Source organism: Populus alba, chromosome 1 (genome assembly GCF_005239225.2).
Source record: "Populus alba chromosome 1, ASM523922v2, whole genome shotgun sequence".
Lineage (NCBI taxonomy): Eukaryota > Viridiplantae > Streptophyta > Magnoliopsida > Malpighiales > Salicaceae > Populus > Populus alba.
The window spans coordinates 36,114,595-36,184,111 of NC_133284.1; the positions used below are offsets into that span (position 1 = coordinate 36,114,595).

Genomic DNA, 69,517 nt, shown 5'->3' on the forward strand with positions numbered 1-69,517 from the left:
TGATTAGTTGAGAGAGATATAAAGGATGTAATAATAACTTCTTCTTTTTTTGTTTGGTCTGAGACAGACCCCCACCTTTTCCTCTTTGTGGTCCTAATCACACAAAATTAATGATCAATCACACATTGATAAATAATATATATTATTTGAGAATTAATCAATCACACATTAATATTGAAACAGTAGTAGGTTAAACTACATTTTATAATGGGTTCCATGACAGTATTTTATTAATGACAATGCGTTATTATATGTTATTGCCTCGAATTCTATTTGTAAATTTATGTAAAAATGTTTTTTTTTTTTTTAAAAAAACTAATTTTCGGTCAAAATTGTTTTTACAAAAAATATAGCTTGTATCTATCAAGCCAATATATGTTTTCTCTTAATTAAAAGGCAATATTAAGTCAAGGGGTATTAAAAAAACTAGTTTATCTGTAATATTTGTATTATATGACCCTATCTAATTAAATTTGTCAAAGTAGTATATTATAGACTTGTCAAAGATATTATAGATATTATGGATAATAATAGATTAAAAAAATTTAATAAATAGATATCATAGGTCAATGTGAGTTGAGATTTTTAAAACTCATTCAATTTGACCCGACCCGACTCATAACTCGATGTGTTTTTGATATAAATAATATTTCCCCCCTTTTCTCTTCATTTTTTCGTTTCTAGTCTTTGTTATTGTCTCTCATTTTCTTAATTTCTTTTTCTTCTTTTTATTCTTCACTTTCACATAAATTATAGTTTTTTTTTTTAAAAAATTGATCTAAAAAAGTAACAGTGCATTTTACAATTCCAATATTTTTTGTTCATTAACCAAGAAACCATAAAAAAAACAAATGAAATTTTCAAGAATCGTAATTGATCTTTTATTTTCTTAGTGAAATTACAAACTCAAAAGTGCTTTTATAGTCAATTCATGCTAGTTTGTTTTTATATCATTTTGCTTCTTAAGTGGTTGATAAAATGTTTGATTTGTTTTTATGTGGAAATTGTTATAGTTTTCAAGCTGTTCATAATATATGTATTTTAAAAGTTTTATCTAGTTTCAACCCGATATGTTTTTAGGATCCTTAAAAAATAAAAGAATTAATATATTCAATCTGCGGATATTTGCAATACCCATAAAAAATTTAGCCTAACCTGCTTGGATTAAAAAAAAAAAAAAATGGTCAAGTTTATATTTTATAAAATATCAAAAGTCTTAAATATAATTATAAATTAAAACCCAACCCATTATATCCACGAACATCCCTAATTTGAGTGGTGTTTGGTTTGGTTATAACAAAGCAATGAAAATGGTGGAAACATTTCTCCCTATAGTTTTTTTTTTTTTTTTTAATTATATAAATTTATTGCAAAACCTTTATAATGCTTGATTTTAGTGAGTGTTTGAGAGTTAAGTAGTTTTTGTTTTTTAGTACATTTTATTTGAAAAAAATATCAAATTGATTATATTTTAGTGTTTTTTGATGATTTTGATATGTTAATGTTAAAAAAATTTCTAAAAAAATATTATTTTGATATATTTTAAAACGAAAGCACTTTTAAAAATACTATAAATTACAAAACACACACATAAAATAATAAGAGGCAGTAAATGTGTTTTTCGATGACATATGTGCGAGAGAAAATCGCCAGTAAGGAATACATGGGATACGTAGCCTGAAGAGGGGATGTTGAGGTTTGAATTTGGATCATCATTGCAAAAAAAGAATCCATGATGCCTTCATAACATGCACCTCTAAAGGAATTAAAACTAGACCTGTGGATTATATTTTACTCGCATTCACAAAGTTAACCTTTTTCTCCAACTAAATCCTCAAAATTTTGATTTTTTTTTTTAAAATTTAGCCCTCGCAGTAGCATATCGGTGGTTATTTTGCAAAACCTGTCATTCTATGAAGATGGTATTTATTGGAGGTGAAAAGTGAAGGATAAGATGTCTTTGTTAGTGTGGAATGAGCAGCATACAAGTTTGTCCTGTTTGCTACGTTTAGGAGTTCATTGACTTGTATGCAACCTTTGTAATGTGGACAAATGTGGCTTTCAAAGGGGCATGCACAGATGGACTCTCTGCTAATTGCAATTATGTAGAAGTAGATTGTTGCTTTCTCTAAAAACGAAGTTTGCAAAATTTCTTGAGCTTGATTTTCTGATTCAATTTTGTTTCAGAAGGGGGGGTAAATTGCAGTAGTCACTTCAAGTTTTTTAAATTTTTTTCGTGGTTTTTGCAATATTAATCTAGAAAAATTCTGAATTTTGCAGGGATCGATGGTGTTGGGCTAGGGCTTATTATGCATCATCAATCTCTGGGAGAGTAAGTGTTCTGATCAAGTGTACCATACTTTTAGCAATGAGAATCTTGCTACCTAATATGTTTTTTTCCTTTGAAAATAGGATTTTCGACATATGGTGCTTGCATATTCCAGTTAAGGATAGAACATCATTTACTGGTCATTTTCTATCTCATTCTATTACTAGTTAACTCATTTTATGTAACCAACAGCAAGTATAATTAGACCCTTGCTTTTTTATTTATATTTTTAATCTTATTGGTTCAGACCTAGTGAAGTTGGTAGAACAAACAGTTAGATCAGAGAACTGCCATTCACCCAATAGACCCATATATCTTGTTGGAGAATCTCTTGGAGCATGCCTTGCATTAGCCGTTGCAGTTCGTAACCCTGATATTGATCTTTCACTTATTTTGGCCAATCCAGGTACGCTTCGTATTGAAAACTAAACACATAGTTTGACAGATATTATCCCTACTTATGAGTGGTTGGATGTTATAGTAGATTTTTCAGTTAAAAGCAAGAATCGATACAAGTACTTAAATGGAAAACGTGTATTTATCATCAGAGTTGCCAAATTGAGTTACTGATTTTTCAATGGTCCATTTGACTATCCAAACGTTTGGAATGGCAGCACTAATTTTTTGAAAAATGAATTGATGCAAGAGGCTGGTTAACACTTGGGAACCAAAGAGATGGATTTATTGCACAAGCCTCTGTTAGAATTTCAAGAAATGCGTAGATATACTTTCACAGCCACATAGATGTGCTTTTGGAAGGTCTTTCTTTGTTGTTTTATAGCTGCACTAATTTGTTCAAGATTTTATTGCAGGAACTTCTTTTGAGAAGTCACAGTTGCAACCTCTCATACCTCTATTGGGAATCATACCAGTTCAATACCAGCTTAGCCTTTCTTATATGCTGAGCTCCATGACAGGTTCATCTTTATTGTCTACTAGAGCCACATTTTTTGCTACTATGTGAATTTTTTCTTATAACAAATAGCATAGGTTACATAGATGCTTGGGCACTGCCAAGCTTGCTTCTAAAAGGTGGGGATGATGTTGACTCGTTTGTAAACATTTGATAAGAAAATGAAGTTCAAAGTTCTTTATGTCAGATTGTGATAAAAAAGTTGGACCGTGATAAATGAGTGTAAAATCCATGTTATAGTCTGCATATTGTAAGAAGTTTCAGTTAATTGCCTGGTGAATATCTTCCAACTCTATGGATAGAAGATTATTTCCTAATCCTTTACTTACGATAATCTTTCAGATCTTAGTAGTTTGGGTATGTTGCCAGAAGCATAATGAACCATTTGATTTCTGCGTGGCCATTTTTTTCCTTTGTTATTCTCTTTGGTAGAGATTGAGGGTGTAAATAGTTAAGTAATTACATGTTACTGTAGTTTTACACTGGTTTTTATCACTATCACAATATGATTCCACAAGTGAATAATGATAGGTCTGGTTTCGGATCTTGAACATTTGGTTTGAGATCAATGCTATGCCTATTTGAAATTTGCACAAGAGGTCTGTTCATTGTGTTGTTGATTTTCATGACACTATAAGGTATCAATCAAAGTCGGTGCCCAATGGCTTTTTTCTCCTTTCAAAATAAATAGCATGCATTTGAAAAGTCAGAATGAAATCGAGTAAGATGCCATAGTCTTCAAACTGAAATTGCTGCAAGGAACGGATTATGTAAATTTATCCCTTTCCTTTGCTATTTATTTTTCTGGTCAGTTCCCTGGTATATTTGAATTTTGCATGCTAAAACATTTCAAATTAAGTATCACACACATTTTTATCCCCAGCTGATACCAGCTATGGCCTTCCGCGTTTAGGTGATCCTTTGAGGATGACAATGGACAAGGTAATGAAGGGACTTACTCTACAACAAACAGCCGAAGGATTATTGAAAGATGTTGCTGCAATGTCATCATATGTCTATGTAAGATTCCATGTTAGGTTATTTAAAATAACTATTTTCATATTTAACTCCTGAAATCTAGTATGCATATCCGTAAGATGTCAAAGACACTTTTTTCAACATATCAAGAACTCTTGTCTTTAGCTTCTCTTGTGATGACAGATCTATCATTATTATGATCCATGCATCTCCAGACCTCAGAAAAAATAATCATGTTGGACATCTGTTGGAATTTGTGGTCTGTTCAAGTTTATGTGGAGATGATAGTGATGCCCTGTACCTCGTTTTGATGCTGATACCAGGCCATGTTTTTTTTTAAACTTGTAAAAAAGAAATTGATAATTTATGTCACAGGTTCTAGCTAATATCTTACCCGAAGATACACTTCTGTGGAAGCTAAAGATGCTTAAATCGGCTTCAGCATTTGCCAATTCACGCCTCCATGCTGTGAAAGCTCAAACGCTGCTACTCACCAGGTCCTACTCTTGGCATAATCTATCCTGTGTCAGCATTTGAGTAGAATATAGATATCATGGAACTATTTTTATTTTTTCCGTCACTTCACCCAATAGCTTAACTACAATAAAATCACAAGAATTCTTTCCCTTCCACCTCCTCCCAAAAAAGAAGAAAAGAAATAGGAGCTTGTTCTAGATCTACAATGTGAACCCCTAATGGATAGCTAGTTTTAAATAAAAAGGTTTCCAATTTCACTAATTGAAGTTCTCTCTTCTTCCCCAATGCTAAAAACAGTTCTTATCTTGAAGCTTTAAGCATAAAAAGACAATGTGACTAGGAAGTTGGCTTTATGATCTGAATTATCCACTTGAACTTTAATTGATGAAAAATCTACATGCACTGTCTTATCAGGGTTTGAACTTTTACAAGTTATCTTTATTGAAGGAATGCCAACATTATTTTTCCTGCTTGATGTTAGAATGTTTTCTGCTTTCAATTTGATTTTTCCAGAATGATGAGGTTTAGCTGGCTGTGTTGTTTTTAGTGGGAGGGATCAGTTACTACCAAGTGAAGACGAAGGCAAAAGACTTCACCGTGCACTTCCAAAATGTGAAATTCGTAGGTTTAATGACAATGGTCATTACCTCTTCTTGGTACAATAAACTCTCTTCTGTCTATATTTTGTATATCCATCTAAAAGATATTATGTTTCAATTGTTATACAGAAACTTTTTGTTTTGATATATGTTATAGTTAAGCCCCATTGTGCAGGAAGATGGAGTTGATTTGGTGACTGTCATCAAAGGTGCTAGTTTCTATCGCCGTGGGAAATGCCGTGACTACGTTTTTGATTATATACCTCCAACCCCCTCTGAATTCAAAAATATATGTGAATCAAACAGGTAGCCTTATTTACTATCTTAAAAATACCTATAACCAGTCAGTGGTTAGCAGCTGCAGCTAAAGCTCAAACGTATTCTTAAGATTAATTGAGTTGTAGTAGAATCATATTTATTATGAATAATATTCTCATAATTATCATGTTTCAGGTTGTTTATGCGTGCTACCAGCCCTGTAATGCTGTCAACTTTAGAAGACGGGAAGATTGTGAAGGGCCTTGCAGGAATTCCTTCGGAGGGACCAGTCTTGTTCATTGGTTATCACATGTTATTGGGATATGAATTGGTGCCAATGGTCATGAACATTTTGTTGGAAAGAAACATTCTTATGAGAGGGATGGCACATCCAATGATGTTTATGAGAAAGAAAGAAGGGAATTTACCTGAATTATCAAGTTTTGACACATACAGAATAATGGGTGCAGTTCCTGTTTCCGGAACCAATTTGTACAAACTTCTATCTTCGAAGGCCCATGTGCTACTGTACCCAGGAGGCCTGCGTGAGGCCTGTCATCGAAAGGTAATTCTTTGAATGGTTATGTTTTACCATAATAAACATTTCTTATTTGGTAGTAAATTCAACGTTCAGACTGGTCAAAATTTTGAATCTTGATACTGTTCAAAATAAAGAAAATTGAATCTTGATTTTAATTGTTGCAAGGATGCCACTTGCTTTGTAGGGGGGAATTGTCTGAAATAAAGTGGCAGGTGGCTCATTTCCTTGATATGAGTAAATGTCGAACATATGGGGCAATGATGATGTAATACAAACCCCAACAAATAAATTAAACAAAACATTGCGTAAGATTCAGATGGTGAGGGATATCAAGAATTGCCTCTTCGCAATAGTATAAAATATTAGGAAAACTATGAAATAGGTCAGCTAGTAAGTCCAGTCATAGAGGCGAAAAAAGAAAACAAAAAGAGCTTTCCTTTCTTAACAAGGTATGATACTATATGTGAAAAGCCAGTTGAGCAAGGGACTAGTGTGGTTGGTGTAGGTTGATCAATAATCATGCACATAACCAATTAATTCAAGTCATATCACCAACATGATATATGTTACCAAAGAGAACTACCTTCCACTGTTTTGGAAATTCAATATGGAGGAGGGCACATGGATTTAGCTTTAATTTATACAGCACGATGGAAACTCAGTTTCTTTGGCTTCATTTCTATATATTATGTGGCCATGCAGATACAAAGTGTTTAAATAGCCTTGCAGAACTCAACTCTTCATGTGTACCTTTCAGGGTGAACAATACAAGCTAATCTGGCCAGAGCAATCTGAGTTTGTTAGAATGGCAGCAAGGTTTGGAGCAAAAATTGTACCATTTGGTGTTGCTGGAGAAGATGATTTTGGTGAAGTAAGTCTGGAGAGATTCATTTTTTTTCTTATTGTTTTTCCCTCGGTTTATTTTTGTGTAGAACATTCACTGGTTTGTTATTTTCTCACTCTCAAAACTTGTTCAAAACATGAGATTTTGGGGAATAGATACAGTAACCATGCAAATGTCGTTAAGCATGTGCAAAGCATTTAATAATGATAAAGATCCACAAGCATAATCACGAAGGAAGCAAAAGCTTTGTGACTCACAGCCAGTGTGGCTGAAAAGTGTTGTTGGTAGTGATCTAGTAGTGATATAAACATCAGTCTGTGTGTTTACATGAGTAACGTGGATGAACTGTGACTTATGATCTCAAACACGACATCTACACCATTTAAAGACGCTGTATACGATCCCCTTTTGTCAAAGTCTCTTTCTGTTACAGTGGTTTGACTTGATGCTGGTGAATGACTGTGAGTCTATTGTCTCAGATAGTTTTTGATTATGATGATCAAATGAAGATTCCTTTCGTTAAGGATTTTATTAAATCACTGTCGGAGGAGGCTGACACAGTGAGGTATGTTATCTTTGCTCGACTTTTATTGAATCACAATTTATGATTGATTTATTTGTATTTCCAAATTTATTTCCTTTAAGTTTCCTTATTCTCAGTAAAAACTATCGTACCTCTTTTTTATTATAGGAGTGGATTGAATTCTGAGGTGAACCAAGATATTCATTCTCCGGTAGTCTTGCCAAAATTTCCAGGCAGGTTTTATTACTATTTTGGGAAACCAATTGAAACAGAAGGTATGATCATTGGACAACCTGTTGTATTAAATATAATCATTCACTAGTAGATTGGTTTGAATTACTGATTATGTAAAGTGGTCATTTAAATTTTACAATGCTGTTTGGATAATTCATATACAAAAGATTGATTTCGATCACAAATTCTGCTCCGCAGGAAGGATGAGTGAATTAAGAGACAAGGACAACGCGCATGAGTTATACATGCAAGTCAAGTCTGAGGTGGAGAAATGCCTAGCTTTTTTGCAGGAGAAAAGAGAGAGTGATCCTTATAGAAATTTATTGGCTCGGCTAGCTTACCAGTCCACGCATGGGTTTGATTCTGAAGTTCCAACATTTGAACTCTGATTCTTCTGCAGTCTACACATGCATTTTGATATGATACTCAAGCTGGATTCTCAAATAAGCTCAGCAAAATGGCATATGCTGGAGCCTCACGGTACGATCCAAATCATTGTTGTACCCTCCAATTGATAAATAAGTAATCATAATTCCATGTCTTGATTAGATGGTATATCACACAATCCATGATGTTACATTCATTGATTCCGCATTTAGACGCATACATGACAGTCAAACAAGAGGCCTTGATTGGGGAACTCAGATTTCTAAATGAATTTGTACTGTATGTATTTGGATGAACACCATCTGTATAACATTTTGATCAAAGGACAGATTCTCCAAAGGCTCTTTGGCAGCTTTGAGTATCTTCACTGTTTAATGTAGTCCTTACAAATACTAAAATATACAACGTTGGAAAAAAAATACAAGAACTCCTTATCAATGTCTCTCATTTTTTTGGATTAAACGTTTTAAACACCTTTTTTTTTTTTTTGTCTCACAGCTGAGTAATGTGTGGTAGCTTCACAACATTTAAGCGGTCATCACACATTATACATGGATCTTGTGTTCCATGAAGCCACCATTTCATAGATAGGATTGCTTTCCTTAATGTCACACCAGTTGTCTCATAGGATTGCATACTAGTTTTCAAACCCCTCTTCTTTGATATCCCGTATGCATGCTAGTTTGCCAATCATCTCATACAATCACATTTCTCTTCTGTTATCATTGTATCGTGTCATATATTGCTTCCTCCATCATAAGAGTGAAAGAAAAAAAGTTGGCTTGGATTTCTGTTGCTAATTGTTGTTGCTGCCGAAACAACACCTAAGACGATGAGGATTAAATAACCCAACCACCTACTCATTTCCTTTTCTTTTTGTTGACAAATTTCATTCAAAGAGTAGAAACAGGTACATTAATCTCCGCTAGGTCTATCAAATAGGGAGGTACATCCTCCATAATAGTAGTCTCCTGACTTTCATACTGGGTTAAATTAGCTAAAGAATGATCTAGTCTATTGTACCCTCTTCTACCATGCTCACAAGAGAATTCATGGAAAGAATTTGCAATATAGAGTATGTCCCTAATGATAACTGAGAGGCAATCATCATTATAGTTGCATTTTTTCAGGAGGTTTGCAATCCATATCTAGGTTAATATGGGAGAAACTTGCTTCTTGAGCTCATAACACCCTATATAATGCAGCTTGAGCTTCGCCAATAGGGATTGATTTGTTGGGGGATCCGACTGATGATATACTGATAGTTGCTCATTGGAGGCTAAACACACTAGCACAATATTTAAGATGGTTTGGCAAACCGCCTACATCCACGGGAGAAGAGCTAATATTATTAGAGATATAGACTCTGTTTGTTTGCTGGAAAGTAGTTTTCTTTTGGAAAGTGAATTCCGGGGAAAGTGAATTCCAAGAAAGTATTTTCCGATGTTTGGTAGTGTAATGGAAAATGAGTTGGAAAACACTTTTCAGTGTTTGGTTATGTCATGGAAAATGAGCTGGAAAATAACTTATTAATATTTTATTTTTCTCAAGTTTATTAAAATAGTGAGGAACAAATCTTACAAATTAAAAAGTTGAATGAGAATGAAATTGAAAAAAATATATATAATTTCATAAATTATCTCAAATAAAATAAATAATAATCAAAATAATAGAGATCAAATCTAAAAAATTAAAAAAAATGAAAGATGAAGAAATTAAAATAATAATAATCAACATTTCATAAATTATTTCAAATAAAATAAGTAACAATCAAAAGAATGAGGCTCAAATTTGATAGATAAAAAATTTCAATAAAAATATGATAAGGAAAAAGCAAATAGTAATTATAAAAATAAGGACCAAAGTTAATATAAAAATAAAATTTTAAGAGATGAAATTAAAAAATAAATATTCAAAACAAAATATATATAGCAATCAAAAGTTTGAGGATTAAATTTAATATAATCAGTAAATAATGACATTTCTAAATTTTTCACAACTTCCGGAAAGTGTTTTCCCCCCAAATTTTTTAGGAAAATACTTTCCTGAAAACCAAGCTAAATTTTTCTTTTACTGGAAAGTGTTTTCCATTAACCAACTTTCCTACTGGCAAACAAACACAAAAAAGTTTGGACAGTGATTTTCTGGAAACCACTTTCCGGAAAACAAACACAGCTAAAAGGAAAACACTTTTTTGAAAACCAGGTCAAATTTTTCTTTGATTGAAATTGACTGGAAAGTGTTTTTCGTTGATCGGAAAGTATTTTCCATTGACTAGAAAGTGTTTTCCGTTGACCAACTTTCCTAATGACAAACAAACACATGAAAGTTTGGAAAATGGTTTCCCGGAAACTACTTTCCGGGAAACAAACATGGCCATAGAGAAAGGGTTACAACACACATGGAGGAGGATCACTTCACTCAAACTCTACTCCCATTGCTCACACTCACTGCTACACAAGGTAGCAGGGCTGCTGCCCTTGGCAGCCCCTCTCTCTTTTGTTCTCTACTTGTTTTTCTCTCACTCTCTCTCATTTTGCTCTCAAATAATGCCTCTATTTATAGGCATCAATGGTAAGACAAGAGGCCATCAATTATGGCATAAATGGTGGTAGCACATGGGTTGTACCATTTTTGTCAATGGTTGGTGCAACTACCATTGTAGCCTTTTGACAATGGCAACCTTCCATCTTAGGGTAGGCTGAAAAGTTGTTTCATGATTGCTGCACATTAATGACAACAATCCTAACAATCACCTCTTTTGCCATTCATGTGGGCAATTGTCCTCTTACTTCATTAGCACAAGCTTGTATTCTGCAGTTTTTCCAAGCTTACCATTCCGAGAGCGTTTGTGGTCAATTTCACAGGTGCTTGCCACACTTTTCAATCACCAGAGTTACCAAAACACCCTTTTGCTCACTCCAAAGGATCACTACAACCAGATAGTCTTCCACATCACATCTGAAGAGTGTTAACGCTGGTCTCTAGGACATAACAATCCCTTCGAGCGTATCAACCATGCTCGGTTCGGAATGATTTATCAAGCCTCACATCACCAGTTATATCTAGCCATCACATTGGCTCTGAGGCGTTCTGAATTGGGGCTCCTATCATGGCCCTCACACTATCTCTCAAAGGTGTCTCCACTTGTCGTCATGCGGCGGTATGATCTTGGCCTCATATTGTGGCCCGCACACCTTCTATCTGAGGTGTCTCCGCTTGTCATGTGGCAGTTTGAACTTGGACTCGTATCATGGTCCTCAACACTTTCTTTAAGGTATCTTTGCCTGTTGTCATGGGGCAGTCACATCCTCTTTTAGCTGGGATGACTCTAGTGACTCCAAGATTCTTTACCACCATGTGGACTTAGAAGAGATTATTGACACTGACTACATAGAAAGAGAGAGTTGCGGTACACTCCTCGTAATCATCCACCTCAATTTCTATATTTGGAGCTTCTACGTCTTTTTGCTTGACAGCTCCACCTACACCAATTCTCTTTAGTGTCCTTGCCTTTCATAGGCGGTCGCCTTTTATCACAGGTGTTCGCACCCCCTCAATTAGGTGCATCTACAACAGCTCATCTTTCCATCCTTACATGTATTGGAAAGGCCTTCGCGTGTTGTCTTCATCAAGAGCGCAAGAGACTTCCTGTTGTACAAAGTCTCTGCTCTGAGCTTCATCTAGGAACTCTTCTTCTTCTTGTACCTGTTGTCTCATTACAGTATCTTGTTGGATCCTTCGAGTACTCTTGCACAATCTCCGTGTGCCCTCGTGCAATTTCTATTCTCCAGATTTCTCTCTATTCCTTGCTTATGTTTGACAGCAGCTCATCCTGTCACAACACCTATACAAGTCAAAATAGGGTGATATAGTCATTCAAAGACAACTATGTGCATTTTCCAAAAAATGTTTGTGCATTTTCTGTAGTCATTTTCAGGATGAGTGTTTGTGCATTGTTGGTGGGAGAAACCACTGATGGTGGCTTTGGAACACTTAGAGGGGATAAAACACGGTTTTATTTCAAAACAACAAGCTTACAAAATATAAACAAAAACTCTTAATACACACCCTTTCATTCTCTCTAGTGTTTCTCTCGTCTTTCTCACACATAATAGCATAAACTTAGCTGCCTATTTATACATAAATTGAAAATAAGAAAATTCAAACTTTAAGTGGTGGTTGGGTGATTGACAGTTGGCGGATGCAGGTGGTGGTTGGGTGGTTGATAGTTGGTGGCTGCAGGTGGTCGTTGGTGGTTGATTGAGTTTACCACAACAAAGTCCCCCTTTAAACTCAATTGAGGAATGTCATGCCAAGCATGAACTTCAATCTGATAAATATTTCTCCCTTCAATGGATTTGTAAAGATATCTGCAACTTGATCATTTGTTTTGCAGGATATCAATTCAACTTCTTTGTTCTTGACATGCTCTTGGATAAAATGATGACGTGTATCAATGTGTTTACTTTTTTCATGATACATTAGATTCTTGGCTAACGCAATTGCTGATCGATTATCAATATAAATCTTTGTAGGACTTTCTAGAGGAAATCCCAAAAACTTCAACATATTCCTTAACCAAATTAAATGACATAAAGTTGAGTTGGCAGCAACATACTCAGCTTCACAGCTTGATAACGTTACTATTAATTGATTCTTGGATGACCATGTGAAAGATGTATCTCCTATGAAAAAGACAAATCCAGTTGTGCTCTTCCTTTCATCCAAATCTCTACCCCAATCACTATTCGAGCAGCCAACAAGATTGAAGTTTTTACTTGAGGTTTAAAACATACCTTCATTTATTGTTCTTTTGATGTAGCGAAGAATTCTCTTAGTTGCATTCAAGTGAGACTGGTCTAGTGTCTATGTATCTGTTGATAAGTCTAACTCCGTAGAGTATATCTGGTTTGGTACATGTCAAGTACCTTAAGCTTCTTACTAAGCTTTTGAAGTAAGTTGGATCAACATTTCCAGCTTTACTTTTCCTCAATTCTACTTAATTCTCAACTGGAGTTGATACCGGATTGTAGCTTTCCATCTTGAACCTTTCAACAATATCTTTGGCATAACTGTTTTGGGATAAAAATCCATTCTTCTTTCTGTGTTACTTCTAAGCCAAGAAAATGTGCCATTAGATCAATGTCTGTCATCTCAAACTCATGTACCATGCTTTTCTTGAAGTCTTCAAATATGGTAAAATTGTTACTGGTGAATATCAAGTCATCAACATATAGGCACGCAAATAATATGTTGTCTTCTGCTTCTTTCTTCACATATATTGCGTGTTTATATGGACATTTTTCAAATTCATTATCTTGAAAATACCTGTCAATTCTGGTATTCCAAGCACGTGGAGCTTGCTTCAAATCGTACAAGGCTTTTTTCAACTTGTATACTTTGCCTTCATTTTCAGCTTCAATGTATCCAAGTGGTTGTTCAACATAGATCTTTTCTTTTAGGAAGCCATTCAGAAATGCTGACTTCACATCGAGTTGATAAATCTTCCATCTATGTTGTGCAGCTAGTGAGATCATCAATCTGATTGTTTGTAGTCGGATCAAATTTTGTCTACTTCTTTGGATTCTTCAATAGCAACAATAACAAAATCAAATTTTGAATCTAGGGATCTTAAAATTTTCTTAGTAATTTGAGCATCTAAGAGGACTTCTCCATTTCTTCTCATCTGATTGAGTATCACTGTAATTCTTGTGTGATAATCAGAAATAGATTCTGATGACATCATTTGCACTGATTCAAATTCACCTCGCAAAGATTGAAGGCGAATCTTCTTAATTCTGTCAACACCTTTCATTCTGCTCTTTACCAAATTCAACTCCTAGAAGATGATATAGTCATTCAAAGAGCAAAATGACTATAAAAAATGCACAAACACTCATCTCGAAGCTAACCAAAGACAACCATGATAAATGGTGTATCGGATTGAAGGCGTTTCTTGGTTCACAAAGTGTATAGAAATTGTGGAATATGGTTATGATGAACCAGAGTCCAAAGAAGTAGAAGATTCATTACAAGAGGCACAAAAACAAGTACAGAGAGCCAATAGAAAGAAAGACAACAAAGTAGTATACAAGTTGAAGATATATCAACTCGATGTGAAATTAGCATTTCTGAATGGCTTCCTAGAAGAAGAGATTTATGTTGAACAACCACTTGGATACATTGAAGCTGAAAATGAAGGCAAAGTATACAAGTTGAAGAAAGCCCTCTAAGGTTTGAAGCAAGCTCCACGTGCTTGGAATACCAGAATTGATAGGTATTTTCAAGACAATGGATTTGAAAAATATCCATATAAACACGCAATATATGTGAAGAAAGAAGCAGATGGTAGTATATTATTTGCGTGCTTATATCTTGATGACTTAATATTCATCAGCAACAATCCTACCATGTTTGAAGACTTCCAAAAAAGCATGGTACAAGAGTTTGAGATGACAGACATTGGTCTAATAGCACATTTTCTTGGCTTAGAAGTAACGCAGAAAGAAGAAGGGATTTTTGTATCCCAAAGCGGTTACGCCAAAGATATTGTTGAAAGGTTCAAGATGGAAAGCTATAATCCAGTATCAACTCCAGTTGAGAATGAAGTAGAATTGAGGAATAGTAAAGTTGGAAATATTGATCCAACTTACTTCAAAAGCTTAGTAGGAATCTTAAGGTACTTGACATGTACCAGACTGAATATACTCTATGGAGTTGGACTTATCAGCAGATATATAGAGATGCTAGACTAGTCTCACTTAAATGCAGCTAAGAGAATTCTTCGCTACATCAAAGAAACAATAAATGAAGGTATGTTTTATACCTCAAGTAAAAATTTCAATCTTGTTGGCTACTCGAATAGTGATTGGGGTAGAGATCTGGATGAAAGGAAAAGCACAACTGGATTTGTCTTTTTCATGGGAGATGCATCTTTCACATGGTTATCTAAGAAGCAATCGATAGCTGCCAACTCAGCTATGTGCCATTTAATATGGTTAAAGAATATGCTGAAGTTTTTAGGATTTCCTTAAGAAAGTTCTACAAAGATTTATATTGATAATCGATCAGCGATTGTATTAGCCAAGAATCCAGTGTATCGTGAAAGAAGTAAACACATCGATATACGTCATCATTTTCCCTGAGAGCATGTGAAGAACAAATAAATTGAATTGATATCTTGCAAAACAAATGATCAAGTTGTAGATATCTTTACAAAGCCATTGAAGGGAGAAATATTTATTAGATTAAAGTTCATGCTTGGCATGATATCCCTCGATTGAGTTTAAAGGGGGAATTTATTGTGGTAAACTTAATCAGCCACCAACCACCACCTGCAGCCACCAACTATCAACCACCCAACCACCACTTGAAGTTTGAATTTTCTTGCTTTCAATTTATGTATATATAGGTAGCTAAGTTTATGTTTTTATGTGTAGGAAAGACAAGAGAGAAACATTAGAAAGAAAGAGGGTGCGTATTCAGAGTTTTTGTTTGTATTTTGTAAGCTTGTTGTTTTGAAATAAAATCATGTTTTATCCCTTCTGAGTGTTCCAAAGCCACAACCAAAGGTTTCTCTCACCAACATGATTATTGTAGAGGAATTGATCTGCAAGTACTTAGTAGAACCTGTCCTATATGGTCTCGAATGATTATACCTAAACCATATCAGGAGTTAAGTAAGGCAGCGTTAGTGTTGATATTGATGAAGTTTTTCTATAGTGGTTGTCATGTTGACGTCTTTTGATTGCGAGACCAGACTATAGTATTAGCTTTTTGCTAGTGCTGCAAAGTTGATTGAGCAATATGAGTAGAACTCGCTATATCACAATCTTGGTGTTGAAACAGCCGAGCGTTTCTGGAATACCACAAGGCCCACGTAATAATATTTCCAAACTCAGCTATATTATCATCTTCGTTTAAAATGGAATCAACAAGCCATTGCATAACATCATTATTATGTGTAGAGGCAACTAAAAGAGAAGGGAGAAGAATACTCCAGGTTGATCAAGAAAGAGTGCAATCTCTGAGAATGTGAAGAGAGTACTCCATCGGTGCTCCACATCGAAAACAAGCTGGCGAGTCCCACTATACTGCGTTTGAACGGATTCTATCTTGTAGCCAACGAATTATGGAAGCATTTAAGTAGAAAGTGTCTAACTTTTGGAGTTATTGACAGTAACCACACGCTTCCATATCTTTCTGGTTCGCTCATCAGAATTGCTTGTGCTGGGTTTATGTCCTTGTTGTAAATTCAAAGCCACCTGATAAGCACTCCTAACAAGGAAAGAAGTAAAGTGCCATACCCGTCGATCTGTAATGCCTCTTATACCGATCGGAATTTTGTTTAATCTAGGCTACATTGAAAGGTAGAAAAATTTGCTCGATAAGAGTATCATTTCAGCTACCATTCATATGAATCAAACTCTGAACCTTTGTAAGAGTTTAAGGTGCTGACCACACTTGAAATTTGAAAACCATGTTGCTCTTGTAACCATTTATCATCCCAAATTCTGATATAACTCCCATCTCCCCCTCGAAATCTGCATTTTGCATCGAGTATCCTTTTACCCTCTAGCAAACTCCTCCATGTATAGCTCATACAATCTTTAGGATTAGCATCTACCAATGAGCATTTTGGAAAATATTTTGTAGACAATATCCTACATAACAGAAGATTAGGACCTTGAAGTAATCTCTTTCTTTGCTTTGTCAGCATAGCTAAATTGGAAGAATGAAAATATCTAAATCCTAATCCTCCCTTTGTTTTAGGCAAACATAAACGACACCATTTCATAAATGAACTCTCCTCTTTATTTTTTGTCCCTGCTAGAACCTGGCAATAACCACTCTAAGTCCTGACATAGGCCTATGGGAAGCAAAAGAGTAACTCATTATGCAACGGCTTTGATTAGAACTTCTTTTCCTGCCACCGATGAAGCTTCTCTTTCCACCCCTTCAATTTCCTCAGAACTCAATCACGAAGCATAAAAGACACGTTTCTTTGACTTTCAAATTTTAATTGATAGGACCAAGTATTTTCATCACTTGCAACTGCCTTTACTTGCATCCTTCCTTGGATTAAAGTTCATTGAGATCGTGGCATATTTCGACTATATGAGAGAGCTGACTTATCAAAATTAATCATCCAGCCTGAAACCTCCTTATAGCACTACAAAGTTAGACCAATCTTATCAGTTTCTTGAACCGTGGCTCTTGCAAAAAGAAGACTATCATTCGCCAAACAAAAAGAGAGGAATTGTCGATGCTTATTTGCATATGGCAACTCCATGCAGTCTTACTTCATGTTTTGCCTTTCTGAGTAATGCCGAAAAACCTTCTACACAAAGAAGGAAGAAGATAGGGAGAGAGTGGATCCCTTTCCCTCAGTCCCCTTGATGGTGAAAAAGTTTTCCCTAAAGACTCATGAAGTAGAACAACATAGGATACAGTAGTTACACGATTCATAATCAAAGATACCCAATCATTATGAAAAGCCACCTTCAACATTGCAGCTTCTAAAAAAGACCATTCCACTCTATCATATGCTTTGCTCATGTCTAGTTTAAGAGCTAAATGACCTTCAGTGCCAGATGCTTTGGTGAAGAGTTACTGTAAATTTCCTTCTAAGCAAATTATACATATCTCTTGTCACCCTTGTTTCCATTGCATCTGTCACTCTTTCTAGATTTTCAGGCCTTGAAAATGTTAAAAGATTATTAAAATAGTCCTCCAATACACCTGTCATCTCGTCCTCTTTCTCTATTCAGTCTCTTTGTGAATTCTAGACGAGTCACATTATTCTATTTCGCTTCTGTCTATTTGAGGCTTTAGTATGGAGAAAGGATGTTCTTGTTCACCTCTTTTAGCCAATCTATTCGTGATCGTTGGCACCACACCATCTCCTCTTTTTGCAATGAATCCTCTAAATTCCCTCTTAATGTTTTTATGTTTTAGTACATTATATTCTGATTGTGATAGTTATTGCAAATCCTCTTTAAATCACAAATCTGTCTAGCAATGTTGCCAAAAGCATAGTTATAAGATCCAATCCGGGGTTGATCTAGCCAAGAAGCTGGGTCTCAGGTTACATAGGTTGACTCGAGTCAACCCGAAATTTTTTTAAAAAAGATATCTAAAGTTTTAATATTTCATATGAAAAAATTAAGAAACAATTCATGTAAATATAGGCTAGACATGTTATAAATAATGAAGTTTAAAATATTATTTCAAAAAGTTTTTTATCCTACATTGAAAAAATATCATGTTAGTATGTTATCTTTTTAAGTTGAAGTATTTAAACTAAAAAGATTTTTTTTATTTCACATTGAAAAAATATAATTTTTTTCTTGTGAACATAGAACATATACACTAAAAGGCTTCAAATCCCACATTAAAAAAATAAAACATTATTCTAATATTTATAAAGTGAACTTTAAAAAGAGTTGATAACCAACTAAAAAATATAAAAAAAGATGGGTCTTTGGCTAGGAGAAAAAACACATTTGAAAAGAAAAAAAATAGGTCTCAACTGGGTTTTTCCAGGTCGCCTGGGTCACGGTCTAACCTGGCTGGTCACTGGGTTTTGCTAGGTTTTTACTCATCTCGGTCTTTTGTTTTACCCGGATCAGTCCAATCATCAGGTTGGCTAGGTCTCAGGTCGACCCATTGGGCTAGTTCAAGTTTAATAATTATGACCAAAAGTACTCTTATTCCATTCTTTTAATTTTGCACCGCAAGCAAGAAGCTAAAATCCGAGAAGTAGAAGCTGAATTATATGATCTAGGATGATTTTGCCATGCACCTTCATTGTTGTTTCCTCACAACCTTCTTCCTTAGCACATATGGATTTAAAGAGAAAAGATTTGTCTTGTTTTTTCCTGAATCAATTCTCAACTAAAGTGGGACTTATTCTCAAAATAAAATAGTTGGACTTGTTCTCAAAATAAAATAGGTTTGTCTTTCTAAGTCACGAATAGCTTTTGACGTGGTCCGAATAGTATCATCTCTAAACAATCTGATGTAACCCATAAATGGTTAAGCTTTTAGGTTGAAATAATTTTTTTGACACTTCTAACCCCTTTAGAATTCAAAATAAAAAAATATATGAATCAAGTAGATTCTATACTATCTTAAAAATACCATCAATATTTCCTATCACTAAGATAGGAACAAAATTCTTGTAACTTACCCAATTTATAGCTGATATATAATTTATGTTTCCTAACAGAGTTATTTATATCCTTATCAGAAAAGATATATTTTAGCTGTCACCATAACTGGTGGTTAATACCCAAGGCCAAAGCTAAATGTGGTGGAATCAAATTATTCTCATAACTATCTTGTTTTAGGTTGCTTATGATTGTTACAAGCCTTGTAATACTATCAACTTTAGAACACGAGAAGATTGTGGAAGGGATTTAAAGGAATTCTTTCAAAGAGACCGGTTTTGTACATTGGTAATCACATGTTAATATAGTTTCCTTTGGAATCATTTCTATATATCATGTGAAATCAAGGATGAATTTTATTTTATATTTAAAGTGCTTAAATTATTGGTGGGAGAAACTACTAATGATGGCTTAGAAACATTTAAGGAAGATAAAACAAGCTATTTTATATTAAAAAAAACACAATCTTACATATATTGAAAAAAAAAAAAAAACTCTCAAACTCTCACCCACTTCTTATTTCTAATGTTTTTTCTCTTTATTTTCCACACAAAATAACCATAAGCTAGCTGCCTATTTATACATAAAATGACAGCATGAAAAATCAAAGTTTTAAGTGTAAGAGTGTGTTTGATATTGCGGTAGCTGTTGTGGTTGTGGTTTGAAAAAAGTTGTTTTATAAAAAGTACTTTTAGTTGAGGTTGGTTTGGAAAAATATATGTTTGGTTAAAACTATGGTTGAAATTGAGGTTGAAAAAAAAATAGTTTAATGTGTTTGGTTAAGACTGCTTTTGAAATTGAGGTTATAAAATAATTTTAAAAAATATATATTAATATTGATGGTTTTTTAATTTAAATATTGTATATTTAACTATTACTATTATATCATGAAATAAATAATATTTTATATAAAATATTTTTTTAACGCTAGTTTTTCAAATAAAAAATAATTAAAAAAAAAATATTTTGTTAGGTCAGACCCGGTTCAATGCATTTTTAACTTTGAACTGGATTGGTCTGGTAGGAACAGTGGAGCATGCTCCACCGTTCATGGACCCATGAACGGTGGAGCATGCTCCACTATTCGAGAAAGAAAACCATGAACAACATTGTTCATGAGTTTTCCAGTACAAGAAGTAGCTCTTTGCTGCTTCTTGTAAACCTGTGGCTATGCCATAATTAATGGTAAGCCCCACTACTATAAATCTGTTGTTGGAGCATAACCAAACGATTGAGTTGCTATGGTTGCTTCAAACGCAGAAGCAACCAAGCAACCAAACAGACTCTAAATGATGGTGGTTAGTGTTAGTGTGAAGGTAGTTGATAACTTTTAGTTAATGATTGATGGTTGTCATTCTTGACCTTCTAGAGTGAGTTTACTGCAACAAATTCCATGCCTTAAACTCAATCGAGGGATGTTATTCCAAGCATGAACTTCAATATGGTAAATGCCTCACCCTTCAATGGATTTGTAAAAATATCTATAACTTGATCATTTATTTTGCAAGATATCAATTCAACTTATTTGTTCTTCATATGCTCTCGGATAAAATAATGACGTGTATTGATGTTGTTACTTTTTCATTATACACTGTTTTTTACCAATATAATCGCCAATCGATTACCAATATAAATCTTTGTATGATTTGTTGAGCAATCCCAAATGCCTCAGCATTTTCCTTAACCATATTAGATGGCACACAACTTGATAGCATCACTATTCATTGCTTCTTGGATGACTATGTGAAATATGTATCTCCCATAGAAAAGATAAATTATGTTGTGGATTTCTTTTCATCTAGTTCTCTATCCTAATCATTATCTAAGTAGTTAGTAAGGTTAAAGTTTTTACTTGAAGTATAGAGCATACCTTCATTCATCATTTATTTGATGAAGCAGAGAATTCTTTTAGCTACATTAAGTGAGACTAATCTAGTGTCTCTATATATCTGCTGATAAGTCTTACTTCATATAGTATTTCCAGTTTGGTACATGTCAAGTACCTCAAGCTTTCTATTAAGCTTTTAAAGTAGGTTGGATCAACATTTCATACTTTACTCTTACTCAACTCCAATCCACTCTCAACTCGAGTTAGTATTGGATTGCAGTTTTTTATCTTGAACTTCTTAAGAATGTCTTTGGCATAACTATTTTGGGACACAAAAAATCTCATCTTCTTTATGTATCACTTCTAGGTCAAGAAAGTGTGTCATTAAACCAATGTTTGTCATCTCAAACTCTTGTACCATATGTTTTTTGAAATCTTTAAACATGGTAGGATTATTGCTAGTGAAAATTAGATCATCGATATATAAGTATGCAAATAGTGTGCTTCCATCAACTTTTTTCTTCATATACATTACGTGTTCATATTGACACTTTTCAAATTCATTTTTAAAAAACTACCTGTCAATTTTGGTATTCCAAGCATGCATAGCTTGCTTTAAGCTATATAAGGCTTTCTTCAACTTGTATATTTTATCTTTATTACTAACTTCAATGTATCCAAGTGGTTGTTCAACATAGATCTCTTCTTCTAAGAAGCCCTTTAGAAATTTTGGCTTCATATCAAGTTGATAGATCTTCCATCTATATTGTTCAGCTAGTGAGATTATTAGTCTGGTTGTATCTAGCCAGGCTATATGAGTAAATACTCCTCCATAATCAAAACCTTCTCGCTCCTTGTAGCCTTTTGCTACTAATCTTGTTTTGTATCATTGTACTTTGCCCTTTTGCATTTTTTTTTTTGTCTTATAAACCCATTTGACACCAATTTTTTTCTTGCCTTCTAGTAGATTAGCAAGCTTTTAGGTGTCATTTTTTTTAATAGTATGTATTTCTCCATCCAATTCTTCTATCCATTTTTTTTTTGTTAGCTTCATGAAGCTAAGTGAGTCACTGTCGATGAAGAAACAAAACAGATTCGTATCTTTAATGAATTTAGCGGGATCATACAAATCTTCCAAGTTTCTCATCCTTCTTGGTTCTTCTAATGAGGATGTTGATGGTAGTGGTGATGATGATCATAATACTAGTGTGTTTCTTTTATTAAATACAAGGAATATTTGTACCAAAGTTTATGGCTCTTTTGCTGATACTATTAGATTTTTTGTAAGTATTGTTGATACTTTTTCTTTATCTTCAAGGATCATATCAGTACTGATCCATTTGATTTATTCTTAATCCTTATTTCATTGCCAAGTTATATATTCTTTAAAGATAACATCTCTATTCATAATTATCTTTTTTTGTGATGAGATTATACAACTTGTATCCCATTTTTCTATCATTATATCCGATAAAGATGCATTTCTTATTTTTATCATCACGTTTGGTCATTCTTACCTCTGGATCTTTGCATAAGCCACATAAAAAAAGACTTGAAGATGAGTACCACTTGGTTTGTGATCACTCTACTTTTTTTCTGGAGTGACAACTTACAGACTTCTGGTTGGGTATTGACAATAAATACATTACACATGATATAAATCCAGCCCAATATTGTTTGGGCAATTTCTTTGCTTTAAGTATGCATCTTGCCATATCAAGAATACTGTCGCGGGGGGTCGCGATGACGGAGGCTCTTTATCGTGCCTCCTGTGGTGAGGTGTGGTGTGTTGGGGAAGGGTTTTTTTTATTTAATCATAAAATTATGATTAATATTTAGGAGTCGCCACCTAATATTATGGTCATTAGGAACCTATGGTCTGCGAGAGTCTGAGTAAGGGACTGATTGTACAAGGGGAAGACGCATCACCCCCAGTGCACCCTACCTAAAGTAAGCTGCATTGTTGTTTGATTGTTTTTTGTTGGTCTTTTCTAAGGTTCAAGGCAGATCTCTCTTTATGAGAGAGTCTCTACCTTATCGGGTTAAATCCTAACCGTTCTTAAGTCTGAATTTTAGCATCGCGTTTACACCTTGTATCTTTAATACCCAAGGGTGTAATTTTATTGTGTAATTCTACACCTCACAAATATTAAAGTCTACATCTGGATCCTAAAAAAGAAAAGATTGGAAAAATATTTTTGACATGTTGGCCAAATTCTAATGGATAATAATAAACCGGTTATGATATCCTTTTTTAGATTTTAAAAAAACATGACAAAGATGCAATTTTTTTTCCTTGTTTTATTATTATTATTTATGAAAAATATGCTTGAAATTTTTTTTTTTAGAATTTGACCGTATGCAACAAAATATTTTTGCTTTATGAAAATGTTTTGAATTTTTTTTAAAATATTTCAGAGAAAAACCAAGTATTTTAATACCAGATTTGTATTTTACAATGTAAATATACAACCCGATATTATGCAAAATGGATAAAAAATATTTGAGAAAATCAGAATTTTTTTAAAATGATTTTTGAATTTTTTTGGATTTTTTTTTGAAAAAAATAATATTATAATATTATATATTATATAATATAAAATATGTGGGCTGGGCCGGCCCAGGGAATTTTTGGTTGGGCCGATCTCAGCCCAACATACCTTTTCTTCTTTGTTTGGGCTAAGCCAGACCCAAATGGTCCGGCCCAGGCCTGCATGGTTGCTGGCCCTGCCCAGCAACCATGCTAATTAATCATGCTGCATGCAAAACGAGAATTTGTTTTGCATGCAGCAACTTGGCTAGCATCAAAGGAGAGGCGGCGCCACCTGAAGCTAGAGTGCCTAAATGGAGGCCTGGCTGGTCGAGATGGGAAGGGGTTGACGTGAGGATGGTCGTCGAGGCAGTGGCAGAGATGGTGGCCAATGGCAGAGTCGCTATGGGAGAAAGAAGAAACCGGTTTATAGAGGAGAGAGAAAGGGTCACAGTGTCTCTCGGTGGTCGATTGGTAGCTTACTGTGGTGGAGAAGCCAATGGTGGCTCTATTTGGAGGCTGGGACGGCGGGAGAGAGAGAGGAAGAGAAAAAAAAAACTATAAATACGGGGGTAGAGGCTGGTTTTTTGTCAACTTTGGACTTGGTTTTCTCCTCTTTCAGGCCATCAAATCTGCCTCTATTTATAGGCGATGGAAGAGGGTAATCTCATCTTCTTCGAGGTAAAATTTGAGCCCTTGATTATCATGGAAAGGATCCCAACCGTTGGTTCAAAGTAGCCTCCCCGAGTTGTCAATTCTGCAGGAAAAGGCTGCCTGAGTTGACCTTTTCACACCGTCGTCGTGCTGTCACTAATTCTGAACAGTTCACGTGGGGTTGTAGAGGAACTGCAGGGGATCCGTTTCGTGCAAGTTTGGTTCGATTAGATTGAGAAATCAAGCATTAAATGCACCTGCAAAGGAGGTTACCACAGGGAAGACAATGAACAGTGACCAGACGACTCGTTGTCTGGTCCTCTCTCTCTCTCTCTCTTTTTTAAGTGAAACAACGTCGTTTTGGATTGAATTAGGGATTTTTATTGAATTTCAATTTACTCCTCCAGCTTTTAATTTGTTTTAATTGAACCCCTAATTGACCTTAAACGTTTGATTTAACGCAATTAAGCCCCTGATGAACTTCAATTGCAGCCCCGTATTTATGCGCCTTTTGGAATATGGTCCTTGGTCTCGGATTTTGTCAATTTAATCCCTAATTGACCATTAAACTTTCAATTTCTTCAATTTAGCCCCTGATTTTTGTCAATTAAGCTCCTAAAGTGTAGCGCCCCTTGCAATATGGTCCTTAGTCTCGGATTTTGTCAATTTAATCCCTAATTGACCCCAAAACTTCAATTTTCTTGCAATTTTGCCCCTGATTTCAATCAATTAACTTGGTAAAAATTAAATTTGGTCTCTTAAAATTCTAATTTTCTCAATTAAGCCCAAATTAAGCTTCCAAACTTATTTTTTCACCAATTAAGCCTCAAATAAAATTAATTTGACCCATTTAAAGTATAATTAAGTCCTTGCACTTAATTAAATTCTTCAATTGGACCCAAATTAATTCTTAAACATAATTAAAATTTAATTTGGCCCATGATTAAATCAAATTGGCATATTAAAAATTTAATTATGTTATTAGACTTAATTTTTCACTAATTAAGCCCCAAATAAAATTAATTTGACCCATTTAAAGTATAATTAAGTCCTTGAACTTAATTAAATCCTTTAATTGAATTAAAATTAATTCTGAAACATAATTAAAATTCAATTTGGTCCATGATTAAGTCAAATTGGCCTATTAAAAATTTAATTATGCCATTGGACTTAATTTTTATGCAAATTCATCCAATAATCATTAATTTGACCTTGAATTTGCATTTTTCTCTATTTTTGGGTATAATGGGGTACAATTAGGCCTTGAATTTCCTCCAAAAAATTATTGCATGCCTTTATTTTATTTTTTGATTTTTATTTTGAAAAAAAAGTTATTTTTGGGGAATAACCCAGAATTGGGTTATGACAAATACTTCAATTATTTATCTCAACAACACCATTTTGTTGTGGTGTATAGGTTAGTGTTGTCTAACGATGTGTTGTTTATATAAACCTTAAAGTCATTTGATGTATATTCTCCACCTTAATTAGATTTTAAGTTTCTGATGTTATAGCCACTTTGTTTTTCAACAATTGCTTTATACTCTTTAAAAAAATTTAACACTTTTGACATCCTCTTTAGAAAGTATACCTATATCAAACTATTATAGTCATCAATGAAAGTGACGAAGTATTTATTATGTCTAGTTAACAGTGGCTTTATGAGACCTTACACAATAGTGTGCATTAACTCCAGTGGTTTCTTTACTTTTCAATTGACCTCTTTGTAAAAACTAGTTTCGTAATGCTTGCTGAGGACATAACTCTCATATACTTCCTTTGGATGATCAATATAAGGCATACTTTTGACCATTTTCTTGCTTACTAGCATCTTCAAACTTGTGAAATTTAGATGTTCAAGTCTTAGATGTTAGGACCATATTTATTATTGGTGAAGACTCTCAAACATTTTATTGTATCATATTGAATGTTTAAAGAAAACATCCTATTTTTTGACATGTTCACATAGATAATTAATCTCTCAATGTCATTCTTGACTGTAAGATGATAATCCTTCATGTAGAGAGTATAACTTTTCTCTAGAAGTTGGCCTAAACTAAACATTTTGTGCTTCATAACTAAAATATAATAAGCATATGCGATGTAGTTATGACCTTCATTCTTACTTGATTGGGATGTTGCTTTACCTTCTACTAGAACTTTTGAAGTATCTCTAAAAGTAACTTGTCCTTACACAGTCTCATTTAGATCAACAAACATTTGCGATGTAGTTATGACCTTCATTCTTACTTGATTGGGATGTTGCTTTACCTTCTACTAGAACTTTTAAAGTATCTCTAAAAGTAATTTGTCCTTGCACAGTCTCATCTAGATCAACAAACAGCTTTTCACTACTAGAAACAGGGCCAATTAGCATCTGAATTTAGCAACGGATAATTCTGTTGCTAAATTCAGCAACAGATTTGCAACGAATTATACATATATTAATTTTTTAATATCAGTAACGGATTTTAGCAACGGAAAATCCGTTGTTAAATTTAGCAACGGATTTTCCGTTGCTAATTAAAAAAATAATTATTTGAATTATAATATAATACTGAAATTACGAGCATCGTTGATTATATTTACAAGGATGAAATCTGAGCCGATTATTTATCGCTGGCTTTGGTAAATCTCACCTGCACTCTCCCCCCACACCGAAATGCAAATTAACAGAGACCAAATGAACAAAACCAACAGATGCAAATTAATGATCTTCCACTCTTCCAGTCTCCTTCGTCCCTAATAACACCGATCCATAACTATAGAAAAACCATCCTCCCTTCATCGATTTGTTTTTCCTTTATCCCAAACATTTCATCTTCTTCGCGTCTTCAGCAGTGCTAATTATTTTTCTTCATGTTCGTCCCCTTCATTTGAACAAATCGAACCAGACCCATCATTAATATCACCATCGAACATGTTGATTTAAGGTTTCTCCTTGTAAACAGGTTGGGTGTTTCACGGTTTTCTTCAATAGTTCAAGTAAGTAATTAAGGGTTTTTGTTTTTTTTTTGTTGCAATTTAACTTGCACTAACAATTTTTCACCTAACTTTCCCAATCTCAGGTTTTTTTATGTCCTGTAGAACGATCTCGGTCATTTGTAACTGAAGAACACAGGTAACATTTTTTTTTTCAATGCTTTGAATAATGGTTTTAGGCTATTAATTCGATAATATAGGGGTTTAGAAATGTTTTTACCATGATCTAGAACCTAATTATGCATGTGTAATTGATAATTTATCAAAACCCCCAATTCAATTTTTAGGGTTACGGTTCATAAATTTTTTGATGTCCCAGCAGTTGAGCTATAATAATTTTTGCTTCCCTTTGGTTTCTTTTTGCCAGTAGATAGTTGTTTTCCCCCATGAGATACGTTCATATCATTGTGTAAATGGGATGTTTTTTTCTCTTCAAACTACTGTTTTGTAAGATCCAATGCTCTATTTCCATATTTTCTCATCTCCTCAGGCATATAATAATTGTCTTTAAACAAAGCAAGGCTTTTATCACCTTTGCTCCCATTTTCTCTCGGGTCACAGCCTAATGTTTTATCTTCCTGAACTTTTCCAGTCAAAGTAGCTTTTGCACTCAGTTCATGAATCTTGCAAGTTTGTTGGCTAAATAATTCCTTCTTTGCCCCTCTCAAATTGGCTCTGAATATTATACCCTGTTGTAACTTGCTACCCTGTTGCTTCAACTTTTTACATTGTAATGCTCTACTTCTATAATTTTGAAGTGTTACAGTAGCGTATGGATGCTATTAAAATGTAGAGAGTTTATCAACTAATTAACCTGTGATGCATTTTCTTCTTCTATAGCAGTCCAAGTGTTTCTTTTTTTTCTTTTTTTCTTGCTGTGATTTGATTATTTTTATTCTATTTTTTATTAATGACACAATTATTATACACATCCAGAACAAAAGGTGGGCTTTTCTTTGTTTTCCATACTAGTAGAATACATATCAAGTACGCAGTGGAGGAAGAATGTCGATCATTTCAGAACCAGAAGAGGGCTTTTGTTTTTGAAGCATCTCCAGTTCCATGGACTATGCCAGCTTATACACTGACCTCTTGTTTCCCTACATGGTCACGAGTTCAAGGTCTGTTCTAGCTAGCTAGCTAGCTAGCTATTAGAAGTATATTTAACTAATTATTAGCACGCTGTCATTAACATAATTTCCATTTAAAGATGGTTCTGTTGCAGCTTTCGGAGACTTTTGGAGACTTCTCGTGGTATAAGAACAGGAGCAGACTTGTTCAAACACAAGCTGTTGAGTCCCACATGTTGGGCTATTGGGGTTGGAAGTGCGTCTAATGAGAGTTTTTTGAAGGGAAGTGAAAATGGGTCTCTGTTGGGAGCTTTTGATGAGTCTGCTTTTGCACCATTTGTGACACTTGAAGCTGAAATTACTCCTGAAACCATTGATTTCTTCGTCAGTGAAGCAGAGGGCGATCCTGACTGCCCAACCCAAAGGTACTCTTCAATTGAGCAGGCACTCCATACTTTACGTGAGGGAAAGGTAAATCTTCTCTCCGTCATTCTATATTTGCGGACTATTTTCTGCTTACTTCTGTAGAACTTCGATGATCGATCTCTTTTAGTTTTTCTACTTTAAAGTTAGCAAAAACAATTATACCTGCCGCGTGCGCTCGAGAAATAATGCAAAAAAAAAGACCAGAATTATTACCGCAATAAAATTTTCATTATGATCTAACCATAAATAATCATGGGTTAAATGTTAACCATGACTACAAATCTTTCAGTTTGTAATTGTTGTAGACGATGAAAATGGGGATATTGAAGGAAACCTTATCATGGCAGCATCTCTTGCAAGTCCTCAGCAGGTGTCATTTCTGATTAAGAATGGATCAGGAATTGTTTCGGTAGGCATGAAAGAGGAGGATCTTGAAAGACTTAAGCTTCCTCTGATGTCGCCAGAGACAGAGAACGAAGATTCAACTGCCCCCACGTTCACAATCACTGTGGTATGTTTTAATTCTTAGATCTTAATAGATATCCATTTCACTCCTGTGTATATAATCCTACTAAAGAAAAGTTCTTTGTAATCCTATTAAGTCATTAAAATCTGTTAAACATGTTTGATTAATTATCATTTTTCCCTGCTTTTCAGGATGCAAAATCTGGAACATGTACTGGAGTATCAGCATCAGACAGGGCTAAGATTGTTCTTGCTCTTTCTTCTCCTAAGACCAAGCCTGAAGATTTTAGAAGGCCAGGCCATGTGTTTCCACTTAAGTATCGCAACGGTGGGGTTTTAAGAAGAGCTGGCCATACAGAGGCTTCTGTAGATTTGGTGATGTTGGCTGGATTGCCACCATTTTCTGTTCTTTTAGCAATTATTGATCTAGAAGACGGTTCTATAGCAAGAAAAATAGATTATTTTTATTCTATTTTATTAATGACACAATTATTTTTAATATTAAATTATGTTGGTTGCATATATTCCACAACTTTTAACATATCCATAAATAATTAAATAAATAAATTAAAATTCATTTTAATAAATAAATAATAATTAATTTAATAAAAAATAATATAATCAGCAACGGATTTTTTCGTTGCTGATTGTGAATCAACAACGGAGAATCCGTTGCTGATTCACAAAATTAGCAACGAATTTATCCGTTGCTGATTTGACAGCAACGGATTATCCGTTGCTAAGAGTTAGCAAGAGTTAGCAACGGATAATCCGTTGCTGTCAAATCAGCAACGGATAAATCCGTTGCTCAAAAATCAACAACGACAAATCTGCATCTAATTTTTGCCGTTGCTGATTCCGTTGCTAAATTATTTTAGCAACGGATTTTAGTGTTATTTTCAACGGAGTAGTCCGTTGCTAATTAATCCATTTTTTGTAGTGTTTGTTGTCCACATATGTGATTATTGACTCTAGTATTTAGATACTGAACATCCTACTAGTTCTCACCTAATCCTTGTTAGACAAATAATGTAGTAAGACCTTTTATAGTGTTCTTTTTCTCTGCACAATTAGCTTGTTCATGTACCTTTGATGGAGCTTTTTTTTACATTCAGTGCTATAGTGCCCAAACTAATTGCATCTATAAACTATATATTCTTTTTGTCATGTTTTTATAAGTACCTCATATTCCTCTAGGAGCATATGTTTGCTGACCTCGTTCTCCTCTAGTGGTGTTTGTACCACCTCTGCCTCTAAATCTTGTATTCCAAGATCCTTTTCCTTGAAATCATTGAAGTCCTCATCATCATTGTTAACCTCTTCCTCTAGTGGTATATCCATTTGTTAAAGTCCTTTCTTGCTCGTATTTGTCTTCTTTGAGGGATAATTTTGATTTCAAGGCATGCTTTATTGATTTATCCCCACTTCTTTTTATAATCTTATCTTCATGAGCTTGTAAAAAGCCTATAAGCTAATCCACTATTAACTTGTCCATTTCTTTGGATTCTTTAATAGCCACAACAACATAATCAAATCTTAAATCTAAGGATATCAAGATTTTCTCAATAATTCGAGTATATGTAAGGGCTTCTCCATTTCTTCTCATTTGATTGACTATCACTATAATTCTTGTATGATAATCAGAAATAGATTTTGAGGACTTCATTTGCAATTATTCAAATTCACCTTGTAAAGTTTGAATTCAAGTCTTTTGTGTCCAAATAGTAAGGAATCAATGTAACTCGATTAGAAATGGGTCAAAACTGGGTGGAACTGGTCAAAAAAATGATTTTGGAATTAGGACAGTTCGTTGGTGTTGATCCAGGAATACTCTTTGACTAGCGGATCAACTCAAATGTAAGCCTGACTAAATGGCTTGGAGGCCTATATTAGGTGGCGCGGCTCGACTTGATTATGGTTTAGCACGTAAACTCCACTCGTCTTCTTTCTTGGAACATGTGGATTGCGTATGGTGAATATGGAAAAATCTTCAGGTTACATGTGTGGTTCACCGTCGGCTCTAATAGGGTTAGTAGTTGCATCATTAGGTTCATAATGCAGAACCATGCATCGTGGAATGATCAAATTGTGTTTTGAACAACTTTGAAAATTCTGATGTATCTTAAAAACACCTATGTTTTTTGATAAATCAAGCTCTGATACAATTGTTAATAGGAAAAACTAGTGATGGTGGCTTAAAAACACTCAAATGAGATAAAACAAGCTCTCTCTTTTTTATTAAAAAAACAATTTTACATATATTGAAGAGAAAAATACTCATGCTCTCACCCTCTTTTTCTCTTTAGTATTTCTCTTCTTTTTTTTTCACACAAAGCAACCATAAGCTAGCTGTCTATTTATACATAAAATGACAACATGAAAAAATCAAAGTGTTAAGTGTGAATGATGGTGGTTAGTGGCAGTGTGAATGCGGCTGGTGGCTGCCATTCTTGATCTTCTAGAGTTCACTGCAGCATAAATAGCTTTGCTGAACTCAACTCTCCATGCACACCACTTTCAGGGTGAAAAATACAAGTTAATCTGGCCAGAACAATCTGAGTTTGTTAGACTGGCAGCAAGGTTTGGAGCAAAAACTGTGCTATTTGGTGCTGTTGGAGAAGATGAATCTGGTGAAGTTCGTCCGGAGTTCGAGCATTTGAAATTTGATTCTTCTGCATTATACACACTGCAGTTTGGTTTGCCAATCAATCCAGATCGTCAAATAGGATCGGAAAATGACATATTACGCGTACGTGGAGCCGCACGATATGATCCAAACTGTTGCTGCATCCTCCAATTTATATATAAATAATCATAATTCGTCATGTTTGGATGCTTTGGCCGAGTGAAATTAGTGATGTTAGATTCATCTATTCACACTGATACAACATCGATGATGGATACACTGATTGCTGAATAAATCCATACTGTATTCATTAGAGTCATGATATATATAGCATTCTAGTACATAATAAAGCAAATTTCCTGCCCAGCTAAGTCCACTGGTAATAAATTTGCATACCCAGCTAGCCAAGTGCTCATACAGCTGAAGAGCACCTGGAGGTATGTCTTATTCTAACTATATGACTCAAGAAAGAAGAATTGAAGAACTAGTCGCGGCTAAGGCTGCACTCAGCAATCAGCTTCCACGTTTCCAAATTTCCTTTGTCTTCACGGTCTGTTATCCACAAAGCCAGGCGACTTACCTGGAAGTTCATACCATTGATGCTCTCATCAAGAAGATAAGCTTTTTCTTGAGCCGCCTTCTTCTCTTCTTTTGTTAGAGTCCCATAAAGAAGGCTAAGACGGGGCATGTACTCTACAAGGATAGTCAAATATACGTGGAAAAACATGATCATATATCTATACAAGCTTTCCTTTTTCTTACGTCATGACTGTAAGTTGTACAATTGAAAATGAAGAACACTTACGATTTGACCTCTTGTATCCAAAATGCCTACAGCAGTGTGCACTGGCATCCATGACCTGGAAGGGTTAAAGAAACTATGAGCAAACAGGGATGTGAACCTTGATGCATCAAAAACAAGATCAGAGAGAACAGCGTCAAGAAAAAGAGCAACATTGCCATCAAACTCTGAAGAATGTTTAAAGACCCACCTCAGGCGTTGACTGAAAGAGCAAATAAAGGCACTGAGAAGGAAAAGCGCCGGCAACTACACTATCAGCCTTGGCATGATAAGGCTTGAGCCCTTCACAAGCTGACCTGAACTTCTCCAAAGCTTCCTGCTCCGTTAAGCTCATAGCACCGACAACAGTTATATGTGGCTGGAATATCTCAGGCCCACCGAACTCTGATCTGAGACCCCCCATCAACTTCTTCAGCCTTTCTCCCACATCTTCAGGTGGAATCGCCCACACTGAATAATCATTCTTTTGGGTCAGAACACCTGCTCCATCGGTCATCTCCATGGTGATGTGAGGTGTAGGAGTCCTATCTTACAGCCTTAACAGGGAGATTTATGATACAAGAATGGGACCCTAAATAAATGGATAAAGCTAGCAGGCCCTTCTAGTCTAGTTGTAAGGCTTGCAGGTCAAGCCACCTGATTTGATTTTGGCATCAGTCCTCCTTGTGTGGCCACGTGTACGTACGAGGATTAAGCAAAACCTAGAGTGATCCCCTTTTCCTTTCACGTAAAGACAATAAGATAAAGAAACAGATTTCATTTCTAACACGCTGTCTTGTTTCTTTGATTTTTCCATGACCATGATTGCTCTAAGAAGCGAAAATTCTTGAGGAGTCTTCAGAATAGTTTATTAGGGAGTATTTGTAAATGTGATAAACGTTATTTTTTAAAACATTTTTTATATAGAAATATATTAAAATAATATATATTTTTATTTTTTGATATAATAGATCAAAATAATTTAAAAAATATAAAATAATAATTTAAAACTAAAAAAATTTTCTTAAAATTTTTAAAGGTATGATTGAACTACAATGGTGAATTTTTATAACTTTATTTTTATTATAAAAAAAAAGGTTCACAACTTTTTGAAAGAAAATACATTAATATTAATATTAGTTTAGCTAAGATTTATTTGTTTATTGGTTAAACTTTTAAGTTGATAATTAAGGTTATATTTAGAAGTATGGTATGGTTGAAAGTGTGTTGTATTATAAATATAATTTTAAAAGTATTTTATTAATCAATACACTATAATATTGCATGGTTTTATTGAAAACTTTATGTTAAAACTTTACTAAAAAAAATATATATATATATATATATAATTTATAATTTATTTTTAAAATTGCAAGAGCAAAAACTACTATAATATCAAATATATATTGATTCAGTTGTCGAAATCAATTGTAAATCAGACTTACTTGTGTACTGAAAAATAAATTGGAGGCCAAGAATAGATAATAAATAAAAAGAAATGGAAGGCTGGGTGCTCTACTAAAGAGTTAAAAGAATAGATGAAATAGATAAGGTACGTCGTTCACCTTGCCGTTGCTCCTTCCCAGCTGGAAGCTCTCTTTCCAACCCCACTTTTTTTTTTTTAAAAGAAAAAAAGGACAAAATTGAACTGGGAAGGTAGCTAATGTTTTAAAGAAAATATTAATTAAATTAATTTCCTCCTTTTGCTCAAAGTAGTCAAGACGGGTAATATTGATATGGCATATATATATATATATATATATATATATATGAAATGCTATAGGACTAAAGTTTTTTTTTTTAATTAAAACAAAGTTATTTTGAGTTTTTATTTTATTTTTTTTATAAAAAAAAAACGTTTCATGTTTTATTTTAAAATGGGCATGGGTTGACCGCTCTTACTATGGTTATTTGATTTTGACCAATGACCTATCGTTCTTGGGTACCATCAATGACTTGTCGTTTGTGATTCTTGAACAACGAGGGTCAAGCCGTACGACTTGCAGTTAGAATCCCTTTGTTTTTTTTAATTGGAATGTGTTTTTTTGTTTTGTAAAAAAATGATTTTTTTATGTTTGTAAATTTTTTTTGATGCATTGATATACACAATAAATTTTAAAAATTATTATTTAATATAATTTTAAATAAAAATATTTTAAAAAATAACGAATATATATAATATAAAAATATAATTTAAATCAGGATAGACCGACCTATCGTCTGGGGGATGCCAATGCGCACCAAAAGCCCATACAGCCACCAGCTTTTCTCCCTCCGTACGTAATTCTACATGAATTTTGGTTTTTGAAGAAAAAAAAATCGTACTTTCTTGAATCTTGAGCTCTTTCATTCCAACCATATTGCAGTGTGCAGTATTGGAAGAAGTAATCTACATTTATAAATGATATTATTTTAATTTAAAAAATATTAAAATAATATCAACTTCAAAAAGCCCAAGTAATCAGCTCTTGCTATTTCTAAATTAAAAATATAAGGGATAAGCCTGGGAGCACTGATGACCAAGTTTTTTTCTGAAGAAATATTGTGCCTGCCATGTGAAAACCATCACCTCTTTCTGTTCGAGCTTCGCTCTCTTGAGACAGTAAGCATGCAATTGTGTGTGTGTGTGTGTGCATGTGTACAGGGCACGTAAAGAGTGCACACGTGTATACATGCAATATTGGAAATCAAATTAGGCAGCAGCCACAAGTACGTAGATCCCATGGGCCCTGCAGCATTTTGTTCTGTACCATTTTCTTTCAGTTTATCTGTGCAGCTGAGATTATACCTTGTTGGAGTGTTGTGTGTGTGTGTGTGAGTGTGTGCACACAGCATGCGGAGAACTTATTTTCAGAGAATAGAAGTGTGGTCCATGTAGCTATAGGCCTATCATCACGTAGATAGCTGCTCTCAAATTCACACACCAGGAGGCGTGGGACTCTCTTTCTTTTATATACATTAACTCCAGTTCATTTTTGATTAATTTGATGAGTTTTAAAGTTAATAATTATATATATATATAATAATTTTTAAATTTATAAAACTTAAATTAATAATTTTTTAAAATTAAATCTAAAAATTATCATTTTGGTGTAGACACTCAATCCTACATATATATATATACATCTACCATCAAAATTTTATATCTAATAAATATTGTTTTTATATATTTTTAAATTTTATTTTTAATATCAAAAGGATTTAAAAATTAAAATTACTTTTAAAAACTCTAATTGGAACGCACCAAACAACCCGTTACTCCATTAAGCACATTATTTCTTCTTCTTCTTCTTTTCAAGTAATTGTTACATGTGATAAGGTGCATGAAAGCTTCTAGGTTTTTTTTTTTATTTTCAAAAACATAAAAAAACAAAACAGGATAACTGAAAAAAATAAATTGAAGAGAATATTTAAATTACAGCTGGGCTATGGAAAGGAATCTGTAAATTAGACATAAACCTTTCTTTGAGAAAACCCAGCCACGTCACCGTTAATTAAGGGGAAAAAAAGAAGGATGAAAATGTAAACCATTTCTATTAATTAAGTATAGACACTAATTAATTATGATTACTATTGATAAACATAATTAATTGCAAGCTGAGATTGGCATCTATTTGTTCCTCTCTAGTACTCAAACCCCGCCGGAAAATCCCATTCCGGTCACCAGAAGCGCATTTTTGGGATAGTAAAACACACATGAGAAAAAAAAAAAACATATATTATCTGTCGCTAATCAGAACATGACAGAGAGATCAAGATAGAGTAACATTAACATCATGCATATTAATTATAAGATACCATCTAATAACATCATCAGTACACATAATCACTGATAATCTAAAAGTTAATCTCCTTGAAAACCACGGCTAACTAAGTTGAAACTCCAAGAACATGGAATTTAAGATAATCTAAATGGTATTTAACCCTAAAAGAAACACCAAACAAGGCATCTCCATTCTCATTGATTACTTTGTAAACCTAGTCGCTTTCAAAGAGCCCATAATCGAACATCAAGAAACAAATAATAGCTTATAAACGGAGGGTAAGGTCAATATTTGTAGGGTCATTAGGATCATCATTATCAGTACTTGTTGAGAGATCATAACCACTACCATTACCACTACCACTACCAACATCATGATCAAGAGAAGTAGCAGCTGCAGAGACATCATAAAGCCCACCATAATGAGGAGCCGAAACATAGACACCATTTGTACTGGGTGGTGCTGGAAACTGGTAGTTGGTAATCATCATGGGGTGGTCTAGTGCCTGCTGATGATATCGGTGGTATTGGTTAAAAAAGGGCACTGCAGGAGGAGTACTTGCTGGCGGTGGGAGGTTATGGTTAAGAAATGATGAAGGTATAATCAAAGAAGGGTCTGTTGAGATGCTAGTGTTGAGGGTGGTGTTGTTTCTTCGTAGAGCAGCTCTTTCACGTTTGTGGGCATTTTGATGGCCACCAAGAGCTTGAGAGGTGTAGAACCTGCGAGGACAGTACAGACATGGAAAGTGACGAGAAGAGGAGGGTTGGGGTAGGTTTGTTGAGCTTTTCTTTGTGGGTTTTGAAGAAGAAGAAGAAGAAGGGTACTGTTGGTGTTGATGGTTGAGGAAGTTGAAGATTGATGGGTCTGCCATTGTTTAATTTTTCAGAGAAAAGGGGATGAGAGTGTGAGGGTCAGTGAGGGAGTGAGATTTTTATGGGGTTTAAGGTTTCTTGTTTGTATGTGTAGAGAGAGAATGGAGGGGTATGATTAGTTGTAAGCAAATGGACGGAAATGCCCCTCTATGTCTTCACATATATGGGCAGTTCTGAACTTTCATCGGGTTTGAGATGATGATGAATTGGTGCTGTTCATAACTGATTTCTAATTAAGATTATGATTTTATCTAGAAAAATAAAAAAAACACATATTGAAGAAAGAAGAAAACAAGGTTAGACAAAAACAACGTGCATAAAGTTATTGATTATAATTTGTTAACCGGGTGAATCAATTTAAATTATAATTTTTTTATTAAAAAAATTTATTTCAGAGTGAACTACATTCTAAATTGAGCTAGAATCTACAAGATACATCAAATTTTATAATTATAGTTGATGAATAATTGTTTAATTAGTCATCTTATTCTTCTTATTAACTTTATCAATTTTCTATAAATCTTGACATTAAAGTTAAAATTTGGTGAGCTCATATGATTGATTGGAAATCATAGCACTAAAGCTTATTAATTTACTGTATGCTATTAAATTTTAACATGCATTAATATCGAGAGCGGGTGAGAAAGATTCCAAAATTCGTTTAATTTTATTTGGTTCCATGTGCTAGCATGAACATTTCCCCATAATTAAGCAAAACAAAAATCATGACTGCTCATTAATTCAACTATTTATATAGTGGCTAATATGTTTTTTTTTTTTAAATAATTTTATAAAAATAAATTAAATTAATTTTATTATTTTTAAATTAATTTTTTATGTTTTAAAATTGTTTTAATATGGTAATATTAAAAAATAAAAAATAATATATAATTATAATATATTTATAAAAATAAATATCTGCCCCAACCCGTATACAAATTAAGGCAAAAAATTAAAGTATTAATTAGTAATCACCTCAACATGACATATGATGATTTGACGCATGTATGGGCTTTGATTTTTTTTTGATTCATGAAGAAAATGTCTCTTTGTCCCATCAACAACTACTTAGGAGAGAATTGTGGCAAAGTTATTATTCTTTATTCCATCCTCCCGTGTACTCTTGCAGTGCTAGCCAGTAGTTACCACTTACTACACCCAAAAAAAAAAAAAAAACTATAGTATCAAGTACCACCATTCTAGCTATCTTCTCAACTGCTTAGAAAAAAAAAAACTTTGAAAAATGAAAGCTGAACAAGTTAGCTACTTAGGGTTTAAGAGTTTATGTGAATGTTGAAGTAGTTATTTTTTAAAATATATTAAAATAATTTGAAAATATAAAAAAAAGTTAATTTAAAACAAATAAAAAAATTATTTTTTAAAAAATATTTTTAAAGCATAAAATCAAACATAATGTTGTGATTGGACACAAAAAAAATATTCTTCATGTTTTATATAGTCCATGACACATCAATATGTAGTAACGGAGGTGCCACCATATGCATATACCTACATCTTAAAGCTTTGAAAGATTTTCCTAGGTTAGCTAGCAGGAGAGAGAAGGGCAGAATGGGAACACTATTTTGGAAGGAAAAAATTATGGGATCAATAAAACGAAAGGATTGATATCTATGTACTTATTAGTTATTACTCCCTTTTCTTGAGTGCATTGAGTGTTTAGTGTCAGTGTTGAGTAGCGCTGCAGCCCTAAATCACCAAAATTTCTAGCCAATGCATGCGGGGTTTTGTTTTATATATATAATGGATTGTTTTTTAAAATATATTTTATTTTGAAATATATGGAAAAAAATTATTTATTTTAAGGATTAATTTTCATAATAGCACATAAAAAATAATAAGTTTTTTAAGAGACATGACAACAGGCACTGCTTCTGAGCCAAAATGCTAGCTAGGAGACTCACTCACACACACGGATACATGAAATTGGTGGAAACTGAATAGGCCAAACATCGAAGGAGTTGCTAAACAGTTTTGTCTGTGTGAGAGAGAGGAATATGACTGGGACCATGGCCGAATCAACACGGGGAAAATGGGTTTCAGAGGTTATTTGAAAGTTTGTTATTGGTTGTTTTTATGAAAATATAAAAAAAATAATAATTTTAAATAAAAAATTATTTTTAAAATAATACTTTGAAACGCATTTCAAAACCTCCTCTTAAATTTCTTTTTTATATTTTCTCTATGTCTATGTGTCCAACATATATGGATCGACCCTACTTATATCTTTTTATTCATTTTGATTTTGAACTCACCCCAATTATCGAATTTAATTATGTATTCACCCTCATGTTTATATATGTAACTTTTAAAAGTGAAATCTTATATAATATATTTCATTGTTATTCAAAGTTAATTTGGTATGTGGCCTGAGTTACAAGTCACCTGAGATAGTCCAAGTCAATTCTTTTCAAAACTAGTTAGAATAATATTGTTCTAAAATATTATTTAAAAAAAATATATGTTTTGACCGAGTTATAACCAAGCGTACTAGGTTGATTAAAATAAAAAATGTCAACTTTATATTTAATTTTTTAACACTTGATCCAAGCTTGAGGTTAAGCCATTTTAAGTTTCGGGTCAATTCATAGAGCAGATATATCCATGATGTTAATGCTATCATATTTGGTATTTAATTAACTTGAAGATTGGCATATATAATATACATACGTGATGAGTAATTAGCTAAGCCAAAATAGATGTACACATGCACGTACCCCAGCATATTTACTAAAGCTATAGTATTTATCTATTAATATAATTTATAACATTTCGAACTTGCAGGAAGAATGATATTATTCCCTTATCAACGATGAAGGGCCACGTCAACTAAACCACACTGAGGTCTGAGAGACGTGAGTGGATGTGTGGTGTGATTATGGACTGAAATATTGCAGTCGCAGTACTGCTGAGACTCCATAGGCTAGTGACTAGTGAGGTGTGACAAGCTCAGGCCCCAAGAACCACCCCCCAAAAAAAAAAAAAAAACCAAGCGGGTTCTTGAGGTTGATGGCTGATCATGTGATAGGGAATTATTGGGTTTCCTGTTATGGGTTGTTTTAGGTTGGCTTGTCATTTTTCGAAGCTTGCCAACACCAATCTTTCGATGCTGCTACATTTTTATAGGTTTTTTTTTAAATTATTTTTTATAATAGCAAATTAAAATGAGCTAAATATATATAAAAAAAATAATTAATTCAAAGTAAAAAAAAAATCAAAAATTAGCTTTTTTTTAATATAATTTATAATTATCACAAGATAATTTAATAGAATCGGTTAAAAAGTTAATTGAAGGACATTACAACATAGAACACATTGATAAGTCATCCAAATAAACTCCTTTTAATTAGTTCCATTTGAGTTGCATTCCACAATTATTAAGACGCAGTTTGGGAACGCGGTTCAACCTGCGTTTTTAAATTTTTTTTTTGTTTTTGCTAAAATTGAGTGCGGTTTGTACTTTTTGAATCGTTTTGATGTGCTGATGTCAAAAATAATTTTTAAAAATTGAAAAAACATCATTGGCATGCATTTTGGCACGAAAAGTTATTTGAACAGCAACCGCTACCACACTGCCAAACACGCTCTAAATATAGCCCAATTGGCATGCTAGCTCACCAACAAGGTTAACAGGCTCCCGGGTTAAAACCCAATGTTATTTTATTTTATTTATTTTTATAAATAAAATTACTTTGTTTTAATTAATCTGGGTTAATCTTCTCATTTTCGTGTCTTAAGTGACCTTGCGCCGTGATGGATTTAATTACTGTATTGCTTACTTAATTACTTGTTTTCTCTTTACTTTTAACTTATAAATGGTTGGCTGATTGTTGTTTATATTGCAACCCCAATGGGCCAACCCAAAATAAATTAAATTAAAAAAAAGCTCCGAAGCAAATGAAAAAAATAGAACACATATACAAGAAAAAAATCTAGTCTTGCAGCATCTCTAGATAATGTCAAAAGGCCATTTTAGCATAATTATTAAATTCAGACTAGCCTGGTGTGTCGATCCGGAACCCGGTGGTTGGACTTGTTTGGGAAAAGCAAAAGACCAGGATAAGCAAAAACCTGATGAAACCTAGTCGACCCACTAGGTTCACCCGTGACCTGAGCAATCCAGCAAAACCTTTTTTTTTCAAATATGTTTTTTCTCTTAGCCAAAGACCCCTTTATATATATATATATATATATATATATGTGGTTCTCATTATATAAATACTAGAAGAATGTTGTATTTTTTAATGTGAGATTTGAAGCCCTTTATTACATACTAGTAGGGGGAGGCTTGCGCTATGCCGCAAACTAATTTTTTTTTGCATAAAAAATATCAAAAAAACACTGATATTCAAGAGTGTTAGGTCTATCTGCAAAGTTAACCCAAGAACCTTAAGTTTGGCTGCAACGCCTGACCCAAAGTAATTATAATATTTATTATAATACAAATAGTAATATTTATAATATTAATAATAATATTAAACTTGTCTGACCTAAGTTATTATAGTTTTTTATCCCTTGAAATTAAATTTATGTTGGAATTTGATCAAAATATTTTGTCAAAATACCCTTTGAAAGAAATCTTGCATGCTTTCAGAATAACAAAGAGAAAAAGAAAAGACATGTTTTATTAAAGGATGAGATGTGATCCCAAAATAAAATGCAAAATGACAAAAATTCATAACAAAATGATTGACAGTTTAACACCCTTCTTGGATAAGCTTTTCTAGCAACATCCATATTTTGCTAAGCATCTTCGATCACTTGTCATTCTGAGGATGTTGTGATGATAAAATGATCGATGACATCATCTTTTATAAACTCAACTTGCCTTTTGAATACCAACCTCTGACTCTATTCTTGAAATTCTTGCAATTGTTCAATTGAAATTATAGAGGACCCCATCATGATATTCACATTTCTCATCTGGATTATATCGCATAGGAAACAGTGGTTGCATGGGATTTGATGAAATCGGGACAACAAGTCTAGAATCTAACAGATGCTAGTAAACAAACTTTGGATGAGATGTAGATATGACTGCAAGGTCTTGTCATAAAAGTGTGATGACTAAATAGGAAAAAATTTTAATATTAAAAAATGAAAAAAAAAAGATTAATTGAAAAGGAAAAAACAAAGAAAAAAAACAAAGCAAAACATTATTCTAATAAATAGTGCTTTGCGAGGAGGGGTACAATAAAATTCCCTTATGAGATCACAATAATCTAATGAAAAGTAAACAAAACAAATCATGAAATTTAATTCACAATCAAATCGATATTAAAAGATGAAATTGAAAGGAAAAAAACTACTTAAGAAAGAGAAAAAAAAAATTTGAATCAACATTGTTAACCTGTCAAACTTAGGATCCGTGTCATGAAAGTGTGATAAATAAATAATTTTTTTTTAATATTAACAAACTAAATCTAACCAAAAAAAGATTAATTAAAAATGAAAAAACAAAGAAACAAGCCAAAAAAACCCGTAACTAATAAAAAAATTTTTTTTTTCAAATTTATTAATTATTATATTAGCAATATTATTATAATAAAAATAATAATATTTATAATACAAATAATAATATTTTTAATATTAATAATAATATTAAACTTGCATTACCCAATTTTAAATGGATTTAGTTGCAACGCCTAAGCCCAAAAGCCTTAGGTCTGGCTGCAACACCAGATCCAAGAGCCTTGGATATGAGTTTGACTATAAGGTCGTGTCATAAAAGTGTGATAACTAAATAAAAAAAAATTAATATTAAAAAATAAAATTAGAAAAAGAGAGAGAGAGAGATTAATTGAAAGGGAAAAACAAAGAAAAAAACAAAACAAAGTAGTATTTCAATGAATAGTGCTTTGCGAGGAGGGGTACAGTTAAATCCCCTCATGTGATCAAGATAATCTAATGAAAAGTAAATAAAAAAAAATCATGAAGTTTAATTCTCAATCAAATAGATATTAAAAGATGAAATTGAAAGAAAAAAACTAATTAAAAAAAAAAGAAAATAAATCTGAATCAACTGGGTTAACCCGCTAAATCAAGTTAACTTGTCAAACCTGGGATCCGTGTCATGAGAGTGTGATAACTAAATAGAAAAAAAAAAATTAATATTAACGAACTAAATCAAACAAAAAAAATAATTAAAAAGCAAAAAAGAAAAAAAAAAAAACCTATAACTAAAATTGATCAGGCTTTTACTGTGGATTGTACAATCAAATTGGTATTAAAAAATGAAATTAAAAGATGAAAACTAATTAAGAAAAAGAAAATAAATTTGAATTAAGTGGGTTAACCTGTCAAAATTAGGATTCGTGTCATGAGAGTGTGATAACTAAATAAAAAAAAATATTAATGAACTAAATAAACAAAAAAAATTAAAAGAAAAAAAAAAAGAAAAGGAAAAAAAAAAAAAAACCTATAGCTAAAGGAGATCAAGCATTTATTGTGGATTGCACAATGCAATCCACAGTAAAAGCCCGATCAGTTTTAGTGGGATCCATGTCATGAAGTGAGATAACTAAATAAAAAAATTAATATTAATGAACTAAATCAAATAAAAAAATAATTAAAAAAAAAAAATTGTAACTAAAAGTGATCAAGCATTTACTATGGATTGTATAGTGTAATCCACAGTAAAAACCTGATTAGTTTTAGTTATAGTTAATATTCTATATTCATAAGAAAAAAATTATGTTTTTTTCAATATGGAATGAAAAAATTATTTTGGTTTAAATACGGCAACTTAAAAGAATTTTATACTAACATGGTATTTTTTCAATATGGAATACAAAACCTTTTGAAATAATTTTTTTTAACTCCATTATAGTTATAACATGTATAGCCTATATTCACATGTATTGTTTTTTATTTTTTTTCATATGAAATATTAAAACTTCAAATTTTTTTTTAAATTTTTCTATATTAACCTGGTTCAACCTGTGTAACTCGAAACTAGATTCCTTGTCCAAATCAACCTCGGATCGGATCTGATAACTATCTATTTTAGTCGGGATCTTAGTGCTATAATTTATGATGGAAGGAGGAATTCCTTTTTACTTGTGTGTTTATGTGTGTGTGTGTGTGTGTTTCAAGAAACAAAAAGGATTCGTTTAAGTCATGGGATAATTTTTTTTTATTAACATGGGATGTCCGAGCCAAGCTTGCGCACACTTCGACTAATCCCATGAAGCTCTGAAATTAATGACTATGTAAAGTCTTCAGTGGCTATCATATTAGCAACTATATGGCTCGAACCTGAAACCACAGGATAAGAAAACTTTTTAATCCCAAGTTCTTACGATATAGCCACCTACTATATGATTAAATTATATAATAGACTATGAAGGGTGGATATGGACACCAACACAGGAAATGGGTACCTCATGATATGATAATTCTTGAAAAAATTAGGATGATGATATATACGTTTTTATATATATAAAGTGCTAAAAATTAATATAACTAATAGTAGTGTATAAGCAATTGAATGCAAGTATACATAAAAAGTTTTAAAAGAAAACGGTAAACATCATGTTATTTGTATTGGCTTACTGATTAAATAAATTTGTCCCTCTAAACTCAAATTATCTTAATGACTATTATAATGCTCGTAAAGGGATTGATTATAATTTCTTCTTCTTCTTTTTTTCCTCTTTGATATATATTATATTATATATTATATATATGTATATCTTTTAATTTGTTATTTGTATTAAATTATATAATTTAGAAGTTTAGAAATAATAATGTAACATTTTTCTAATCAACACTGCAAAAATAAATTATGATATTTTTAAATAAAACATTTTACATATCGCATAGTTATAGTTTAGCCTCAATATAGTTTTATTTCAAACTAACCGGTCAAACCCACTCACCCGCCAGGATCAACTTCAATAAACGTCCGCGCTTACTATTTGATAGAACCACTTCAAACCAGTGCCCAATGAGTCGTAGAATGTGTTTGTTTGTGTTAAAATACACTTTTAAATTTATTTTTTAAATTTAAATTATTTCAATATATTGTTACCAAAAATAAAATTTTTAAAATAAAAAATTATTTAAATATTTTTAAAAATAAAAAATATTTTAAAAATTAACCGCAAAATAAAATACCACCAAACTCTACCTCTGGCCTCTTATGTCAAATGGAAATTGCTTATTTGGGCATCCGGGGCCATAAGAAGCACTAGGTTTGATGTGTTTAGCATTGTATTTTGAAAATGTTTTTAAATAATTTTTTTTATTATTTTTCTTTACTTTAAATTATATATATATATATATATAAAAAAAATATTATTAATATATTTTAAAATAAAAAATATATCACAAATACAGTTGCAAATACACTCTTAAGCACGCCCAACGGATCATTCCTGGCAACAAAGTCCAAATTTCATTTTTAAACAAAGGACCCACCACAATTCATGTTGGTACCCGCCAAAATTACGTGGCCCAACATGCAGAACCATGAGACGATCACCAGGATTGCCAATTTGCCATGCATCGCGTCTGCACTTTCATGTTAGGTAGGCTTCGTGCATATTCAATACCTCTACGAGCAATTTTTCACAAGCAAAAATGGGAATCATCTCGAGAGCTCAAGAATGTAAAACTTGAACCCACTAATTATTGAATCGAGGTATTTACAGCTTGTATGGGGGCTAGTCGTCAGTCAGTCATTTCGAGATGAGATGACTAAAAAGAAACATGTACAGTGTCAGCAAAGAATCCAGCTCCATTGAGATGAATTAGATGTTTCAGTTGCTGATGTCAAAGTATCTTGGATCTTCCGGGAAATGGTAATCTACATTTAACTGCCAAAGAAAGCAAAACAAATTCTAGTAAGACACCAGAAAGAAAATAGTAACATAATTTTTTATTGTCCATATCAGCACTCTCCCACGTTCAGAATGAAGAAAACTTGCTCTCAAGCATTTTAGCTTCTTGGTGTGTCTCACTCCCATTCACAAGGAAAACTTTCTGGAGTTTTCCCACTTCTTTTGCACTGTGTGGCCAAGTTTTTACTTCCCCTTTTACGCACTGCCCATGTTTCTTGTTAGTTTAAAATCTTTCCCCATTGAAACTCGACAAGGACACCTTCACTTGGAAGTCATGGAAGAAAGTCTTGAAAGAATTCTTCACACGTGATTATCTATTCAGAATTACTAAACTAGGATATAAAATCAAGCATGTGCAATTTACCGAATGTCTTGAACTCTAAAACAATGCTACTTCGAGAAGAAGAAAAAATAAAGAAATTTAAGCAGTCTTAATGATGCCAATAATATTTGCTGCGGATGCCCAGCAACCAATTATGATTCCGAGGAACTGGAATTTAATCAGCTGCTTCAACATCTCTATCAATATTTTACCAGAAATGAGCATCAAACCTATATATGTACCGTTTCAACTTTCAACACATCAGGGCAATTCATTCACTATTTGTGCACACAGCTAAGTGGAGTGATGACACTTGGAAGCCACATATTGCATGAATTTAAAATCACATACCTTGCCCTCATCAGCATCTGAATGGCGTTGAGGGAACACAACTCTCAAGTCATTGTATAAGTAGAACCTACGCTCCCCTTCTACACCTAAGCTCATCTTTTGTGGTATAGCTATAGGATCATATACGCATTTCTGAACTGATTTAGAAGACTTCTTTGGTGAAGGGCATAGAAAACGGAGATGAAGTGCATAACGAAGAGCACCACCACCGGGAGTATTTTCATTTATCTTTGAACAACAATAAGTTGGTTTTCTGTCAGTTTTATTGCATGTTTCCACCCCAGCAGACTCCTTCCCTGCAGTCCTCTGGCATTTAGGAGTACTGCAGTTGGCCTCGAGCATCAAAGAGTCCACATTCACCTTTTCTACATTTCGAGATTGCTTGGGGAAACTCCTGGCATCAACCACATTCACTATATCACAGGATTCACTTCCTTTAATTTTACTCTTCTGGCCATCAGAAGCTGCAGGGTATACAGGATGGCTTTTCTGTGATACTGGTGACACCTTGTCTTTCACTTTTGTGTCCAAACCCATCTGTCTTTTTTTCAGTTCTGTCGAAGTTGGTCCAGAAGAAGCCAAAGAGACCTTCTGGCGCAGGAATGTCTGCGTTGATATTAACAGCAAGAAAGAGGTAGAATAAGTTAAAATCTAGGTCAAACTATAAATCTTTAGGTTTGTATGAATGTGGCAATGCAAGAACCATAAAAAAAGAAAAAAAACAGCTGCTGGTAGCCTGTTTCATGATTGTAGTTACATCAGAACAAAAACCCTATATTCAATTAAACAATGAGGAGCTTAGTAAAAAAAGAACAAAAATTAGGCTCAACCTTCTGATTCTGGTTTCTGAAAAAACTCCATCAAATTGTCTAGCTCATTTTCAAAAGTATAGGTAGCAATCAATTAACAGAATTGTTTAAAAAGTTTTTGACTGGGAAAAGAACTCATTTTAACTCATTCTAGTCACTCACAAATATCATTATCTAGGAAGGTGATAGTAATCGGAAACCTCAAGAAGCTGAATGCCAACAAATAACCAATTGCTCATGGTGCATCAATTCTCATACTAGATACAAGAATATATGTATTTAAGTAAAGTTCAACAGCAAATCATACTTGTTAAGCCTGAATGTACTAGAGACAATGATCCAAGTGCTACTACATCTTACTTTGGTGCCAGCAGGCATGTCACTCAGATCATAGTTGCAAAAGAATGTGTGAAGAGGAGTTTTTTCCGGATTGCTGATAACCTGAAGAAAGCAAGCCAGTTTGATAGTAAATAACAGACATTTCTTACATCAACAACCCACCTATTAGCTACAAAAATCTGCAGCTGCATAAAGTTTGAATGAAACAGAACAAAGATGTCTAATATTGTGATTTACCGGTACACCCAAATGCCAATAAAATGTAAAATAAATAAAAGATAAATACTACTCTTCTCACTGCTAAAGACAAAATATAAGCAATAGACCCCTAGAACAGCAAACTCCTAAAGGATGTGATGAAAGAAAGACATTCTCATCAAATTGGTTCATCACGGTCCCTTCCATTAAATGTGACTAAGGTGGAAAAAGGTTCCACCAAAAATCAAGAGCATAAACATAAAGAAGGCCACCAAAATATGTAAAACCACATTAAAGGTGAAAGAAACAATTTGAAATTAAGAAATCATCGTTTATCTAAGGAACTCAGGACCACCAAAAAGGTTTGCAGAGAGATATAAAGTACCAGTTGTATTCGACCTTTCATGGGTATATGCAAGCGACTCCTGACAATTTGAGAATCATCATTGCTTAGGCATCTTTTAAATTTTTGTCCCCTACACTTGCTTGATGATGAATTTCTACTAAGATCTATGGATGCATAATAAAGTAGATAGCAATCTCCATCTACACTGGTCACTGAAAATGGAAGCTTCTGTGATTGAGGTGAAAAGTTCCCTCCAGTAATGCTTAACACAGCTAGGAAGCCATCAATTCTCTGAAAGTAGAAGATGCCATCCAAAAGAATAAAATATCAGATGTTTTCCAAGAAATGAAACAAAAACCAAACACCAAAATACACATAGCATCACATAGCTACCTACCTGAGTGAATTTTCCACAAAAAAACCGTCCAGACAGTAGTGACTCCTCAAATGAACCAACCAAGGACCTCCTAACAGAAAGACCACCCAAACTTCTCAGGTGCCTTATGCATTGGGCTGGAGCAGATTCTCGACATAAAGGTGACCAACCTGAGTCAGCAGTGCCTTCTAAGGAAGATGGACAAAACTCTTTGCAGAAGCCAATATCTTCAAATGATCTGCTTGAGATCCTCAACTCTGCTTCTTCAGAAGCAAAGTTAATGCCTGAGTCATTTCTGTCAAATGAATGCCCTATTTTTTCTAAATTCCAATAGCAATCCTCAAATTGGCTCTTGACCTCTCTGCATCCTCCTACAGTTTTCATACTTACACAAGACTTTGGACCTAGAGGAGACAGAGAGAGTGGAGATGAAAATCCCTTTTGGGAGGATACCTTAGACTCTAGGTAATGATTGTGTCCAGGAGAGTACAAACAATTAACGCAAGAGAGTGCATCAATTTTTTCCAATAATGGACCATCAGTCAAACAAACAGACCTTCTAGCACTATCGTCACATGGCACATTCTTTTGTTCCCAGCAGCCAGATAAGGATTGAGATGGCACACTAATATGAATTTTTCTACCAACATTTGGTTTCTTGTAGTCATGTGATGCAGAACCTTTGAAATGATCAGCACGAGTAGGGCAACTCATCCGAGAAGTATTGCAGCTGATATCCAAAGACTCACCATTAAATTGTTTTGCAGAAAGCATATCATTTAAAGGCGATGACAGTAACCGCTTCCTGACAAGTGATCCACTTGACTCAACCTCGTTAATCGTGACACCATCAACAGCAGAAGAACACACATGATCAGCAGAAAGAATCTCAAGTCCATTATTTAAAGAACTCATTCCATTTGATTCAAAACCCACAATCCTAGAAGCAGGGATTGGAATATTCCTCCCACTTTTAGGAGTACAACGACCAACTTCTTCCACAGAACCAGTTTTCAACCCATGAAAATTGGAAACAACATCCACTGCCCTTCCAAATTCAAATGAATTCACTGAATATTTTGAAAGATCCAAGGAGGGTTTCCCCTGGAAATCTCCTAATGAGGAAGTCCTAGCATGCCCAACTGTTCGGCCAATATTTCCTCCATCCAATCCACTTATGCCAGCATATCGCGGTGGGCTTTGCAAAAAAGTGCCCAACGATGCTGCTGGAACTTCATTAGCACTATCAGTAGAGGAAACTTGTGGCAAACCCATAACTAAAATTTAAAGAAACTAATATCTACTTATCCAGCACAGCTGAATAAATTATCACTCCCTTCTCTCTGTTTTACAAGAGCAGCATTTTAATTTCACAACATAAATTGCCACCGGCTCAACTTTGCTAACAGATTAGAAACTGCTCCTCTATACTAGCTACTGAAAACAGATTCCAGAATCCTAATCCTATCAATGTAGTTGAATGAAAGCAGAAAGAGCATGACAATCAAATGTAAATGAATCCCACAAAACTTTTTTCCTTACTATAAAGGAGAAAGTATTATGCATCCACCAAAGGCATCCACATTTCATGTACAACTCCTTTACGCGACTGAGTAGAGAAAGCCAAACACACCATCACTATCCAACCATAACGGGTGGCCCAGATTTTTTTACCTCCCAACCAGCAAGCAATGAAGCCACAAGAATTCATAGTCCAACAGAGTGATAGTCTCTGCCTGATAAAAATTAAATTAAAAAAAAGAGTTAGTTGTCTATCTTGAACAATATGATTTAAACCAGAATGTTCAATGAACTAAATAAATTTCCAATATTTCTCATACACGACCACAAAATGAATCCTTAATTGATCAAACAGGGATCACCATAACCTATTAATGATCTAATCCAAATTGCAAATATAGTAAACTCCAGTATAAGAGAAGAAAGAACCCAAAAGGACAAAACTACCATGGAGTACACGAAAGCAAAACTACTAAGACATACAACAAATGTAATACATTAGTAGTCTAAAGCAGCATAACCATAACCAAAAACAACAAAGCAAAAGCATCTCAGAATCAAAGCAAAGTCTCATCAACTATCTAGTTAAGCCAAAACATCAAACAACAAGAAATGATTTGAGTTGCAAAACCAACAAGGCAAAGAGAATATATTTAAAGCACATAAACTGATTCCTTGACATGATCAACAAACAAAATCCTCAAAAGGGTTGCTTATAAGGCACACATTCACTTCAACCCCAAGCTGAAACCATCCATCACAAGCAACATTTATTATTTTAAATTAAAGCAGCATATTTTATCATCAGAACCCACAAAAAGACAACCAAACCCGGAACACAATTTAAGTTTAATCATCAAATAAGCAAAAAATAAAAATAAAAATAAAAATTGATGATTGTTTCAAGTTAAAGCAGCGTATTATTAAAAAAATTAAGAAAAACCCAGAGACCAATCAGAGTTTAATTATCAAAATTATCAAAAACAGAATTAAGTAAATTTTAATCACATGAATGTGAAAGCCACAGCAATCTGATTAGCAGACCCACCAAAAGAAAAGGTGAGCAAGGATTCTGATAGACAAGTAATTTCAAAGATGATCTTCCATACAATTCAATCAAATCAAAATCTCCGTCCAGATCATATCAGAAATATATATACTATAACAACTGAATTTCCAGATAAATAAAGATTAAAACAGGAGAAGTGTATATTTATTGGTGACTGTTTTTTTTTTTCCTTTTCTGTATTGGATTTTTGATAGAGAGAAAGTGGGTGTGAAGAAGTTGTTGAAGAAGAAGACAGGGAAAGAAGAACCATGCCTAAGGGCATGTTTATAATCCCAAGAAAGAGAGAGACAGAAGAGTCATTACATTAGCATAATCAACCTCCCGTTTTGTTACTTTTCAATTCATTTCAATTTCATAGCTGTAATTTCAAAATTAAGCTCTCTTTGCGCCACCCCTTCTTCACTTCCACTTCTTTCCTAAGCTATAAAATTTGCAAGAAACTTACTTTAGATGCTTTTTTTTTTTTTTTCTTAACCTATGCTACTTTACATTACTTATTCAAAACTTAAACACTATTAACTTCATATATAATTGGTCCGCCTTTTGCTGTATGTTAAATTAATTTTTTTTTAGTATAAATAAATATCTTGAAGTTAATTTTTTTTTCTAATAGAAAAAAATTACACGAGAATTAATTTGATGTGACTTGGTTATCTTAGTAGGTCAAAAAACAACCTGAATAACTGATAAAAACATATTTTGACTCAAAATAAATATTTAAAATGAGATTTCATTTAATAAACATTGAGATAACAATATATTTGATCTATTTGGGTCCACACAGGTTAACTTATTAATTTGCATATCAAATGATGAGATTATGATAACCTTATAAAAAGCAAATCAAAACAAATTACAAAGCGAATTTCTAATAAATTTAATGTCGAATGATGAAATTAGAAAAAATCAATTAAAAAGATAAAAAAAATTACATGAGTCAACTTAGGTTAACTTGACAAACTCACAACTGGATCATGAGACCAGAATAACCTAATAGAAAACAAATTGAAAAAAATTATAAAGTTTAATTCTTAATCAATCTAGTGTTGAAAGATAAAATTGAAAAAAAAATCAATTAAAAATAAGCATAAAAAACAATTGGGGTCAATTAAGGCTAACCCGCCAAATCCGTGACCTGGTTTATAAGATAGGGATAACCTCATAGAAAGTATATCAAAATAAATCACGAATTCTAATTTCCTATTAACCCAATGTTGAATAATGAAATTGATAAAAAAAATTTAATTAGAAAAAGAAAAAAAAATATTGGAGTTAACCGAGTTAACCTATCAAACTTCGTTGTTCAGATCATGAGTATGTGATAACCTAATAAAAAATAAATTAAAAAAGATTATGTAGCTCAATCCCCAATAAATCTAATGTTAAAGGATGTAATTGATATATATATATATATATATATATATAGAGAGAGAGAGAGAGAGTATGTAAAAAAAATATTCAAGTGATTAATATAATGTGATGGGGGTACACTAAAAACCCCTCATCTTTTAGTTTATTTATTTATTTATTAATTTTTATAATAAATGTATTTTGTAAGACATGCCCCTCCAAATATGTTTATATTATTCGTACATGAATGCATGAGGTTTTTTATATAAAATATATTTTTTAGTTATTTTTTTTATTTATTTAGTTTAGAAAACTAAACATTATACTTAATAATTTTTTTTTTCTAGTTTGTTTAGAATTTTTTATTACTTTTCTTTTATTTCTAGGTTTTCTAGTTTGTTTAGGTTAATTGTTGGATTTAATTAAGGAGTTGCAAACCTCTTAGAGAGGCAAATTACTTAAAAGAAATATTCAATAGTAAATTATGAACTAGGATTTCATATGATCTTTATTTTGAAGATTTGTATTCTTTTGATTGTTATCTTTCTTGTGTTGTTTCCACCTGCACCACTTGCATTCTCTTATTTGTTCTCTAATCATCTTTTACTTCTTTTTTATAAACACACATAACATAACTTTTAAAGCTTTATTAATCTCACACTAGTGTTAACTTAAGTATCGAAGAATTCTTTTAGCTCACTAGATGACTTCTTTTATAGATGTTTATGAAATCCAAGTCCATCAATTAGCCTTAAAAAGACCTTGATTTTTTGAGTTTTTATTCAAATCTTGTTGATGGTGTTGTTTGTGAGAAATTATATAAAGATCAGTTCAATTCTTTTTCTTTCTACATATCTTATAATTCTTTTCATGATTGACAACTTGACATGAGAGGGTGATAAATCCTCCATCATATGTGCACCTGCAACTCTTTTAGCTTTTTAACAACTAATTTTAAAGTAAAATTCTCACATAAGCTTTTTTGGCCACACAAAAGTAGCTAAGAGTTTTGGTTATTCCATAATAGGTGGCTCATCCGTCGGCACCACCTTTTGAACCTCTTATTGTGTGTAAACATGTCTAGTTTTAGGACAAGACATTTAAATAAAGTACAAGGAGGTAAGAGATAGTGTCACTACTCTCAAAGCTCACATAAAATTTGTTCTTGTCATCACAAATAATAGTTTCTAAGTGGATACTATAAACATGACAAAGAAAAAGTTAAAAGACAAATAAGTACGTAGTCACAATCATAGGAGTAGTCATCAGCATCACTTCTCATCAGGGACATCCTTTAGTAGCTTGGATAAAAAAAACAGCTTGAAAAAAAGTTAAGTCCATAATTATATGAGCCCTCTATGTGCAGGTGTATAACCTTTCACATGGTGAGAGGCTTTTTATTAACTAAATGAGTATTGGAACTTGTCTTTCTAAGAAACTTCATTACTATAAAAATGAATCTAGAAAATATTATAAGCTTACAAACCCAAAAGAGCATGTGAAAAAATGTGTGTAGCATTTTAGAATTGATCATATAGGACACAAACATCATCTATAAGATTCTCTATGCCAAGTTCCACGAATCAGCTCAGATATGATATGATTATTTAAATCCTAAATCCACTCTTGATTTCAATGATCTTTATGCAAAGCTTATAACCCATTATAATATGAATATCACGCCTAATAAAAGCTCAACTAAATTGTTCATCATCACTTAAGTGAAGAATAATGGTACTTGAGTCTACTTGGAAGTTTTCAGTAAAATGATAATGAAAACAGAGGACCTTACAAAACCAATCACTTAAGTTGTACACCTTTTTTTACATGACCATCCTGAAGGTGAAATATATCATGAAACATTATATTATGGTAGAAGAAACAATAAAATTATCTTTATATGATTATCAAAATATATTATTCTCCACGAGTTGTTCTTAGTATGTTCTTTCCATGAAATGTTTTTAATATATGTTCACTATGGTATTATCTTCACAAAACTCTCCACGTTGAGTAAGAAATCTTCTTTCATATGCATGAGTACAAACATTCTCTACCTCGAGTATAAGAAACAACTTTGCTTGGGTATAAAAAATTTCTACTTGGGTACAACATAATCTCTCTAAAATATTTATCATAATATTTTCTCTATATTACTCTCTACCTCGGATGAAAGAATGTTCCAGCTTAGGTACAACCTAATCTTTGTGATAAGTTGCTAATAATAGACTCTATATAAGAAATCTTTATGAGTAATCTTCAAGACAATCTCAATCGATGGTTTCTATACAAATATCCATGACAAATCTTTGGGAAATGGTCTTTATATAAAGATCTCCATAAAACATTCACATAGCATCATCTCTATGAGATTCTTCACCTCAAATGAGCTTTTTTTCTATACTTAGGTGTAATATATTATCCATCCTTCATTAGAGATTATGATAACACTTGGTCTTAATATAATGAATTCTTTAAAACAATCATGAATGGAATAATCTAGCCTAAGCAATAAAAGAAAGATATACCTCTATCTAGGCTAAGACAACACCTGTTTTAGGTATAATACCACTTTTTCATATGTCATTATCTATATATTATTCTCTATAAGTCGTTCAAATCAATCATTATGCCCAGGTATAAAAGGCATCATGCCACTTAATACAAAAGATTATCATAAAAAAAAAATTCAAAGTAATCCCGGATAGCTCATTGGCCATTCTAGAAAGCACTTTAACACATCAAATAATAAAAACATATATTTTAAACTTGATGAATCACATCTCCAAAGTTCTAGTCTCCTTAAATCACTAATACAAGAAAATTACTCTATCTCATACTAAGTAAACCTCATTATGAGACATATAAAAATTAACGAGAGGGTTTAAGCTTATTAATCAGTACCTCATTATGAACCCACTAAGTTCTAGTATTTATAATAGAATATTCCAACAAAAGCATAATAAAATGGGTTTTAAAGGTTATATGAGAAAAAATAAACTTCCTTAATTCCCAAATCCAATAGCCAAGTAGTGAGTAGTTTATAAGAGGACACTTTTAATGGACATAATTAAAAAAAAAAGAAAAAAAAAGGACTTCAATATTGTCTCTAATTTATATGCTTAACTTCTAATGCACACAAAAATCCATAACTTTACCCTATAATATGGTGGTGTAGTTGATCATTAATAATATAGAACATTATAGGAATGGTTTCACTAAAGATTGTTATTCTACGACTCAAATAAAAAATTAAAGACAAAAATGTCCAATCCTAAAGAATTGACTAGTAGACGACTCTAAACTAATCCAAGTATTACAAAATTATATAAGAAAGTACTAGAAAAGTTAATCCAACTAATACCATTAAGATCTCTTAAATAAGATATTTATAAAATAATTATGTATGATTTATCGAGATATGTATTTGAAATTTTTGGTAAGGAAATTTTATTTTCTTATAATAGGAAATTTCACTTTCATCCTTTCCTAAAACATGTATAAAAGTCAATCATATCTCTTCAAGGTTTATTTTCTCATTTAATTGGCTTCTAAATAGGCTTTTTCAATACCATAAACCTAAATCTAATTAAGGTTGGTGCTTAGGTATAATTCAAGGATTAAATGCATTTTCTTTTTACTCCAAACCCATAATTCCATGAAGTTATTTCTTCCTATATAAAAATAGATTAAAAGTACATAAAATGAAGATATTGAAAATAAACTAGCTTAAAATTAAGGGTAAGAGTATGGTAAAAATCACATAAAAATTAAGCACATCAATGTTGGGTAAAGATTGTCACAGTAGTGTCGCATAAAATTTCCTATAGCATCTACTCATTTTACCCATTTACCTTATTCTTCTTTGAGTTTTAATAACTGAATCTTCTCATTTTCATCTATCTTTATTATAATATAAATTGAAACACCCAAGACATTTACTGTAATACTTTTTTTGTCTATCCTTGATTTTTTTTTATTAAGTCTATAATTTGTTAAGTTTGGGGAATTTTAGAATACAGAGGACTATAGTATAAAACACGAAGAAATTTCATTACCAATCAAAATTTTAATTCAAAAAGTCATTTGTATCCTCCTGCTTTCTCTTTTCAACATTCACAATCCCTATAATTATCAAAAATTAAACTTTGATCCAAAAATTTATTTTCATTATTTCTTAGTCATTGGGTTTAAGAGAGAAGAGAAAAATTCATTGGATTCCGGCAAGGAGAGAGAAAGACATTAGTTGAAATTGTTTATATGCACTAAAAAGATTGATTTTGGTGTCAACGAGTTTGATTTGACAAGAGAAGTTTAATTTTACTCTGCTATCTTATGTTCTTGAACCGTTTTTTTTCTTTTTTTTAGGTTTTTTTTTTATGTTAAAAGGGTGTTATTTAGGGGAAAAAAAAGTTTGTCAAAAAATAGATGTTTGAACCAAAAAAAACCAACCATTGATTTCCCACCTACCAGTGATGGCCAAATTCTGGTGAGAGCAAATGACAATCATCTATTTTTTTTTAAAAAAAAAAAAAAAAACAGGTGCAGATGATATGTTATTCACCCCTTACAAAAAAAATAAAAATATGATAGTGAGCCTAAGCCCTAAGCCAACTAGGCCAGGCTTTCACAGCTAGCCTCATAGTTATTAATTTTTTTTCTTTCCAATACTTTCTTTAACTTTTCTTATGAAAAATATTCTCGTTATTTTTATTACCATATATTTAGCTAGAAAATAAATTTTAAAAAATAAAATTATTAAATTCAATGAAATCCATGGCCCAAATCATGAATTTTATGGATTTAAGCTATGAAAATCGGGTCAATCCAATATATTGATATCACTTTTTTTATTTAACTCTTTTCTTTCAATTTTATCTTTTACCTTTTTTAAAAAAAAAATCTCTATTTTTGTTATTATATTTTTAGATAAAAAATAAATTTTAAAAAAACAAGATTATTTAACCTAACAGAGTTCATGACCCAAGTAGCGTGTTTAACAGGTTAAGCTATGAAATGAAAGTCGATCCAATATATTATTATCTCAATATTTTTAAAAAATATTTTGAATTAATCTTTGTTATATGTTTTGTTTTGGTTTATGTATGATTAATCAGTCTTAATTTACTTTTTAAATGGTTATCACAGTCTCAAAACTCAGGTCGCATGTTTGATATATTAATTATGATTGATCCGGATTGATTCAATACATCACCATGTAAAAAACAAAAAATTAAATTCAAGTTTTTGAATTTTTTTTGATCATCTAATTTTTTTGTTAAAAATATTTAGTCCACCCATGACATATACAAAACAATAACCTTGTTTATGTCTACGATACAATAATAATAATAATAAAAAAAAAAGTTCTCCAATGCCTTGGTCGCTCAAGATTCAATAACACCGAATGGGGAGACCCTTGGAAACAAAAACCCAACAAACAAGTTGGTGGAAGCCACCCCATGCCTGTCATCAATGTTTGGATCGAGTGGATTTTGACCCCTCAAAATGTTCAATCACACCAAACCTACTATGATTAGATCTTTCTTCTTTCTTTTTATTTATTTATTTATTTTTATCCCTTAGGATACGAGGCATGCTATGGCCGTCTTGTAGAATACAAGAATGGTGTTTTCAAAAACAGACTACATGAATTATGTTGAGGCAGCACCTTACATTATCAGCGGTGGGAGGCTAAAATTGTGGTCGTTTTCATATTGCATTGCTTGAAATTGTCCTGCTCCTTATTCATCAATATCAGGAGAGATGAGAAGCTACCACGTTGCATTGATCTGTTTATTTTAGCAAGTACGTGGCAGCTAATGATGGTCACATCTGCTGCCTCTTCGAAATGGGACCAAGCGCCCACTCCCTCCCCCGCCTGCTTATCTTGGTTTCTCACTTTCTTGATAGGTGATTATTAGTGTTTTAGTGATTTTTTTTAAAAAATATTTTTTATTTTAAAATATATTAAAATAATATTCTATTCAAATTCAAGATTTTGTTTCTAGAGAGTAAATAGTAATAGCAATTGAATTACATTTTATTTGTGGTGATGGACTACTTTAGCCTTTTATTTTACCTACTAACACAGAGTATTTGTTTAATATTACGGTAGTTTTTATGATTATATTTTTTTAAAAAAAAAACAATAGTTGTCATAAATGGGCGCGCGACATTAAAGATCAGGGAGTTGCCACCAAGTTATTTGGTTTAGGGTCGATAGGAGAGCCGAGTGTACTGGTCTTTATTAGAAATTTCAAGGGTAAGAGATTGGTTGTGGCTAGGAAAGATATTAATACCCCTAGCACACCTTACCTAGGATAGGCTGCATTGTGTGGTCTACATATGGTTTTAAGATTTTGAAGGATTTCTAATCGGTGGTCTGTTTATGGCTTAGAAAAATAATTGCTCTTATTAATAAATATGACATTTCAAATTTATCATGGGCTTATAAGCCCAAATAAATTCTAATGGAAAAGGGTTCATGTAGGTCATCTGACAAGGTTCACACATCCTAGAAGGCTAAAGAGTTTTCCATAACTTATATATTGTGGGAAAAAAAAATACCTCCAATTAAAATTGGTGAATATTCAGAATAATTTTCATAATTTTCTAGTCAATTCCTAATATTTAAATATTAGCTTACTTATAAGTCCAACATTATACTAAAATATTGACTATTAATTCTCATGATTTAAAAATTTTAGGGGTTATTGAAATATTAGTCAAATCCTTAAGAAATTTTACAAACTTGTAACTTCCAAAAAAAAAAAAAGCAAAAAAAAACAAAATACAAGTATTTTTTTTAAAACAATGCTAAAAAATATATTTTTTCCTTTTAAAAAAAAATACAATTTTTATAAGAATTAGATAATATGCAACAAACAAAATTTATTTTTTTATATTGCTATTTTTGTTATTTTATTTTATATTATATTTTTGTAAGGCCATGTTTGGCAAGACTTATTTTTTTCTTGGAAAAAAAAAAAAAACAGGTCTAAGGGTGTGTTTGTTAAACATCTTCTTAGTCCAGAAATCCTTTTATAAAAAAAAAAGTAGCAAACCAAACAAAGTCTTAAATATTTGACCTGATTTTAACCTGGTCGGGTTGACTTGAAAACAAATCAAAAACAAAGACCTAAAGCCAAAACATATTAAACATATGAAAAACAAAAAAATTCAAAATTTCTTGGATAAAATGGATCAAACACAAAATAAATGAAGCACGTGGAGAACATTCAAGCTTAAATCCAGTAACGTGAAACCTAAACCAAACTAGATTTAAAGAAGAAAAAAAAAAAGGCATGGTTTCATTTGCAAGTATGCATGGATCAAGCATAAAAAACCATCAATTATCACTCAAAAGCCACAATTTGATCAAAATATAATTCGGACAATCCATAGAAACCTAAAATCTTAATATATAAATATGTGGTATTGATGCATTTTAAATCTAGATTATTTTTTAATCAAGTTGTTTGAAGGTTTCAGTGCAAATAAACGATCCAAATCATAGAGTTAAGGCAGTGTTCTTTCAAAAAACACAAAGAACAATGCCTTAGAAACCCATTACCTGTCTAGAAAAAAGCAAGCCACTGTCAAACCTAGAATGATCATTTTAATCCTCTGAAACATGCTTTCTTAATTCCAACAAACCACATTATCAATGCCAAGCATAGTTGAAACAAAAGAAACTAACAAAAATAACAAATCATCATAAATATGCATTAAGTTTCATTTTTCAAAACTGCCAAATCAAAACAGCATGCATGCTTAACCAATCTGAGACTCAAAATTGATATTTTGACATTTCATAGGACTAAACCAAAATTCGAGAGTATGGAACCATGCATTAATCAAACAAAAAAACATCAATACCATGTTGTTGTATTTCGCAGATTTCAAATAAAACTAAAATGCAATCTTAACATACTAGGACATCAATCTTCATGTCAATATATTTAAAAATATTCCATTAAACAATAAAAAGAGGATCCAACAGACCTCATGGACTCCACCTTCAAAGTTTGTAAAAGATATCTATCAAGCTTGAAATCTTCAATGGGAGTAGATTTTTGTTGCTGCTTTTCTTTCTCCTTTCTTTAAACCAGCAAAACCAAACCCATGAACCTTTTTTGAGCTCTTAAACTCAATATTGAATCCCTTAGACCTTACCAAATTTATCCCTTTTTTTTTCTCTCATTCTAGGTACGATTTCCTTTTTTTTATATGATGATTTAGGGCTTTAAATGAGTTTGTTAGGGTTCTAACAAACTAAAACTAGGCTAGTTTCATCGTAGGATAATTGGTTTTGGATTTAGGTGGTTTTGATCAAATTTGGAGGCTAAGATGAAGTGTTTTAGCCCTTTGATCTCGAGACAAGTGTTCTCAGACTTTGATAAAAACCCTCTAGGAGTTTTTAAATGTTAATACACAAAAAAGATTGAGTGGTTTTGCGCAAATGAGTGTCTCAGTTAAGGCTGACTGGGTAGGCCACTTTCATGGCTTCGTTCGAGTAACTTCGATGTCACCATTGTTTGAGACCACTTGAACGTGGTAGAGGGGGTGCATAATTTTATATTAGATCCATTATTACTCAATTTAGAGGTTTAAGGTTCCACATTTATTCATTCAAAGGTGTTAACATGATCAACATAAAAGTCTGAAAATGTAATGATAGTTGATCAAAGACAAGATGTTAAGATCATTAGAGAAAATAGGATGTAAACGTTTAATTTCATGGAAATAAGGTTGTAGAATGGGTGTTTCTCAGTTGAATAATGGTGGTTATAGCCTTAATGGTGTTCGGAAACGTCACATGCCTTCATCTGAAAGTGCTTACTCGATGAGCCAAAACTGTTAAAGAATAAGATACATAGCAGTCAAACGATGTGTCATCTATGATAAACCTTACAAATTAGAATTTTTAATTTTGGATTTGGAAACTTTCAATTTAATCCACCCTCTTTCAATTTTACCTGTAATTGTCTCTTGAACTCTTAATTTTATGTAATTTTGACCCTTGTTAAACTCGATTCTATACCCAAAGTTAAACGCCTTTTATAATATATTCCTTGGTTTTCAATTTGTTAATTGAACCTTGAATTGACCATCAAACTTTTAATTTTCTGTAATATAGCCCCTGATTTCACCAATTTCAAACCCTGAAGTCCCTCGCTTCTTACAAGTTGGTCATTAGGTTTAGATTTCTTCAATCAAGTCCTTACTTATCCATCAAACTTCAATATTTATGTAATTAAGCCCCTACTTTGACCAAATTAACTCTTAAAAATTATACTTTGACCCCAGACTGTAATTTCTTCTAATTAAAACTTGAATTAACTTCAAAAATCAATTTGTTTTGCAATTAAACCCTTAATAAATCCAATTAAACCTTTTAAAAAAAAAATCAAATTGAGCACTTAAACATACAATTTTGAATTTTCCTTCTCAAATTGAATTTTCCTTTCCTTACAAGGCATTCATTAGTCGAAAATATATTGTTAAATTTTTTTAATTTTGTATATTTTAATCCTCGTCAACCGGTCTTTAGCAATTTCCTAGGTATTCTGATATATTATTATATTTTTTTCTTCCAACATTTTTTGATTTTTTCTATTTTCTTTTCCTTTTTTATTTTTTTTTGTTTATATGGGACCTTAAAATGGGTAACAACATTAGTTATGATTTAAAAAAGTAGATTTAAAAAATTTATTTAATTAATATTATTGTGAAATGGGTTTTTGCATGCAAAATAAATAAATAAAACAATAGCTAACACAATATCAAAGAGTATCCTAGAAACAATATTATCCTTTTAGGCTGGACATGTCTCTACCTTCCTTAGAAGTCCAATAATTAGAACATTTTGTTCCGGGTGGGTGGTGATAGTAGCATTAGTGGATGTATTTTAGCTTTGGCTATAGGAATTAACATGCACTCTTTAAGCCATAGTAATTTAGATTTGCAACTAGATTTTTGGTATGTTTTATATTGAGAGTTGGATACTTTTTTTAACATAAGAAAAAATATCTAGATGTTGCTAATGTTTTTTTTCTAATTGAAAAATAAATAAGTCATGTAGAGATTGACTCTGTCGACTTAGTGGGTTCAAAGACAATTTGGATAACTAGTAAAAACATTGTTTGACTCAAAATAAATATTCAATATGAGATCTTTTTTTATAAATATTGAGACAAAAATATATTTGATCAATTCAGATCAACTAGGAATAACCTGCCAATCCATTTGTCAGGTCATGAGACCATAATAATCTCATAAAAAATAAATTAAAATAAATTATAAAGCTTAAATTTCAACCCGACTCTTTGATTGATATTTAGTCAATTTGCTAAACTCGTGACCTGGGTTATGGACTCTACTTGGTTGATTTAATTTTTTTTATTTTATTATACAATAAAAAAATATAAAAGCTATTTACCATCAATCCAACACTAAAAGATAAAATTGAATAAAAATATCCCTCCTTTACATGATGGACTTGAAGAAAAAGTGATAAAAAAAAATGGTTAAGGAAAAAAGTCCAGCCATGTTAGGCTAGGCTTGACCTAAAGAGCCAAACGTATGGGCTTGAAGGAGGCCCGCATGTCTGACCCATCCTTTTTTATTTTGCTTTGTATAATAGGTCATCCATCCTTTAAAAAAAAAAAAAACATAGACAACAAGTTATTTGTGTTCATTTTTAAAAACAACTTTGTAGGTGCTTCGCGTGCTTTAACCAATTGAGCTAAAACACCATTTTGTTCTAGAACATATAAAATAATATATTAACCTTATGTTGTTAGTTAGGAAAATAATATAGCACCTCCAAGTTTTGAACCCGCAATCTTACATTACTTCCATGCTTTAATCATTGAATTACAACACAAATTTAATTTAAAATGATTAAAAAATATATTAACTCAGTTTGATCTTAAGTTCACTTATTTTAATTGTTAGTATAATATAATATAATTCCCATGTTACATTTAGTCGTTATTTATAACATGTATGTTACAAGTTTTCCTAAAAATCTAAAAAACAAATCACTGGAATTTTTTCTCAAGATAATTTCATCATGAATGATGTTTTTATCATAATATTGATGTATGTTAATATTTTAATTTTGTTTACCATTTTTATATGATCTTTCAGTATTTTGTAATGGAACATATGAACATCAAATGTTATTTAATGGGAAAATGGAAGAAATGCCACAAATAAGATATTAATCAAAATGTTATATGATTTAGAAGTTGAAGCCTATTTAATAATGTGGGTGCATGATTTTTTTTTTAATTTTTAACATCAATATATCAAAACAATTAAAAAAAACACCTAAAAAGATCAATTTGATATCTTTTTAGGCAAAAATCACTTTGAAAATCAGGTTCAATTATAAAAACAAATACTTTTGAATTGTGAAAAGAAAAAAAAAAAACAATAATTCAAGGGATGACAATAAAAAAAAAAAAAAACCTATAATACAAAAGTGTTTGTATAATTAGATCTAAAGTGAATTGAATGGTTTCACTAGAAACGTGACCCTACTAGTTTGGGTTAATAATAAAAATCAGATATGTAAGAGACCTAATTAAACCTAGTTGGTTAAATTGGTTGGTCAACCTAGTTTTTTTTCAAGAAAAAAAATATGTAGAATTTAAACTTGTAACTTTCTATTTTTTAGAATTATGCATTTACCACTTTAATTTATTTATGCTTTACAAAATATTATCATATTATAATATTGGTGATCCAACAATATGCTAATAATATGATGATCTAATCCAAACCAAGTTTAATAATATTGAGATTAGCCTTATAATTTAACATGGGTTGTTTGCTCTTTCGATTTATTTGGTTATTTTGATTTCATGGTCATGTGATCGATGCTCATTTGTGCAAGGATTCAGAGTTTAATTGTTATTCTATTCAAGACTTTTTATTTATATTAAAATCAAGAAATTTATGTAAATTTTATTTCTTATAATATAATTTAAGAATTATAAAGTCAATGAAGGAGCATACTCAACCCCTGGAATGTTTTTAAGTTTAAAACAAATTTCCTCTTTTCTAATATATCGATGGCTCCTTCACTTAAAATCATCTATTAAATTTATAATAATAACTATCTTTCGAGAAACTTTGAGAAAGAAAAAACAAAAGTAAAGAGAGAAGAAAATCTTTATACTTGTGCGAAAATTATAATTAATTTGCAATTGAATTTTTAATTGTAAAAATGGATATTCAACTGTCATACTTGATATTTTTAATGTAAAAAATTTTCAATTGATATTTTGTAAAACTTATCATAATTAAATTATCGCAATTAATTAATTAATTTACTATTATTATGGTCAAATTAATAGTGATTTTTGTTTGCATTTAATTGCAAGACAATTTGTTTATGATAAAATGAGTATTTTTATTTTACAAAATATGTTTTCAAATTTCTTTATGTTCCATTATAGTGGTACTATTGTTCCTGATATGAATAATAGTAGCACTTATATTTGCGGAAATACTATGTTCTTGAATGGTACTAGAGATATATCATTTGAAGATACCAAATAATATATATATATGGAAGACTTGAGTTAAATTTTAATGATGTAGAGATAGATATCACTTGAAGGTGTCTTGTTGAGGAACATCATTATTTTTTGATATCGACTGCATGTGATATGGATTTTAAAGATATAATCGAAATGTTCGTCCAAGGTGCAACGAACATGATGGAGTTATATGAGTAGCCAACCTAAACTTAGTAACTCATAGAATGTAGAGCATGGAGATACTAATATATCTATACCCATATTTGCTCGATTATTTAGACAATTATTACATTTAGCTAGTGCTAATATATCTAGGACATTGTAAGATAAGGTTATGAGAATTTATGATGAAAATAGAATTAAAATTGTATATTATGATTAACGTAGGAATGACTCATCTGATCTTAGTGATAATAAAGATAAAGGTGTTGTGAGTTTAGTTGAAACATTAGATGGTGGTAGGGCTGTTCACGGTTCGGTTCAGTTTGAACCATAAAAACCAACCGAACCGAGTAACTTAAATTTTTGAAAGTTCAAACCGAACCGAACCGAATTTCGGTTCAAACCGAGCTGGTTTGGTTCAGTTAAATTCGGTTCTATAGCAAAAAAACCGGAAAATCTAATCATTTCAATTTCCATCAATGAAGGAGTCCTTTCTTAAATCAACTTGTAAATTAACAAACTGTAGAGATAAAAAAAAAGAAAAGCAAACCCCTAAATCTTGTTGTCGATTGATTTCAAGAGCAGGTTCAGAACTTCAACATGGTAGAACAACCAAAAACCCATTCAAATCCCTGGCACCTAAACCCCCATAAGACTATAACTAACAACACTTAGTACAGATCTCCGATTTCTACCCTCATCCCTTTTTTAAACATAAATTTAACCAAACAATTAGTATTAAAAAATCATAGCCATCATCATCAAGCAACTGTTGGGTTCTCATCAAAGAAAAAAGCATCAGATTCAGAGAGGGAGCCCTTCTCCTTGCGATCAGCAAAATCATCATCACCATCGGAATCTTGAGCAGGTTCACAGACTTGTCCATGGCGGAAGGAGCCTTGTTGAGGAAAGGTTTATAAGCCATATCAAAAGCTTGCCACCCAAATACAAGAGCCCACCACCTGGAATTGAAAAATTGAAAGACAAAAGAAGAATGATTTTTTAAAGGAAAAAGAAGAATGATTTTTGAGGTGCAGAGCCACAGACGGCGACTTTTTATGAGGGAGTGAGAGTGTAAAGGCAGGGGAGGGGGGGTTATGTTAGGTAGGGTTAGGTTAGGTTAATAAACCATTTAGTATTTATACTCCTGGGTTGCCTGCGGGTTTATTATGATTTTTTAGTTGGTCCGGTTCGGTTTGTCGGTTTTATAACTAAAACCGAAACCGAACCGGACCTGTTAAAATTTATGGTTTTAAAAATTGGTTTAATCGGTTTTTCATCTCGGTTCGGTTTTTTCGGTTAATTTTTCTTCGGTTTTCTCGGTTTACTCGGTTAATCGGTTTTTTTGAACACCCCTAGATGGTGGTGATGAGATGATAAGGCCTTTTGTTCCAGATTTTGGTGATGATATTGGAATTGATGATATGGTTTGTAATGATTGGTCTATTTATTGTAAATAATTATCGATAGTGGTGATTTGGTTATTGAAAAAGATTTCATAACCAAGGATGATTTTGTCAATGCTACTAAGTGGTGATTCATTGCACATTCACTTGAATATCGTGTTTAACATTCAAATCAAATATTTGTTTAATTATAATGTATTCATTCACCTGAATGTTAATGGTATTTATATAGGGGATACCATTAAAAAGTCAAATTCCTTTAAAGATAGCAAAGTTGAAAGGTAATCACATATGTACAAATGCATAAATAGAAAAAACCATCATCAACTTGATGTTAAATATATTGCATCAGCGGTTGCAACTCTTGTTCAAGATAACCTCGCCTATATTGTTTCTAGCATATAAGAAGAAATTAAATTGCTCTACAAGTTTAAAATTTCTTACTATAAAGCATGGGCTGCAAAACAAAAGATATTTGAGGAACTTTTTGGAACACATAGGACTCATTTGAAATATTACCTGGATTTTTTTTTGTATGTTTTTTTGTACATAAAGTTATGGTCGTGGGAGCATTTACACTTGGAGCGGCCATAATTGGAGTCTAAACCTGTTATATCTATATAGGTTTTGGATGTTACTCTAGAACTTTCATTATGATACAAGTAATAGGTTATTGAACATGCAAATTATATTGTTTAGATTAAGAACATTTTTCATTGAAACCTTATTTAATAAGTTTCAATACTTATTTATTAACAAATAGTGTGAGAATATATATTTTGAAAATAATCAACCCACTTTCTGTCATTTTATTGTAGTGAGTTAGATAGACAATAGTCAAATCAGGTATGTTAGTAAATTATAATAATGAAATAATTGCTTGCATTAATGTTGGTAAATGATAAGAAAATATTGCTTGTGATGATGTTGGTAAATGATGAGAATTAATTACTTGCATTGATGTTTAATTTTTTAGATATTGATAAATATTAGAAAATAATTGTTTGTGTTGATGTTGATAAATGTTCCATAAAATATTGATTGTGTTGATGTTGGTAAATGATGAGAATTAATTGCTTGCATTGATGTTTAATTTTTTGTATATCTACACATAGATGCAATAATTGTTTGCATTGATATTGGTAAATGTTCTAGAAAAAATTGATTACGTTGATATTAGTAAATGATGATAAATAGTTGCTTTTGTTGATGTTAGTGAACTATGAAAAAATATTGTTTATATTGATATTAGTAAATGATGAGAAATAATTGCATTGTTGATGTAGAAATTTTATGTTGTCGATAAATGATGATAAATAATTGGATAGGTTGATGTTGATAAATGATGGAAAATAATTGCATTATTGATGTTTCAATAAGTTGTGTGGAATCCTTATTAAGAAGATGATACGACAGTTGCTCCTGTTATATGCACATTGACCATAGACTTATGGACATCAATTGTCCCTCTCATATTTTTTGAGCTTGTTGAGATGCATTGCTCAAATCGTGTAATACGACAATTTAGCTTTAAGCAGCATATCTCGTCTGATATATATACGAGTGATCAATTGCATTCTATTAGTCTTTTAGGTAGGCATATTGATTATAAATGAATGATTCACCATCTCTAACATATATTGATGTGAGATGTACGAAGAAATTTTATTTTTAGAAAGATGCATCCTGTAATTTTCAATAAGAAATGCATGGATTGATATTTGAGTATAACACGTCGAATCATTACACCAAACTCAGTGTAGGTTCCTCCACGCGATGAGATGGAGTATAAGTCACGTGCACTTCGGATTCAAAATGTTAAGTATTTGTAACATTTTATTGGCTTCAAAAAAATTGTTGCATTTTATTTATGAATTAATAATTTCTATTTTCTTCATAATAGGTTAGATAGTTGTTACATGATGATCAATGTGTTATAGCCGATCTTCGTGATCTCGATATGATGATGATGATAAACTCACTTGCTATTATGCATCTTCTTGGTTCCAAACATGTCGTATTACGCTTGACCTGTTAGGAAAGACATTGAACCTAGATGTTGTTGTTTTAAAGGATAAGATCAAACAGTCATGTGGAAGTCATGCTATTGATGAAGTTTGTCCATTCACTCGTCACAAAAAAACATAAATAGGCTCAGATATGTTATTAACTTGTGTTATTTTTTTAGTTAAAAGTTATTTTTATTATTATTACTTTTGTAATATTGTTTTAGCTAATTATTATGTTGATTTTAAAATTATCTTACTTATTATCCATTTCATACTTATTTTATATAAGCATGATTTAAAATTGTTAATTAACATGTGAATATGTACACAAGTTGTTTAAAATTTCAAATCATCCATTAACAACATAAAAATACACATAAATAAATAATATTTAAAAAAAACCCGTATTAATTTGAGATTATAATTAACAAATAAAATTGATGTTAAAATATCGCACTTTCAATTATAGATTTGAGGTTTGATAATTAAAGCTCTAATTTGAACTTCAGATGTGGTGATTTAGATTTTATTTTATGTAAAAATTAAGATTGAGATGGACAGTCTAACACAACTGCAATTGTCATTA

General features: G+C 32.3%; 5 protein-coding genes across 10 annotated transcripts in view; 2 read left to right on the forward strand and 3 right to left on the reverse strand.

Moving 5' to 3' along the window:
* The window catches only part of LOC118055308 (phytyl ester synthase 2, chloroplastic-like), a 10,296-nt gene extending 802 nt beyond the window's left edge, over window positions 1-9,494 (forward strand). Inside the window, exons 2-15 of one of the 5 annotated variants that reach the window (XR_012167719.1) lie at window positions 2,281-2,332; window positions 2,413-2,468; window positions 2,577-2,735; window positions 3,142-3,246; window positions 4,156-4,262; window positions 4,596-4,717; window positions 5,245-5,353; window positions 5,454-5,602; window positions 5,750-6,119; window positions 6,853-6,966; window positions 7,419-7,504; window positions 7,631-7,737; window positions 7,895-8,176; window positions 9,289-9,494. Coding sequence is in view for 2 of the 5 variants with exons in the window: in XM_073404094.1 (XP_073260195.1) it covers window positions 2,281-2,332; window positions 2,413-2,468; window positions 2,577-2,735; window positions 3,142-3,246; window positions 4,156-4,262; window positions 4,596-4,717; window positions 5,245-5,353; window positions 5,454-5,602; window positions 5,750-6,119; window positions 6,853-6,966; window positions 7,419-7,504; window positions 7,631-7,737; window positions 7,895-8,085 (1,727 nt within the window). In the remaining 3 variants the exon portion in view is untranslated. Of the gene's footprint in view, window positions 1-2,280; window positions 2,333-2,412; window positions 2,469-2,576; window positions 2,736-3,141; window positions 3,247-4,155; window positions 4,263-4,595; window positions 4,718-5,244; window positions 5,354-5,453; window positions 5,603-5,749; window positions 6,120-6,852; window positions 6,967-7,418; window positions 7,505-7,630; window positions 7,738-7,894; window positions 8,423-9,288 lie in introns of those variants that run through there. The other 4 variants (XR_012167718.1, XM_073404094.1, XM_035067171.2 and 1 more) reach the window with 4 other exon arrangements.
* Window positions 9,495-28,313: 18,819 nt separating this feature from the next.
* Window positions 28,314-32,262, forward strand: LOC140955230 (monofunctional riboflavin biosynthesis protein RIBA 3, chloroplastic-like). Its single transcript, XM_073407288.1, has 6 exons — window positions 28,314-28,372; window positions 28,477-28,792; window positions 29,037-29,258; window positions 29,405-29,656; window positions 31,734-31,961; window positions 32,239-32,262. The coding sequence occupies exons 1-6, from the start codon at window positions 28,314-28,316 to the stop codon at window positions 32,260-32,262; spliced, it is 1,101 nt and encodes a 366-aa protein (XP_073263389.1).
* On the reverse strand, window positions 32,122-33,227 carry LOC118055306 (cyclic phosphodiesterase). Its single transcript, XM_035067167.1, has 3 exons — window positions 32,831-33,227; window positions 32,644-32,698; window positions 32,122-32,531 (listed from the first exon to the last, which is right to left on the reverse strand). The coding sequence occupies exons 1-3, from the start codon at window positions 33,140-33,142 to the stop codon at window positions 32,323-32,325; spliced, it is 576 nt and encodes a 191-aa protein (XP_034923058.1). The 5' UTR covers window positions 33,143-33,227; the 3' UTR covers window positions 32,122-32,322.
* A 3,421-nt stretch (window positions 33,228-36,648) lies between these two features.
* On the reverse strand, window positions 36,649-37,254 carry LOC118055305 (uncharacterized). Its single transcript, XM_035067166.1, has one exon. It carries the CDS (start codon window positions 37,252-37,254, stop codon window positions 36,649-36,651), a length of 606 nt encoding a protein of 201 aa, XP_034923057.1.
* An 8,603-nt stretch (window positions 37,255-45,857) lies between these two features.
* LOC118055304 (uncharacterized) lies at window positions 45,858-51,914 on the reverse strand. 2 transcript variants are annotated; one of them, XM_035067164.2, is made up of 6 exons: window positions 51,427-51,914; window positions 48,879-50,593; window positions 48,521-48,772; window positions 47,959-48,039; window positions 46,790-47,395; window positions 45,858-46,092 (listed from the first exon to the last, which is right to left on the reverse strand). In XM_035067164.2, exons 2-6 carry the CDS (start codon window positions 50,130-50,132, stop codon window positions 46,036-46,038), a joined length of 2,250 nt encoding a protein of 749 aa, XP_034923055.1. In that variant the 5' UTR covers window positions 50,133-50,593; window positions 51,427-51,914; the 3' UTR covers window positions 45,858-46,035. The 2 variants fall into 2 exon arrangements, with proteins under 2 accessions (XP_034923055.1, XP_034923056.1); XM_035067165.2 differs by having other exon boundaries at window positions 51,751-51,907.
* Between the last annotated feature and the right edge of the window lie 17,603 nt (window positions 51,915-69,517).

Coding starts and splice junctions, on each gene's coding strand:
- LOC140955230 (XM_073407288.1), top strand. CDS start 28,314: ATGGACTATGCCAGCTTATACACTGACCTCTTGTTTCCCTACATGGTC. Junction 29,657..31,733: donor ATCTAGAAGACGGTTCTATA/GCAAGAAAAATA, acceptor CACCACTTTCAG/GGTGAAAAATACAAGTTAAT. Junction 31,962..32,238: donor CGGAAAATGACATATTACGC/GTACGTGGAGCC, acceptor TTGCATACCCAG/CTAGCCAAGTGCTCATACAG.
- LOC118055304 (XM_035067164.2), bottom strand. CDS start 50,132: ATGGGTTTGCCACAAGTTTCCTCTACTGATAGTGCTAATGAAGTTCCA. Junction 48,040..48,520: donor TGAAAGGTCGAATACAACTG/GTACTTTATATC, acceptor TGCTTTCTTCAG/GTTATCAGCAATCCGGAAAA. Junction 46,093..46,789: donor CAGATGCTGATGAGGGCAAG/GTATGTGATTTT, acceptor TTTCTTTGGCAG/TTAAATGTAGATTACCATTT.
- LOC118055305 (XM_035067166.1), bottom strand. CDS start 37,254: ATGGCAGACCCATCAATCTTCAACTTCCTCAACCATCAACACCAACAG.
- LOC118055306 (XM_035067167.1), bottom strand. CDS start 33,142: ATGGAGATGACCGATGGAGCAGGTGTTCTGACCCAAAAGAATGATTAT. Junction 32,699..32,830: donor TCTTTCAGTCAACGCCTGAG/GTGGGTCTTTAA, acceptor TAACCCTTCCAG/GTCATGGATGCCAGTGCACA. Junction 32,532..32,643: donor TGGATACAAGAGGTCAAATC/GTAAGTGTTCTT, acceptor CTATCCTTGTAG/AGTACATGCCCCGTCTTAGC.